This window comes from Triturus cristatus, chromosome 5_1 (assembly GCF_964204655.1).
Source record: "Triturus cristatus chromosome 5_1, aTriCri1.1, whole genome shotgun sequence".
NCBI lineage: Eukaryota > Metazoa > Chordata > Amphibia > Caudata > Salamandridae > Triturus > Triturus cristatus.
Genome location: NC_140587.1, coordinates 525,208,755 through 525,280,843, shown reverse-complemented (window position 1 = coordinate 525,280,843; position 72,089 = coordinate 525,208,755).

Sequence of the window (72,089 nt, the reverse complement as noted above, 5' to 3'; positions counted from 1 at the left end):
TAAGAGGTCTCATTGCAGATAGTAAATTCACAGGAGGTCGCAAAGTGACCTGCCTAATGAATATTAATTAAGAAGTTCACAATTTGCAGCCCCCTATCAATGGCTGCAAATGCAGACATGAGTGTATGCAGGGAAAAGCAGGCATCAGTCCCTGCATTTGCTTTTCGAAAGGTGTAGTTTTTATAGGTCAAGCCTGGGCAGCAGATGCACTGCTCTGTGAGGCATGCTGTATTCATGTATGGACTTGAAGCTCTGCCCACTCTCAACCCATCTTTTTAATTGGGAGCTGTGACTGTTCTTTGTAAATGTTGGGTTTTTATTTATTAATAGGCTTATTTGTCCCCCCTTGGTCCCCCTGTCCTCTTTTATAACATCCCATCAGGACTGGACCTTTTACGTGTGTCCTTACTGTATAGCTTGCATTAGCCCTTCGGTAGAACTCTTTGCCTAATTAATGTGATGAGAACTAGTGGAACGCCAGCTTGAGCAATGGCAGGTGCTTTCTTTGTGTATTTGCATCGCGCTATACGCATTTTCACTTTCACAGTGGGACCAATCACATGACAAGTTGTTTTCTTTTTTTTTTTTTACAATAAATCATGGTGGCCACGCGTTTAATTGTGCGCAGCTCGCCCACCTCATTGTTTTTTTTAAATATTAAATCATGGCAGTCGTGCATCTTGTGCAGAGCTCGCCCAACATGTTTTTTTTTTAAACATTACATCATGGCGGCCGCATGTCTTGAGAGGAGAACAAATGTTGAGATCTCTGGTGGGCCCCACCCCGTCCTTCTCATCCCTGCTGTACACTGTGTTTTCATTTACTGTTGCCTGCGCGTATTTCCGTCACTCTGTCTGCCTCCTTCACATATCAAGCATTTGCAATTCAATAGGTCTCGCATTTGCAAGAGATTGAGCTGTTGCCATTGTAATGACAATGGGCCCGATTCACAGAACTAACTTAAGACAAAATCCTAAACTTACTACCATTTTGGTATTCACAGAAGGCACTTACTCATTTTGGCATTCACAGAAGTTAGGAGTCCTAAGTTTAGGACTCCTAAATGCCTTCTGTGAATACCGAAAGTCTTAAAATTAGGATTTTTCTCAATTTAGTAGTAGTATAGTTAGGACTCCTAACTTTAGGACTCCTAAATGCCTTCTATGAATACCGAAACTCTTAAAATTAGGATTTTTCTCAATTTAGTAGTCCTAAGTTTAGGACTCCTAACTTTAGGACTCCTAAATGCCTTCTGTGAATACCGAAAGTCTTAAAATTAGGATTTTTCTCAGTTTAGTAGTAGTATAGTTAGGACTCCTAACTTTAGGACTCCTAAATGCCTTCTATGAATACCGAAACTCTTAAAATTAGGATTTTTCTCAATTTAGTAGTCCTAAATTTAGGACTCCTAACTTTAGGACTCCTAAATGCCTTCTGTGAATACCGAAAGTCTTAAAATTAGGATTTTTCTCAGTTTAGTAGTAGTATAGTTAGGACTCCTAACTTTAGGACTCCTAAATGCCTTCTATGAATACCGAAACTCTTAAAATTAGGATTTTTCTCAATTTAGTAGTCCTAAGTTTAGGACTCCTAACTTTAGGACTCCTAAATGCCTTCTGTGAATACCGAAAGTCTTAAAATTAGGATTTTTCTCAGTTTAGTAGTAGTATAGTTAGGACTCCTAACTTTAGGACTCCTAAATGCCTTCTATGAATACCGAAACTCTTAAAATTAGGATTTTTCTCAATTTAGCAGTCCTAAGTTTAGGACTCCTAACTTTAGGACTCCTAAATGCCTTCTGTGAATACCGAAAGTCTTAAAATTAGGATTTTTCTCAGTTTAGTAGTAGTATAGTTAGGACTCCTAACTTTAGGACTCCTAAATGCCTTCTGTGAATACCGAAACTCTTAAAATTAGGATTTTTCTCAATTTAGTAGTCCTAAGTCTAAATTTAGGACTACTAAATTGAGAAAAATCCTAATTTTAAGACTTTCGGTATTCACAGAAGGCATTTAGGAGTCCTAAAGGTAGGAGTCCTGACTATACTACTACTAAACTGAGAAAAATCCTAATTTTAAGACTTTCGGTATTCACAGAAGGCATTTAGGAGTCCTAAAGTTAGGACTCCTAACTTCTGTGAATACCGAAATGAGTAAGTGCCTTCTGTGAATACCAAAATGAGTAAGTGCCTTCTGTGAATACCGAAAGTCTTAAAATTAGGATTTTTCTCAATTTAGTAGTAGTATAGTTAGGACTCCTAACTTTAGGACTCCTAAATGCCTTCTATGAATACCGAAACTCTTAAAATTAGGATTTTTCTCAATTTAGTAGTCCTAAGTTTAGGACTCCTAACTTTAGGACTCCTAAATGCCTTCTGTGAATACCGAAAGTCTTAAAATTAGGATTTTTCTCAGTTTAGTAGTAGTATAGTTAGGACTCCTAACTTTAGGACTCCTAAATGCCTTCTATGAATACCGAAACTCTTAAAATTAGGATTTTTCTCAATTTAGTAGTCCTAAATTTAGGACTCCTAACTTTAGGACTCCTAAATGCCTTCTGTGAATACCGAAAGTCTTAAAATTAGGATTTTTCTCAGTTTAGTAGTAGTATAGTTAGGACTCCTAACTTTAGGACTCCTAAATGCCTTCTATGAATACCGAAACTCTTAAAATTAGGATTTTTCTCAATTTAGTAGTCCTAAGTTTAGGACTCCTAACTTTAGGACTCCTAAATGCCTTCTGTGAATACCGAAAGTCTTAAAATTAGGATTTTTCTCAGTTTAGTAGTAGTATAGTTAGGACTCCTAACTTTAGGACTCCTAAATGCCTTCTATGAATACCGAAACTCTTAAAATTAGGATTTTTCTCAATTTAGCAGTCCTAAGTTTAGGACTCCTAACTTTAGGACTCCTAAATGCCTTCTGTGAATACCGAAAGTCTTAAAATTAGGATTTTTCTCAGTTTAGTAGTAGTATAGTTAGGACTCCTAACTTTAGGACTCCTAAATGCCTTCTGTGAATACCGAAACTCTTAAAATTAGGATTTTTCTCAATTTAGTAGTCCTAAGTCTAAATTTAGGACTACTAAATTGAGAAAAATCCTAATTTTAAGACTTTCGGTATTCACAGAAGGCATTTAGGAGTCCTAAAGGTAGGAGTCCTGACTATACTACTACTAAACTGAGAAAAATCCTAATTTTAAGACTTTCGGTATTCACAGAAGGCATTTAGGAGTCCTAAAGTTAGGACTCCTAACTTCTGTGAATACCGAAATGAGTAAGTGCCTTCTGTGAATACCAAAATGAGTAAGTGCCTTCTGTGAATACCAAAATGGTAGTAAGTTTAGGATTTTGTCTTAAGTTAGTTCTGTGAATCGGGCCCAGTGCCTTTTATTTATGTGTTGGTTTAAAAACAGATAAATAAAAGGCATTATTATTTACAATGTCAATAGCTTAAACTCTTGCAAATGTGAGACCTATTGCATTGCAAATGCTTCTTTTCTGCTCCTAAGGGGGCACAAGCTCCATAAGAAGAAGCCTTTGTAAAACAAATCGAGGGGAGGAGGCAGTGGTCCTCTGGATCACTGCCTCCTCCTTCCGACAGGCCACAGACACAGTTCCAAAAGGGACAGCAACTCTTTGTGAAAGAGTAACAAAAATCAGGGATCAGTAACTGATCATGGTTTGTGACAGTATTTGTAGTCTCAAACCATTGATACATCTCTCTCTAAATCAAAAATAGGATGCAATGCCTCTTCCATGCCCTTTTCTACTTGTCATTTTGAAAGTGCCTCAAGACCCCTTTTACCAATTTGGGGGACATTTATCATTCATGAGCGGGCTTGTGTACATTGTGAAAAACCTTTGTTTGCAGTTGCAAACCCTGTGATTTTGCAAACCAGAAAAGGGTTTGTACATCCAACTCTTGCTCTCTCGTTAATTTCTAATCCTTCGGGGAACGTATGTGTGATATTTAGGATGCAGGCTCACATCAAAGTAGATTTTAAAGTAGCTTTATTCTCCATTGAAGATCCCATCCAACCTGTCTCCCAGAACAGCTCCAACTGCTACACTTCAGATCATAACACTATGACATCTCAACCTTCTACAGCATCATGCATTCTATTATGTCACACATGGTAACCTAAGCTCAAGCATTCTATTATAGGCCTGCTTGTGTTCATTGTTTTCCAGGCCTCCTGCTTGTAGTTGTGACCATGTGACTGGTGGCCATTTTGTGGAGGCTGTCAATGTGCTCTTTTTGCCATAGGACTTCCCTTTGTTCCTCTGGCGCTTATTGCATCTTGTTGTGGTGGCCTGGCTGTGTGGCTGGCAGCCATGTTCTGAAGGCAGCCAGTGTGTTTTTGCCATAGGCCTGCATTTTCTTCCCTTAGTAGGCTTATTTTTGCTTCTTCTTGTTACCTGGCCTTGTAGCTGGCGGCCATTTTGAGAAGGCAGCCAGTGTGCTTCTGCGATAGGCCTGCATGCCTTCTTTGTGGTGGCTATGTCTTCTTGCTGATTTGCATGCAATTATTTCTTCTTTATTCAGCAAAAATGTAGAATAGTTCATTACATTTCCTCCATGTTTTTAATAAATTTGCAAACTGAACACCCATGACCATTGAGCGGATGGTCCAGGCCTATCTGGATGACCCAAAAGAGGTCTACTTTGATCAAAAACCATTGCTGTATGGGTATGGGGAAAGGTGCCAATGGCCAATGCTCAGCAGGCTGGTGATAAACTATCTTGCTTGCCCCGTGGTAACCGTGATGCCGTTCTGACAGTGAGAAGTACCAGTCTCTTGCCCCAAAAGGTGGAGAGGTTAACAATGATCAAAATGAATCAGCACTTTATACCACAGGATTGCACCATACCTGAAGTACCACACCAGGAAGATGATGATGTTGACTCATGGAAGTAGTGTGTTAGGTGACCTAATTCTGAGTGAACCACCAGAGTTTGAGGATGAGCTCTACTTAACTGACAACTAGGCTTTCTAGTTACTATCTTTGATGCCTAAAAAAACCCCAAAAAGATATAGCTAAGGAAAATTACTTACTTTATTATTTGTGTGTGTCTGTCTGGTTCACAAATCAATTACCACCGTCTTACTCTTTTATTGCCGGATTAGAGTTGCAACTGTGTGGAGTCAGTGAAGAAGTAAGTCCCGACTTGCCCTAAAGCCATTTCCCTCAAACCAGACATTGGATGGAGAGTACATGCAAATGGCTGCCTACCTCCAACCCTGGGCTCTGACTATCTATCCTTTCCTAGCCTAGAGGGACTGCTCCGGAAAAACAGGTAAATGATGGCATGCACTGCACGCTGAGTGAATGTTGTTTGTTGTGAATGATGTCTACTAATATACACACAAAAATGTGACTCAAGTCAATCTTTACCTTCTTGTTGTTCAATAACAAAATTGTACTACTACAGGCCAATCAATTGCATTTTGAGTCGGGACGAGTCTGGACTCTGGACTCACTCGGGACACTGAAGGTATGGAGTTGGGCACATTCTTCTCTGAGTCAGAGTCAGGAGGATCATAGATGATTGATGGAATGACTCAGGGCATGGTGGTGAGCATGACTGCTTCGAGGAATGCCACCAGCAGAAGAATGAAGTTTTCAAATGCACTGAAACCAACAGATTTGGATGATGATGACTTTGAAGTCGCCTAAAGGTAAACAACAACACCAGACCCTACCTACATGTCTGTGTAGTGGTGGTGGTGATGACGAGTGTGATGTGACTGACAGCGGTGAATTGATTTTTTTACTTCATTTGGAAAATGCTATGTTGTTGTGTGTGTGCTCAGTGCTGTCTGGCTCCAATTCAAAGCTAAGTGGAGGTTGGGTGGGAGGCCTGTTGTTGGGGGGTAACTGCCCGAAACAGACATGATTTAGCCACGCTGCTTCTGAAAGCCTTCTTTTAGCACTCCTTTTGCAGTTTAACTTTTCTCCTTGATTTTTCAATATCTTTTTTGTTTTTGCATCTACTGGCCTTTTACCCTGCGCCATACTGGAAAACGACTTACACTTACCTTTCCAAACCGCTTCCGTCAGACACCCAGGATTGACAGATGGACAGTCCAAGAGGAATGCAGTGATGCAACTCTCAATTTGGCAATACAGTATCATTTTTTTTCTTCAATCATTACGAATGTGTATGTTGTTTACGTTTACTTATTTGACTCCTACAGATATTTTAATATAATTTGCTATCTTTCAAAGCCCGGTACAACGGAACATAATGTATGTAACTTGGGTTTCTCTGGAGGCAGACAAACAATTTGATAATTAATATACTGCCCTGTACTAGTCTAATACTAATCATCATCATGCATGCAGTTCCTTTTCCTCCCATTACAGATTTATGATGGTCGGCTGCCAAGATAAATGTGCAGTCCATGTGTAGTGTTTGTTTTTGTCAAATCTTTCCCTCAAATCCCCTTCCCATCCATTCATTGTACCCCTAACTCTCTTCCGCCGGACTGTATGATTTATTGAGGTGTGACTAAATTAAATTTACACCATTAATTGATAACACACTTGCTAGGGTGGATGTGGTGAAAGCAACACCAACTTAAGGCAGGGCGAGGACCTTCTTTTGTTTTAAGTATTTATAGCCTACACTGGCAATATATATATTATATTGCCCGTCCATGCACAGTATTCGATATTCAAATTTTTTCCAGAGGAACATAATCCATCATAATTATTTGCCAGCATCATCATCCTTCAAGCACCAAAGGTTATGCTTGTCCACTTTATAGCTCGAGTCAACTTCAGTTTACAAGGTAAGAGAAGAAATGTGGGGGATTATTTGAAGATGCAATGCCAAGAATCTGATATACTATGGAAATTAATTAATTCACACGCTCAAACCCATCGGAGTCCATAGGAGTTAATATATATTTGCAGACTGCATAGACTAGGAGGAGAAAGTAGTAGGACAAGTGAGGGTACTGCATCTATCTGTTGGTGTGTTACACTATATCAGCAGATTTCAAAAACTGGCTGCAGCCTTGCTGCAAAGTAAAAGAGTACATCCCCGCGAAAAAAGATTTACATCATATGTATTGCAAATCTAAAATGTATTCCCCTAACAAATAGAAAACTAGAAAAGCCCACAGCACCTGACTCATCCCCTCCCTAACCCCACCCAACGTTCAACAAGAGTCCAGAATCCAAATTGTCCAAATGACCGTAAAACCCCAATCCAATTTCCCCAACTCCCACATACTACCCTCTCCCCAACATGGCCCACCCACCAAACAAAACATTAAAAAAGGGGCAAGAGAGAGGCCTAGCGGTGGGCTAGGAGTCGGATCTTCCTCTCTAGGCTGTCTAAACGTTCCTCAATCTGGCTTTCAAGGCGCACCATCCTAAGGAGCATGCGGCGCTGAAATGCTCTAACTGACACTGTGGATGGGGTAGCAGCAGTAGAAGACAAAGAGTGGTGGCGGCGGCTGCCCGGCCACGTTGCCTGGACCACTGGAGGCACTTCTGGGGCCTGGATGTTGGCCCTGGGCTTTGGAGGCTGCAGCTGCTGCCGGCTCCTCCTCCTCTAAGACCACCAGCTTGAGGAAATATTAATTTTTATGCTCAATTGTGTCCCCTATCTAGACCCCAACGGCTCCATGTACATGCTACAAGTACATGTATGTTCCCTCCACTTCAAGCTATGAAGACGCAAATACAATTGTGTCCAACGTTAATATGCCCTCTTTCAGATCTGCCATGAATGGGTCAGATATTCCGTTCCTAAGTATGCCTTGCCACCGTCTTTATATGGTATACTTTTCACGTTTTCCAGCTCTGGCAAGGTAGGCCCTGAATTCTGCCATCGAGCTTTTTCCTGCTTCTGCCTCTGAATGCTCCAGCCTGGACCTGCATCTGTATCCATGAACTTTGTCTTACTTCCTGCGCGGCTAACGGTGCCTAGCCCGGCCTGTTGCCTGCCAAAACTGTATTCAGCCTTCAAGTTATCTTCTCCGCTCCTCAAGAAATGCATTGCTGTCTAAGTAGCTTAGGTAAACATCCCTCCAGCTGCAGAGCAAAGGGCCCGGCCTTACTGTCTCCGTACAAGTAATTCATGACTTTCGTTACCATGGTAGGCCCATGCCCCCTCGCATCTCATGTAGACACTTAGACGCTTGTACACGCACTAGCAGTCAGTATAGAATAGACTCTGTCCGAAAAGACCTTTCCTTCCAGATAATATAGTTCCTTAAACACAAGATATTAGATATGATTTGGGACTAGGTTGTCCTGACACCCCAGACTTCTGTCTCCTCCTGTAGGGCTAAATGTCAAGTTCCCTTCACCCTCTAGTTGCACGTCAATCACACGTCATGCGGCTGCGCGCGCATCTCTGCCATGTATTTTTGCTGACTTTGCAGGATTCTCTTATGGATCCACCCACTTGTGTCATCATCATAATGACGTTTCTAGTATACGCCTTTATGCACGCCTATTGTAACGCCTTTTTCATTACGTATGTGTATTCTTATCAGCTGTAACGCCTCCTGCATCTGTCTTTACTGTAATGCATTTCCTATATATATTATAACCCGTCAATAATGTATTGCTGATCCCTTCCTGAACCTTCGTGGTGACGGAACTCGATTGCCTGGTTCGAACCATCATTCCTTTGTAAGGAATAAATTCCCTTTTATAACCTCAAATACCACGGATTCTGCCTCTTATTATTACTGAGTTATTCTTCTTGAATTTTACCGCATAAATTAAGTCTAGGTAATTTAAAATTTACCACATAATTGGCGCCCGAATAGGGACACCTCTCACACCCCACGCGCCGGAGGTGCGTTGCAGACCCGGTCTCCTGCCACAGCCGGACGGACAATTACGCGTACCCGCAGGATTTCCTGTATCTCCCTCAGGCCAACGGGGGCGACTGAGGCTGCGATCAACACCCAGACGAGGCGGTGAGGAGTGCGGAGAATCCCGACCAGAGCCTAGCTGAGAGAGCAAGATCCGAGGTATACAGAGGCCCACCAGATTCCGAAGTTCCGAAGTATCTAAGTCACGAGTCGAGTCCAGTCCAGTTTGGTCTAGTCCAGTCCAGACTTCCGAGGCCTTCCGTTCCGTGCTTCCCGGTGAGTACCGTTGCTGGGGACGCATCTAGACGTGCACATTAGTTTGTGCCGGTCAAGACGGGTCTGGGTACACAGACCTGGTCTGCACTGTTTTAGCAGTGTATCTGTACTGTTTAGCAGTACATACAGTATATTTAGTATTATGCAGTTAACTAGTTTTATTCTAATTATTATTGTTCGTTCTAAAATGTTTTGATATGTTTTAAATGTCGTGGTATGAGTGATTGTTCGATCTTCATTATTGTGTTTATTGTAATTATTGTGTTCAAGACCGAGTAAGAATTAAGTAGCAAAGTTCAAGATGCCGTTATTTTCAAAATTAAGACAGATAAAAACTAGAAAAGGGATACTCGAGGAAGCTGTTCCCATTCCACCTAGGGACACTCCAGGGTACTTTATGTACCATAAACATGGCCTAGATGCCGTATTATATCTTGATCTATGGGTGGACTACACCAAGGATTTAGCAGAGAGTCAGAGATGGCCCGCTACTGGAACATGGGATGCAGATTGCATCATGAGAGTAGAAGAAGCATTATGGAAAAAGAAAGCTAGACAGTCACAGAAAGATGCCATTGAACTATGGCGTAAAGAATCGCATAGACGCACAGAGAAAGCGCTCAGGAAGGAAGAGAAAAGTAGGGAAGATTCAGAAAGAGCCCGAGAAAACATATTAATTGACGAAGGTATCCGAGTAAAAACAGAACAAGTAGACAGACAACGAAACACTCTTATGAATGGTATGTATCCTCTTCTGGCCGAGGGTTTGCCTAAGGCCACTTTGGAGGTACCAAAAGATCTGCCACCTCCATTACTCCCGATTAAAGTACATCCCAAGACCGCAAAGGACATTTTCCTTTCTTCCTATTTAGATGATGCAGCCCCCGAATATGCTAATGGTGCGCAGCCACGCACACCACCTGTTAGCGACGCTCAACCCCAAGATCAGCTGCACCCACCTCCGCAGCAACAAACTCCTCACGTTCTAAACCTTCCATCTGTTTCTACAGTCCTTCCTGCACCCACACTCTCTACCCTACACCCGACAAATCCTTTTGGACTTGGCACCTCAGGAGGTGCGACAGGAGGTTTTTCCACGCCACCGCCAGCAACTAGATTGACTTATAGGGATTTAGCACACCAACGTACACCCCAAAGAGCTAATGACAATATATTAAATGAGCCTCTTACAGATTGTAGATATGATCCAGTGCCAGGTAAACACGACAGAATGTTGCTTTCTTCAGTACGTTTACGACGAGCTGCAAACTATTTAATGACATTACCAGGAATGGTTGAACATCTAGACAAAATATATCGCTTTGTCCAAACAGAGCAAGGTCCGGAAAGTATTGGCGAGGCCATGGAATACCAGAAAGTAGATATGCAGAAATTATTGTTACGCTTTTTCATAAACTGCTTGATCAGAAACAGAGATAGGCCAGAAGTAGATTCGGAGGAAATGCAAGTACTTACCAGATGGGGTCAGAATATAACAGACGGGAAACATGATAAACAGAAGTGTATAGAAGTCATGTGCCGAAGGATCAGAAAAGAAGTAGAACGAATACATGAAAGAAGAGTAGAGGCAGATAAAACTGAATCAGAGGAAGAGGAGGAGGAACAGTCAGAAATGAACACAGGACAATTAGAATTACCAGCTAGACCAACGATAGCTTATGTAGGAAAAGGAAGATCTTTTAATAAAACAATACGTCCGATACATCCAGAATGTAACAGAATTTTTTCAAACAGTTATCTCAAATCCAAGGACCCCTGAACACTTATTCCAGGCTACTGATAAATTACTTCGAGAACGAAGGGGGTACCATGTGCTCGATTCTATGGATGAACAAGATTTAGCCAGGTCAGCAGTACAATGGGCTGACAGCTCTGAAAAATACAGTGATGATGCGCTAGCACACACGTTTCTGAATCTCACCCCAGATGAACAGCGTCTAGCTAGTATATACATGATACAACATCTCCTTATATTATATAAAGGCCAACACTCCGATCCTGGTCCCCTACCCGATATACTGATAGAACTACTCATGAATAAATGGAGAGGTCTAGGTACCGATCTAATTAAAGTAATTCTAGAATACCGACATAGATATAGTGCCTTTTTGTGTCCAGAACATGATCCAGCTCCTTCCATGGAGAGAAAAACGTATTACATAGACAGACAGAATCCCTTACGCGAAGTACACCCAGTTAGAAATGATGACAATACGTTTAGACGCGTGTTTGTGTACACGCCCATAACTAAAATAGAACTATTGGAAATGAAAAAATTAGTGCCCAGCCATGACAAAGATCCAGCAGGTTTTCACCGTGACATGTTACTCATGGGCGACTATACCTATCCTGACATTATGAAAATATTGAAAGTATTATTGCCTGCCGGTATTTATGAGAAACTCAAAGAAAAAGAATGGGAAGTGGGAGACCAAAAGATTGATTGGACAGCATTAGAAACCGAAGAAAATAACCGAACTGCAGGCGTAGGGCTTGGGGACAAAACAAAAGCATTGCCAGGATTATTAGTACAAGTATTGCCACGTTTATTAACTACGAAAAAGGAAGATTGGGGAGCAATCTCAGCTTGTAAACAGAAACCCGATGAAGACACTAGTGATTTTTATTCCTGATTTGAAAAATGTTTTGGTATTAATAGCGGCCTGAAAGCAAGTAGCGATTCATATCCACATCTTTTTGTAACAAAACTAGTCGAGAATTCCCTGCCACAGGTTAAAAATAGAGTATTGAAAGATGAGAGCACTTGGCAAGCTAACACTCCTTCACAAATGTTACAAATGTTACAGTATCACCAGAATAGAATTAGAGAAGAACAAGAACACGAACAAAGACGTATGAAAGACACGAAAATAAAAATGCTCGTCGCTCAGTCAGTTCCAGCTGACGGTCATAAAAAGGGTGCGACACAGTCCAGTAATTCAGCGGTTCCCGTTAAAGGGACATGCAACTATTGTAAACAGCCAGGTCATTATATAAACGATTGTGCAGTTCTGAAACATAATATCTCTACGGGTAAAACCAAGGAGAGACCACGTCCGCCTAGACAGGATCAGATCCAACAACAGGCACCTCAGAATGTACAGCCTATGCAAGCTGCACAACAGACCATAGCGGTACCACAGCCACAGCCTATTGCCGCAACACAAAACACGACACAACAGATGTACCAGTATGCACAAAATGACTATCCAGATTATCAGCGCTACACATGAAATAGCCTAGAGAGGGAAGTTGGCTTACCCCTTATTGAGGTTCCTGTAGATCAAGAGGGTCCCTATGTACAGAGTCAAGTATTAGGGAAAGACAGAAAGTTTCTACTTGATACAGGGGCAAGCAGAACAACTATAAGTCACGATGAAGTCCCAGGGGCACCCCTCTCAGGCTCACAAAATATTTCCCTTGGTTTTTCAGGAAAGCCTACTATTAACGAAGTATCGCAACCACTTGCATTTACAGTTGGTCCATTGACACGGACTACAGATCTATTGCTTACAAAATCATGCCCAGAAAACTTGTTAGGTATTAAAACATTCTAAGCTCTAGGAGCCATAATATGTTGTTCTCCGGATGGAGTACGACTATTTTTGCGTGACTTTAAAGGTCACTACATGTCTAGAGACATGGATCACCGATTACAGAATCTACCTGCACATTTATGGGCACAAGGCCCCACTGATGTAGGTTGTATGCACATTACACCATATCGAGTCACACTCAAAGCGGGAGTGGTATTACCACGAATGCGACAATACAAGTTACCTCCAGACGCTGTAGTGGCTTTACTGCAAATCATTGACGAGCTCATTGCACAAGGAGTGGTTGTAGAAACCGACTCCAATGTATGTAATTCTCCGATCATTCCGATTCTTAAACGAACTGATCCAAAAGCACCCCCAGTATATCGATTAGTTATTGATCTGCGCGAATTGAACAAATGCATTGTACCACAATATCCCGTGGTCCCAGATATCTCTTCATTACTGACAGCTATTGATTCAGAGGCAACGTTCTTTACTGTAATTGACCTCAAGAACGCCTTCTTTAGCGTCCCAATCGATCCGGAAAGCCAATATTTGTTCGGATTTAGTTTAAATGGACGAAGTTTTAAATTCGCACGCGCGCCTCAAGGATTTACAGAAAGCTCTAGCATCTACAGCCAAGCACTAAAAAGACAACTTGACAGTATCCACATGCCAGTTAACACTGCACTGCTTCAGTATGTCGATGATCTGCTGATCACCGCCCGAAGCGAACCCGAATGTGAAAAAGCATCACTGACGGTTTTACATTTTCTGGCCGACAAGGGGCACAAGGTGTCCCCTTCGAAGCTGCAATTCTGTGCCCAGCAAGTTGTGTACCTAGGGCACTTGCTGTCCAAATGGGGGAGACAGCTCACACCTGACCGCATCCAGTTAATTGTAAACATGCCACCACCCAAGACACAAAAGGAGGTACGGGCCTTCATAGGCCTCACTTCGTACTGCAGGCAGTGGATTCCCCAATATGCATTTCTAGCAAAACCACTCATTCAGCTGACAACCCAGGAGGCAGCGACATCGACTGTCCTCCCTTGGACTCCAGAACATTCACAAGCATTTGAAGATTTAAAGAAAGCTTTATGCCAAGCACCTGTTTTAGCGACACCATGTTACAGTAAGCCTTTTACACTCTTTGTTACAGAACGTGAAGGTACTGCTTTGTCAGTACTCACTCAGGAACAAGCAGGATCACACAAGCCATGTGCTTACTTTTCTAGCACGTTAGATCCCGTAGCTCAAGCTCTTACTGCGTGTCTGAAATCAGTTGCAGCAACAGCTCTAGCGATCAGACAAAGCGATTCCATAGTATTAGGACATCAATTGACAGTACAAGTACCACACGCAGTAGAGGTTCTCTTGAACCGGACACAAACACAACACTTGACTATAGCACGACTGACCGGTTACGAACTCACATTGTTTCAGCCACACATAGAAATCAGACGTTGTAGTACATTAAATCCTGCCACACTTTTGCCATTAAGTGGAACAGACCCACTGGCACATGATTGTATTGAAGTCATTACTATTACGACGAAACCCAGACAAGACTTGACAGATGTCCCATTACCAGACCCAGACCTGACACTTTATGTAGATGGTTCATGTATGAGAACAAGTACAGGAGAGTTAGTGGCCGCCTATGCAGTCACGACAGACACCGAAGTCATTGAAACAAATTGTATTGACACATTATCAGCTCAAGCAGCAGAGCTTATTGCTCTGACACAAGCCTGTATTCAAGCCAAGAATAGAAAAGTTAACATATACACAGATTCACGTTATGCTTTCGGAGTTGTACACGACTTCGGAATCCTTTGGCGAGAGAGAGGTTATTTGACTTCTCACGGTGCCAACATTCAACACGGTCCCCTCATTCAAGCTCTGTTAGATGCAATACATCTACCTACTTCAATATCTATCATGAAGTGCAAAGCCCATACAAAAGTCACCGATATCATTTCCCAGGGTAACGATCTAGCAGACCGAACAGCTAAGCAAACAGCACAGAATAGGACTCATGCAACTGACTTGACAAAGACAATAGTTCCGACACCGACACACTGCATGACAGTTAGGGATCCCGCCCTTGATGTAATTGACATACAGACACATGCTACACCAGAGGAAATAAAGAAATGGACTGAATTAGGAGGGATCCAAACAGATCAGGGATGGATGACGAAGGGAAAATCTATATGGTTTCTCCCCGACTCAATGGTTCAAGTTATCATTAACACAATACATAGTCCAGCACATCTAGGAGAAAAAGCTATGTTAGACAGTATTCAACACATTTGGTTCAACAAACACTTACGAGCTGCAGCCAAACAGAAAGTCCGAACTTGTATGATTTGTTGTCAGTTCAATCCAGGTAAAGGCGTACCTGTAGAGCAGGGTGGATTTCAACCTCCCGATCACCCTTTTGAAGTCCTCCAGATGGATTATATCCAGATGGAACGATGTCGAGGATTCAAATATGTCCTCGTAGTTGTATGCGCTCTCTCCCGTTGGACAGAGGCATATCCCGTCTCAGATTACACTGCCCCGACTACTGCCAAACAATTAGTTCGTGAATTCTTCCCACGGTATGGTTTGCCCCGTATCGTGTACTCAGATAATGGCCAGCCGTTCTCATCAAAGCTAATGAAACACATTTCACTCTTGTTAGGCTATCAATGGAAATTCCACTGTGTCCGACATCCCAAGGCAGCAGGTCTCGTGAAACGTCATAATCAGACCCTGAAAATACGACTTTCTAAAATCTGTAGAGAGAAAGGTGTCGACTGGATAGTAGCCTTACCGGTTGCACTATTTTACATGAGAATGGTAGCACATTCTCGCACAGGGCTATCCCCGTACGAGGTGGTCTTCGGTAGGCCGCCAAATATGTGGGGGACGCCTATACCTCGTAAAATCACTGATGTTGATTGTAATATGCTGACAGATTACCTTGCTTCCTTGATGTCTGCACTACAATCTTGCCGTTCACAGGTAGCTGCAGCCTTTCCCGACAACACCGAGGTAAAGCCCCATGAAGTGGTTCCTGGAGACCTAGTTTTCATCAGAAACTTCGACAGGAGGAGCCCGTTGGAGCCTCGCTGGCAAACACCAAAACTGGTTCTTCTAACGACGAGGACAGCAGTGAAGGTCGAGGGTCGCAAGGGTTGGTTACACTCGAGTCATATCAAGAAATTTCATGGACTACCATCGGATTTGAACTCTCAGCCCTGCCCCCTTCTAGAGACTGATTCAAAACTCCCCCTGTTTGAAAAGACCGAATCTCAAGACTATAAACTGAAACTAAGGTCTAGCAAGTCAGACAATTCGATTGTTTAAGTCCTCTCCAAGGTGAATCGGTTGAATTAAGTCTTTGACATGTATCCTCTAGACCGAATTAGAGAGAGAAATAGACAGAAACAGCTCAAGAAACATGCATACTGTAAATCACTTCATAGTCACTGTATAGTGACATTGTTGATTATGTTTTTTCTAAGTCTTTTTATTATTGCTGCAAGTATACTGTTGCACATGTACTATCCTATTTTCAAGCGTGCTTATTCTGCTTACAATGTTACTGCCGAACATTCTTTTAGTGAATTACCTCCACATGAGTTGTCCTATAGATTTGCGCTGCGCAACAACACATTCATTAGTATGTTACATCATTCCCATCAGACCAGCAATGCTACAAATTGTTGGATATGTGGCCGACTTCCTCCCTATCAGAAATACAAAGGAGTTCTGCCTCTCTTTCCGTACCCGTTCACACACAATGGTTCCTGTAGCGCATGGTTTAGTTTGATTGACTCTTTAGATTCCAACACTGTAGTTTACCAGAGCAACTGGGTATGGGGAAATCTGAACTTAGTTTTGCTTAAAGCCTGTTATCCTAACAAGGAGGGACTTCCCAAAAGAACAGGAACTGACCTAGAAAATGAAGTATATGGATTAGGTAATTTTACACTTAACCTCATGATTTTGAATGTTGAATCCGAAGCTGCACTAGTCTTGCCTGCTATGTCAGTATTACCAGTCAAAGGTGAATTCTGTGTAAGAAAGAATGGTTCAGTACACCTGGGTCATAGTAAATGTACTACTGTGATCGAATTCAGTGATAAAGGCAAGTCTACATTTAGAGCTTCCCGTCATTCCTACTTCATATGTGGTCATACCGCATATATACGCCTACCTCTAGATTGGGATGGTACCTGTTATATTGCATTCCTTCTGCCACCTGTTTTCCTAGCCCCTCCTGATTATCATAGAAATACCAATCTAGTACACCATAGACCCCAGAGAGATATCCCGATTGTTGACTACACTGAAACAGCATGGGAACAATATACAGACTTCAATAAAGGTCTCTTTCCTTACATAGGTGTGGTCTCAAATAGTAAACTGATACGTAGATTAACTAGAACCCTTGAAGCAGTAGTGAATGAAACTACCTCTGCCCTAGGCAACTTAACAGAGGAGCAGTCTGCGATGCGGATTGTTGTTCTCCAAAATCGTCTTGTCCTTGACGTCATCCTAGCCGATAGGGGCGGAGCCTGTAGGGTCATCGGATCAAGTTGCTGTGTTTTCAACCCAGAAAACGCGCCATCCGTATATAAAGCCATAACTCGTCTTCACAAAATTGCAAACCAGATACATCAGAATCCAGGCACCTGGACATGGTCCGGTTGGTTCTGGAGCGTGTTGTCAGCCTGGGGATGGAAAGTCCTATCCTTCCTAGGTATTGGCCTTCTCATAGTATTCAGTTGCTGCCTGTGTCTACAATGTGGACCAGCGATTTGCGGCCTGTGTGCCACATCGTGTATTCCACGTTCAAGTTTTCATTCAAGATCCCGGAAGAAGAAAGAAGAGCAAATGATGCTGCATGAACAGATTGATGGATTCCTGAAGATCGATATTTCGTGAAGGGTCCGTAGGGGACAAGGAGGGAATGAGGAAATATGAATTTTTATGGTCAATTGTGTCCCCTATCTAGACCCCAACGGCTCCATGTACATGCTACAAGTACATGTATGTTCCCTCCACTTCAAGCTATGAAGACGCAAATACAATTGTGTCCAACGTTAATATGTCCTCTTTCAGATCTGCCATGAATGGGTCAGATATTACGTTCCTAAGTATGCCTTGCCACCGTCTTTATATGGTATACTTTTCACGTTTTCCAGCTCTGGCAAGGTAGGCCCTGAATTCTGCCATCGAGCTTTTTCCTGCTTCTGCCTCTGAATGCTCCAGCCTGGACCTGCATCTGTATCCATGAACTTTGTCTTACTTCCTGCGCGGCTAACGGTGCCTAGCCCGGCCTGTTGCCTGCCAAAACTGTATTCAGCCTTCAAGTTATCTGCTCCGCTCCTCAAGAAATGCATTCCTGTCTAAGTAGCTTAGGTAAACATACCTCCAGCTGCAGAGCAAAGGGCCCGGCCTTACTGTCTCCGTACAAGTAATTCATGACTTTCGTTACCATGGTAGGCCCATGCCCCCTCGCATCTCATGTAGACACTTAGACGCTTGTACACGCACTAGCAGTCAGTATAGAATAGACTCTGTCCGAAAAGACCTTTCCTTCCAGATAATATAGTTCCTTAAACACAAGATATTAGATATGATTTGGGACTAGGTTGTCCTGACACCCCAGACTTCTGTCTCCTCCTGTAGGGCTAAATGTCAAGTTCCCTTCACCCTCTAGTTGCACGTCAATCACACGTCATGCGGCTGCGCGCGCATCTCTGCCATGTATTTTTGCTGACTTTGCAGGATTCTCTTATGGATCCACCCACTTGTGTCATCATCATAATGACGTTTCTAGTATACGCCTTTATGCACGCCTATTGTAACGCCTTTTTCATTACGTATGTGTATTCTTATCAGCTGTAACGCCTCCTGCATCTGTCTTTACTGTAATGCATTTCCTATATATATTATAACCTGTCAATAATGTATTGCTGATCCCTTCCTGAACCTTCGTGGTGACGGAACTCGATTGCCTGGTTCGAACCATCATTCCTTTGTAAGGAATAAATTCCCTTTTATAACCTCAAATACCACGGATTCTGCCTCTTATTATTACTGAGTTATTCTTCTTGAATTTTACCGCATAAATTAAGTCTAGGTAATTTAAAATTTACCACAAGCTGCCGATATTCGTCCTTCATGTCCTCCAGCTTCCTAGGCCGGGTAATGGCTGCTCTCCCCGCCTGTCAGATATTGGATTGGCCGGAGTAGCCATGTCAAGAAAGAAAAAAGACAAATTGTGACCAGTAATCTTAGCAAAACAGTAACACATACAATTATTACATAGTGGCACAGTACCTCTAGCAGTACATAACATTTGTGGTATCCTCAATTCCTCTGCCTCTAAGATTTGGATGAGATTAGAGTTTCTGGCATTAGGCAGTATATGGAGTAGACAAGTATTTTTCTTCTCTCTCTCGTTTAGCTAAATTAATCCAGTAGGCATGCCAGCCCAGCTTGTGCCCTAAACAGACATACTTGTGATGCAGACTTGTGTTACTTTACTACTGTCTGCAGGTGGGGCTGCAGTGCTACACAATTATCTCTTTTTCTATTATGGCCATACTCTGTTAAATCAATGGCAAGTGCTCGATTTCACTTTTACCCTGACTACAACAACAAGGCAGATGATATGATTACTAATATGAATGATGATACACGTCATGACCTTACTTGACGTAAGGTACTACCATTGTAACCATGCAGCCAATAGACCACCCATGGCTAACACTGTTGAAATGATGACATGGGTAGGGAGGGAGTGGGCCTCGGAATCTGAGGCAGGCGATTGATGATGGATGGGTACCTACATAATATATATGTTGTGCTTGCAAACTACTGTGAGTCAAGGGAGTAGTCTGAAATACAACATCGAACCTTTGAATCAAAATCCTTGAAAAAGAAACATTCCTTGTTTATCCTTCTTCCCCGTGATTTTTCCATTTATCATTGCATTGTTCTTCTAGCATTATTTTTATTCTTCACCCTTGGCTTTCCAACTCTGGCACGGTTTCATTTTCTTTTATCCAGTCTTCTCTTCATCCATTCTTCACCTATGATTGAATTTCATGCAGGCATCCATCCATCCAAACATGGCTATTATGTTCACCAAACCTTTCACCAACATACATTTGTCATTTACCCACCCATGCGTCCTTGCTTGCCTTTAAGGTTGATCCATAAAACCCCCAGAGGATTCCTTTTACACATACAGTTTGACCCACTCATGCAGACATCCTTTCTTTCACCTTTCACCCATCCTTCAACCACTCATGCATCCTATCAGCCACATTTATGCATCCCTGGCCTCCTTCACCCACTCCTCCTTCTCTGCCAGTCATATATTACATGTCACCTGTTCTTCCTCCTTCCATCCTTCTTTCCCTTTTCCATTAACCCATCAAGGTCTGACTCTTTGTCTTCTTCATAAAACATTCTCTGCTGAATTGAAGAGAAGAGGCCATTAGTTACTCAACTCCTGGTAATGCTAATCCTAAGTAAAGGGTGTCTTCTTCAACTGTTCACAACATAGTCTCAACTACAGTGTACAGTGTACACCCTTGCAGCGAGTGTATAAATGTGATTGCTAATAAGCATGGAATATGACTTACCACCACCCGACACTGCTGCTGGCTCATCCCCTGCAGCTGCCGCATCCGCTCCCTCCTGGCTGGCATCGCCTTCCTCGCTGGCCCTGGCACGGGTGGCCATTAAGCCTAGAAAAAACATTACACATATTGAAGATGCCATAAATGCCTCCCCCTATGTATTATTTTTACCTGCAAGATTGAAAATACAAAACATACACCACACACATCACTACAATCCTGGTACAGACGACTAGAGTAGACAATATGTCCTATCAAAAATAATAAAATATCCAATTGGGCATTTATTTGGTGTCAATTTTTGAAAAGCCTCTCAAGAAGATGACAACCTAAAAGACTGCACTCAGTGGCTAAAGCTATTGGTGCATCTGAGTTTTTTTTAAAGAAAAAGAGTGGCCAAATGGGCGGACAATCGGACATAAGGTCTTCTTGGTTGGAAAATGTTATGGTGCTGTCCTCCTCCTCCTCATACTTCACTTCTGCCATGGTGCACGGTAATTTGATTGAGCATGAGAAAGTGAAAGAGAGCCTTCTCATCTAAACAAACATGCATAGAATACCTTACTTGGGCCTGCAATCTGCACAGCAGAGTAGTAGTACTCGTAGTACTAAGGACCAATGGGTTCTCTGAGCCTTACAGTACCACCACTAGGAGGTCCACAAAATATATACGGGGAGAGGTGAAAGCTGACTGAAAAACCAGAAAAATGTAAGCTACAGACTGACTGATACAGAGTCAGAGGCAGTTTGAGGTAAAAAAAAATCAGACACTATAAATATAAATATATAAGTTAGTAGGTAATACAGGGCTAACACAAATTTAGAAACAGATAGATCGAAGAAGATTTGCGAAGAAATAAAATTTGGAAATGGAAATAATAGTTCAAAATAAGGAGCAGTAAAAAATAGGGAAATATATAAATATATAATAATATTAACAACAGGAGGACTTACCGGGGCCAGCAGAGCCATCTGATGAGTAGCATTCCTGACCCTGGGAGGCAGCTCCAGCTCCTTTACCCGCCTCTGAAGACCTCGTCTTCACTCCCCTGGATGCTGATAATCATGTAAGACATAATTAAAGAGACAACAAATTATAGGTGTTAAATGAATATTAAATAATTGCTCACAAAAGATTTTTTGATAGGAAACAGAAATTGAATATAACATTGGCCTTTCCTAAATCAGATTAACTAGTAGTAGACTAGTATCACGGTTGAGGACCATGCTATATTTATTATTCCACAGATCCATTCTGATTCCGTTTCCTGAATCCTAAACCTACCTAGCCCGCCTATTCCAAGGACTTTGAAATGAATTGCAAACAAATTATATTTGCTTCTAAATTCTGATCTCATTGGCAATCATCTCAACCCTCTTTGACGGGCCAATTCACAAAATCTGCATTTAGTCTTAAATGGATAGATGCGTGCATGCATATTGTATATAACTACACCAAATTGGTTGATTGTTTATCACTCACTATATGACTACAAAAAAGGTTCCACTAACGAGTTAAGGACAGAGGTGAGAGGACGCGGGCCACTAAATTACTAACTAATGCTAAGTAATTAACTAACTAGCACTATCTTAGTTACAGGACAAAGAAAATGAGTCTCTCTAATCTGCATTACCTAAGTTAGAGGCATATTTACAAGGGCTTTATCTCCGCTTTTTTTGCATACAAAGCCAAAAAAGCGGAAATAAAACCAGCGCCATATTTACGAGAGGGTGCTAACACGCATAATCGCATGTTAGCATCCTTTTTCCACAACACCTCACTTTGCATCTCCAATGAAATGCAAAGTGGGCGTTACTGGGTGTACCCAAGATGGACTACCTTGAAAATATCGCTGATGTTTACATCGCAATATTTAGAAGGCAGCCCACATGATTTTAGCACACATTCCTTTTTTGCCAAAACCTAACGTCGTCTAAAAGCCTGACTTAGCCATCCCTAACATAGGCGGTGGATTATGCTGATACGGCCCTGTGGGCCGTATAGGCAAGGTTATCCCCCTATTTGCAGGGAACATCGCTGGAAAACCAGCAATGTTCCCTGCAAAAGGGTGATAACCTCGTTATCTCTGGAATTTTTATCTCCCTGGAGTAACACGTAACGTGCTACAAGGGCGATAAATACCAGAGATAGCCTGCGATAATAAAATTATCGCTAAGCACGGCCAGCGATAATTATCGCTGGCCGTTGTTAATATGCCCCCATAGTTCTTTTACATAATCAGCCCAAGCGAGTGCAAAGTTGCAAACAAGTACGATCAGGTAGCGCCGTTCACCTGTCTAGAATAATGATCACGTGACATAATATTAGATTTTCAAATGTAACTTACCTGCATGTGAGCAGCAGTATTCTTGCTATTTGGGGAAAAAACAATATTCGCAATAACATACAGCACACAATAATAATTATAATTAGCTACTCACCAAGCCCCGCAACCTCAACACCTAGCAGGTCCAGCAGGTCCTCCTCTTGGTCTAGGATATTGGACCACCGTTGTGTCAGTTGGTTATGGGTGCGCCGGACCCCGGAGCAGCGATACACTCCCCAGCGCACACTCGGCCACTGCTGGTGACGCTCCTGGATCCCGTACCCTCACCCAGGCCTGCTGTCAGGGTGGAGGGGAGGGGGCACTGCACAAAAAACAAGCGCTGCCACCTCGACCTCTGAAAACAAGGCCCGGGGTTGCACCCTGCCAGGCGCCGCCTTTCTTGCGGTTCTCTTTGCCCGGGTTGCACTCTCTGCCATGATGCTAGGGGCAGTAAACATTTATAGAAAGTAATACATTAAGGGAGGAGAAAAAGAAAGGAAGTAAAAAAATTAGAACTCAAGTAATATAGAAAAACATTGCAAAATGCACTGAAAACACAAAAAAAGTAGAAAACAACACAAAATATTCAATTAAGCAGTCACAGGGAAAGATAATACATAAAAAAAATCAGACAACATTTTTGAGAAAGAAGGAGTGAAGGGCCCGATTCACAGAACTAACTTCCTAAACTTACTACCATTTTGGTATTCACCGAAGGCACTTCCTCATTTTGGTATTCACAGAAGGCACTTACTCATTTCGGTATTCACAGAAGTTAGGAGTCCTAACTTTAAGACTCCTAAATGACTTCTGTGAATACTGAAAGTCTTAGAGTTAGGATTTTTCTCAGTTTAGGAGTAGTAAAGTTAGGACTCCTAACTTTAGGACTCCTAAATGCCTTCTGTGAATACCGAAAGTATTCACAGAAGGCAAGTGGGCAAGTGGATCCCACCGCTGCCACCAATGTGAGAAGTTGGCCTGTTATATGCTGTTCCCTAGATAAAGTGGACACCTTGCACCAGTACAATTCGACTCTTATGGTAGTAGGTTTAAGACAACCTTTAAAGAAAGTTATCCTAGTGGTAGCTGTGAAGAGCTGCCTTCAGGCTAAGTCTTTAGAGGAATGTAAAGCAGCTTGTTTTACCTTATAATCTCTTGAATGACTACATGAAAAGACACCACACAGGTATATATATAAAATATAGATGTATTTATTACTAACAACTCTCTGCTAATCTCTTTATGAGATTAGAAGTCAAGGACATATGCACAAATCAACATTTCACAACAAGCTAAGCACAAATATGGCTGGGCCCTAGGGGCGTACCAGACCATATACTAAAAAAGAGATTTAGAGATAATGACTTGCAAGGGGACAAGGCCTAGGGCCTTCAGAAACGCTGGGCATGTAAGTAAAGGACCCACGGGAGACGCATGCAGTGTGAGAACACAGCCGCGAATCCCAATTGACTTCAATGCAGCAAGTCGCGATTGGAAATTAAGAGATTTAGGATACTTCGGGAGAGTCTACAAGCAAGTCACTTACAGGGTAAGTAGTTCTAGAGCCAACACCCACAGGAGCACCGTAGTGCTGGAGTTACCTCACCCAGGGAAGCCGGATGCATAAGTGTCTTTTGGTGTCGGGTCGCGGTGTCATTTTCAATGGGAGCCAAATAAGACTTGCTGCTTGGGAAGACAGGAGAAGTGTCCAGTGGAATCCAAGGCTGGATTCAAAAGAAGGAAGAACTGAAAGCAGAGGGGACAGTGTTCAAAGTCACTTGGCAGTGACCCGGGGCAAGGAAGATGGGTGATTTCAGGTGATCCACAGGTGTCTTGACTCTTCAGCCATGAGGTGCAGGAGGTGTCAATGACAACCAGGAGCTGGATTCAGTGTGTCCCATGAAGTCTGCAGCTTACTGCGGTGTCAGTGACCAGATTGGAGCCAACAAGCCTTGGTAACCGCAAATCTCGTCGAAAGAATAAAAAGACAGCGGAGAAGACCAGCAAGGTCTGAGGGACTCACCCATCAAAGGTAATTCAGGGCAGGCCTGGAGCAATCAGGGGAGTCCTTTGGAACTGTAGAAAAGTCTTCTGGGGACCCACAAGCCAACCAGCAAGAGATCACAAAGACACCTTAGGAGGATTCACTCAACAGGGGCCCACGGTCACTCGGGATGGGGTAGGCCTCTGATCTTTGGAGGGATTCCTGCAAAAGGCTTGGACCACACCTGGCCCAAAGCACAGGGTCGTAGAACATCGTGAAGGGGTTGCACTTGAAAATAGTGCACGGTACCCATGTATTGCGGTTCCTCGTCACTCGTGGGGTCCACTTGCCTCAGCATCACTGGGGACTCACAATGGCCTTGGAGAAGTCAGGAAATCCTCTTCCTGGGCTGCAGGGACTTCGGACTGTAGCCACCCACTCCCCTGACCCTCCCATAGGTGGGGTCATAGAGCTAGTTCCTCCCTCCCTTCATTTGAGATGTCATCAGTGATGTCATCAGTGATGTCACTGACCATGTCATGAGTGATGTAATATGTGACGTCATTAGCAGTGCATTGCGGGGGCGCGAGTTATAGTTAGCTGAACTAACTATAACAGGGGAATTTCTAGGGTTTTGTATGAGGGAAATGTCCAGATAACTATAACGCCCCTGAAAACTATGGTTTTTTTAGTGAATTTCTAAGGTTTTTTAAGTGCCAATTCCTAACTATAAGGTGCATGAAACCTATGGTTTTTTCAGTGAATTTCAAAGGTTTTTTAAATGCTAATTCTTATCTATAATTTATCTCTAAAGCTATGATGTTTAATGATTTTCATTGTATTTCAACATTTTTCTATTTTAGTGTGTCAATTCCTTTAATAATTTTTTTTTAAATACTTTATCACCATTTTTTTAACTTATTTTTTCAATTAATTCTTTTAAAAATTAAAAAATATTATTTGTTTTTATTGTTTTATTTTAAATTGTAAAAAATGTTTTTAATATTTTTTAATATTTGTAAAAATATTTTTTAAACTGCATTTTCAAAACTTTATTTTACATTTTTTTCCCATGTTTTTGGGATCTGCGCACCCCATGCGCACCGTTCTCGATCCCTGCGCAAAAGCATCCGCGTACGGTGTGCTTTGGGTACGTATTTTCATGCGCGATTGCTATGCGACCGGTACGCGACTCCAAGCCTATACGCGACACGTACAAAGCACGTTACGTGACGCTTGCGCGCTTCCACGATACGTCATATGCGTGATGTTTATTTCCCAAAAATTGAATTTTTTTTCCCTTGGAGTCACGCACCCAACGCGTTAGGAACCGTGCACCCTACGGGGCTTATAAAAAAATGTTGGGGACCGTGGGGGGAGCCCCAATGCCCCCACGGTCCCAGCCGGCTCCCCGCGTCCTTCAGGAGCCGACATTGCTTTTCCACATGGGGAGCTGCTGACATGCAGCTTCCCGTGTGGAAAAGCGATATTGTTAGGATTTTGAAAGAGAGAGCAGGTTTCCCTGTTCTCTCTTTCAAAATCCTAATGAAGTTTTCTATGGGAGGACGGGAGACTCCCGCCCTCTCATAGCAAACAACAGTGTCCTGGGGGTGGGCACCCCAGGACACTGTAGGAGCCGGCCCTGGGGGGTGGCGGTCCCCAGGGCCCTTGAGGGCTCCAGGAGGGTGGCCACGCAGCACCCCTTCCCCAATAATTAAAAAAAAAAATTCTCCGGGATTTGGCCCACCCGGGGGCTAATTATTAACGAAGCGCGGAAGCCAGCGCTTCAGGGTTTTTTTTATTCCGGCAAGATCCGCGCACCCTGCGCGCATTTCGCCATTTAAAAAAAAAAGGGGGCCCCAGGAGCTCCTTCTGGGACCCCCTAAGCAACACTAGAGGGTCAGAGTATTTCTACCCTGCCCCCTTTACATCTTTCACACACTTATTTCCCTTACTTAATCAGCCTCGCTTCTACCGAGGCAAAAAATGGCTCCCAGAAGTTCCTGGTTTCGAATGTAGACAGACACTTGACAGCCAATTAGCATTCATAGCGTGATCGGGAGGGTGCGCACTTGGTTCGCAGAGGGTGCGCTTAGCGTGCAGGGAGGGTGCGTGGATCCTCCTTGGCCATAGATCTATCTATCTTTTTTTGTATAATTTTCTCAGGAACTACTGAACGGATTTACACCATTTATGCAAAAGGCACGAGTCTGAACTGAAGACTACCTCTTTGCCAAATTTGGTGTAATTCCGTTCAGCAGTTCGGGCTGTAGCTGCGTCAACAGGTCGTATAGAAATTGCATGGGGAAAACGCGTTTTGGAACCCCCTTTTTTCTTGGACCCCGCTTGGCGAATTACCACGAAACTTTCAGGAAAGGAGCGGACCAGAGCTGGCCAAATGTTTGGACAATTTTGTGAAGATTCGTCAACCGGCGCCAGACTTATTGGGAATAGAATGTTGCGGATTTCCTATGGAAAATAGGTCCTATAGTTAGGAAACGTTTGGCAAGCTCTGGTCCGCTCCTATTCTGAAAGTCTCGGGATGATTCGTGTAGCAGGGGCTGAGAAAAAAGGGGGGTCCCAAAACGTGTTTTCCCCATGCAATTTCCCATTGGACCTTTAGCCGCAGCTACAGCCTGAACTGCTGAACGGAATTACACCTAATTTGGCAGAAAGGTAGACATTGGTCCAGAGTCGTGCCTTTTGCTTAAATGGTGTAAATCCGTTCAGTAGTTCCTGCGAAAATCAAAATCACATATGTATCTGGGCGGAGCGTAACCACACATCTCAACGTGAGATCTGATTGGCTGTCAGTACTTCATCCAAGGAGTGTTGGCAGCCATCTTTTGACCAATATACATGATAGCACCTCATCAAAAAGCATTGCAGTTAATAGAAGCTTTCAAGACTTTAGTTACATTATAAATCATTTGTTGATGGTACCATACTCATTTTAGGAATTGTGGTGTGTTCTAAGGTGATTTTACCATGTGAAAAAGCCTTCTGCTGTGATATCATGAATCATGTTTGAGAGAAAACTATTTTCTCATGCTTTTCCCACAGAGGTTTGGAAGGTGATCTATAAGCTAAACTGAGAGCATATTTTCTGTAAATTCACATTTTCTTTCTCAGTCATGTGAGAATGAAGTCTGACATTCTCAGTAAAACATGTACATCCAACAAGGGCAGAGACTGTCAGTTGATTCCTTTGTGTTCTACTGCAGCTTCCCAGAGTGTTCTAAAGAACAACTAGAGTGCTAAGAGTCCTACTTATGACAAACGTATTGCACACCTGAAGCCATCTTGATTGGAATAAAGTGGTAACTCTTAAAATATTTAATTTAAAAAGGAACAAAATGAGGGGGTTCATTGTGCCATAGAAAGTATTATTAGTGCTGCAGAAAGAAAAATTAGGGCATATTTTGAGTGACTTCTCAAATCCTCTTCTATTTCATAAAAAAATTCTGACATACAGACTGAAACATGCACTTTCAATACCAGCAGCAGACTTCCCTGGTGAGCAGTAGCTTTACTACAGTGATCTAATGAGCAACTAGAGTGCTAACATTCTGAATTTATGGCAAATGTGTGACACATCGGAATGCCTTCTTGATGGAATCAAAGTAAAAAACTGAAAGCATTTCCTACTGAGGAGACTGCGGTAAATGAGGAAATTAGGAAACTTCATAACAAATAAATCTCCCAAGATGGCCATCAGAGACAAAAAAGCCCAAATGCAGCACAAATCTCACCCAGATGTAGCCCACACATAGCCCAAATGACAGAAGTGTGCAAAACACTTATTTTTTGTGTTTTTGCAGTTTTATATACTGCAGACTTGTCAGGTTTTGGAGTGCTTTAAATGAGCATTGGTTACATCACACAAGATCAAATTCATTTTGGTTGTAGACATGGGGAGATTAAGTGATTTGACCAGAATCACAGAATGTTGAGCTGAAGCAGAAACTCCAACCTGGTTCCCCAGTTGCAAAGTCTGCAGCTCTGGAAGTAACACCACATCATCTCCCCTAGGTGCAACATTTAATCAAGTGGTCAACTGCATAAAAAAACATAAAGATTACAAATAATTTAAAAGTTCTTTGTCGCTATTTGAAAACTCAGAAAATATGTCCTCATTTTAGTTTTTTAGAGCACTAACCATAATTTTGATGCAAATAAGACCCTCTCCTATATGTCATTTCTAAAGGAAATGCTCTAGGTATTACAGTTTTGATTACATCAAGATGACGTCAGGCGTTCCACACTTTTGTAATAAATATAGAATGTTAGCAATATAGTTGTGCATTAGGGTACCATTGAGAGGCAGAGGCCAGGGGCACGGACTCTGAAAATTGAAGGCAGGTCGGAGGGTGCAGAGGCAACAATTTGACCACACTGGGCAGGCAGGAAGGGCAGTGGCAGCACAACAGACTATGGAGGGCAGTGGAAAGGGGGCAGGGGCAAAAAAACAACAATACAGGACTGGCAAGAGAGGCTGTGGCAATATAATAGACCATTGTGGGCAGAAGGAAGAGGCAGTTGTAGTACAACCATACATGCCAATAGACCCGATTCAGCCAGGAAACGTCCAATGTTTTTAAGCTCAAATGGGCTTTATTTGATTTGTCTCCTGTCTACTATCTCCTCTTTTTCAATGTAACTAAAAGGGGAAAATCAATACCCCAGTTATATTCCAAAATCTCCCTCTTACCAAGTTCATAATGTTCGCAAGTATGGTACATTGGATCATGGAAGGCAGGAGGAATTGGGGTAGGTACATGGACTCGGGTAACAGAGGACAAGAGGGACATGGAGAGGTGCACCAAACTGACCCTACAGGGCAGGCATAAGGGTTTGCAGCAGCACAATACACCACACAGGGCATGCGGGACGGGAGTGCAGCACAACAATCCATAGAAAGCAATAGGGAGGGGACAGGACCATGCACATGGACAACAGAGAACAGAGGGGAAGAGGCAATGGTAGCTAGCTGACCATAATGGACAGACAGGAGAGAAAGCTGTAGCATAACAGACCATAAAGGGCAGGAGGGACGGATCAGGGGCATTACAATGGAACAGACAAGCCAGGAGGGAGGGAATAGGGGTCTGCACATGGAAACAGAGGGCTTGGGGCAAGGGGGCAGGAGCAGCAAGATGACCATGGATTTCAGGCAGGATGGGCACTAGAAACAAGACACACCATGGAGAGCAACAGTGAGACTATGATTGCATACACACAGACCATGGAGGGAAGGTGGGAGGGAGTCAGGGGCAGCTAGCTGACCACACAGGGAAGGTGGGAGGGGCCGTGGTAGCACAGAAGACCATGCATGGCAAGTGGGAGTGTTAGTGGCAGCACAATGGCTATGATGGACAAGAAGGAGGCTGCAGGGGCATGCACAAAGGACCATGGAGGATAGAAGGGAGGGTCAGGACCTGGGCACAGAAAAGAGAGTTCAGGGGAAGGGACCTCACAACAGACCGCGTGGGTCAGGCATGAGGAGCAGTTGCAGCACAACAGACCAGGGAGGGCATAAGGGTGTGGCAGTAAAATGGACCATGGAGGACAGGGTTTAGGGGATAGGGGCATGGCATGTGAAAAGGCAGGGTGGAGGTGGCAGGGACAGGTTACAGTCATCTGACAATGCTAGGCAGGTGAAAGGATGGAGCAGGGGCTTGCACAAAGACATCGGAGGGCTGGGGGAAGGAGAATAGGGGCAGCAAGCTAAGCACAGAGGCTAAGCAGGAGGTCAATGATGGGGCACAGAATTGGGCAGTATAGGGCAGGAGGAGTGGACTGGTACATCATGCTATATGGAGGGCAGTGGCAGCACATCAGACCATGCATGGCAGGAGGGAGGAGGCTAGTCCATGGATTCAGACAACAGAGGATAGGGAGAAGGTAGATGGGGCAGCAAGCTAACTGTTCAGAGAAGGTGGGTATTAGGAACTTTATTGTTTTTAAAATGTGTGTCTGTGTGAACTACTTAAAATATGAACAAGTATGCAGCATAATCTCACTTTTATTCAGGAAGAAGAAGACGTTTGTGACTGTGACTCCGGGCTCACTTGGCAGAAACACCCCCTGACCCTCCACCCCCATCGCAAAATGTAATGCCCGTGAAAGGGGTAGGTGAACGCAGTGTTATATGGAACATAGTCCTGAGAGCACGATTGAAAATGAAAACTAGATATAGTGTATGGTATAAACTATGAACCAAAAAGTGTGATATAGGATGAACCGGTGCGTGAAATATAATATGCAATACATTGTGCGCAATGACAGATTCATTGGAGAGTGCGAGATAGCACAGGCACTAGCGCGTGCTATGCGATATGCGCCTTGCAGTGTAATATGCACAGGGCAGTGTTGTGTAACCTAACTAGTCTCTTAAGTTGTAATATAAAATATGTTCTGGGGAGTGTAACGTTGGATATGCACTGTGACAAAGATATGGATCCCAGATTGTAATATGTATGGCATAGGGCTGTGTGTTATAACATAGGCATCGAGGAAGGAACGTTAGATGGGGCAATGTAACCTGTGCGAAGGCAAGTATGGCATGACATAGTCACGGGGTGGTGTTACAGTGCACATGGGCTAGAGAGTGTCAGAGCTTACGCACTAGCTGGTGGAATACAATACAGAGGTGTGTGGCACTCGGCGGACACTGGTGAGTGTAACACAGCATTGGGCTCAGCCAGGAGCGCGCTGTTACTCTCAAGTGAGGTTTGTCTCCTTTCCAGAGAGTAAAATAAAAAGTATTACGCGTCCGGCGGTGGATGTGTGTTTTATTAACCGTGAGGGGGGTTTCATGCATAGTTTTGGTCGAATTTTTGTCGAATACCCTTTGAATGGCTTGGTGTGCGTGTGTATTAAATGTGTTCATCAATAGCTACCCATGTTTGTATAAATAAACTAAAAGGGTGCCTACTTGGAGAGTACCCACCGGCGGGGGTGCCAGGATTAGGCATGGTAGGGCGTCACACACGTCAGAGCTTCACTAGCGGTGTAAATACATTCCGCGTGGATTCATTTTATTCATAGTCGCCTTTTAATGAATAACACGCAAATCGTCATGGTGATAGGTACATATGGTTTGTCCAGCTTGTCCTAGGTGTTTCTATAAATATATATTTTTTAAAAATAATAAAAAACAAAGGCCGGCCCCGGGGGATGGAGTCCCCGGGGCCATAAGTGGCCTGAGGAAGGGGGCAACGCAGTCCCCCTCCTAAAGAATTAATTTTTTTTAAAAGCCATGCCCCGGGGGTTGGGGTTCCCGGGGCCGATTGAGGCCTTGGGAGAGGGGCCACGTGGCCCCTTTCCAAAAAAGAATTTCCCCCAAAAAAATTAGGGGCTAGGCCCTGGGGGATGGGGTCCCCAGGGCCAATAAATTAGAAAAAGAAGGGGGCCACACAGACCCCTTCTTAAAAAAATAAAATAAATAAAAGACCGGCATCGTGCCTGAGGCCACGCCCCCTCCTTGCAGCACTCTGCAAACGCGCCCCCTGGCCAGTTGTAAGTTAGGGAATTAATGCCCCTTCAATACTGAGGTTCCCTAATGGCCAACTAGCCCAACAGGTATCTCCAGTATGCGCCAGGGAGCTGCGTTGCAGACAGATGTTCTGAGGCCATGCCCCTTTTTACACCTCTCTGCAAAGCAGCTCTGTGGCACTTACTGGAGGTACCTAGTGGGCTAGTTTGACCCTAGAGACCCTTAGGATTCAAGGGGACTTAATCTCTCAACTCAGATCGGCCACAGGGCGCGTCTACACAGTGGTGAAGGGAGGGGACGGGGCATGAGGTGACGTGTGCAAACACGCCCTGTGGCACGTTTTAAGTTGGGGAAATAATTCCCTTTCAATCCTGAGGGACCCTGGGGGCCAACTAGCCCACCAGGTGCTTCCAGTAAGCGCCAATGCTCTGCGTTGCAGAGAGGTGGTCCAGGCCATGCCCCTTTTTACACCTCTCTGCAATGGAGCTTACTGGACGTACCTAGTGGGCTACTTTGCCCGTAGGGACCCTCAGGATTCAAATGAACATTATCTCCCAACTAAAAACGGCCACAGGGCGTGTTTACACAGTGGTGAAGCGAGGGGAAGGGGCCTGAGTTAACGTGTGCAAACACGCCCTGTGGCGCATTTTAAGTTGGGGAAATAATTCACCTTCAATCCTGAGGGACCCTGGGGCCAACTAGCCCACCAGGTGCTTCTAGTAAGCGCCACTGCGCTGCGTTGTAGAGAGGTGGTCTAGGCCGTGCCTCTTTTTACATCTCTCTGCAACGCAGCTCTGTGGTGCTTACTGGAGGTACCTAGTGGTCTAGTTGGACCCTAGGGACCCTCAGGATTCAAGAGGACTTAATCTCCCAACTTAAACCGGCCACAGGGTGTGTTTACACAGTGGGGAAGGGAGGGGACGGGGCCTGAGGTGACGTGTGCAAACACGCCCTGTGGCGCATTTTAAGAGGTAGTTTTAATCCCCCTGCCCTATTATATACTAGGGGCTTACAGAGGAGGTCATGCTAATCACAGGGGGACCCCAACGCATAGTGCTCCCGAGTGTATGTAGGTGTTTTCACTGTATTCTGAGTGTCTTTTAACATAGCACTGGCTCTAGGACTGGTTAGTCAGACTCAGTTACCACCAGTATCCGTCTGAAAAAGTTGAGGGTACAGGATGATTTTGAACAAGGCTTCTTTCTGCACTTCTGTTTGATCTTTCTGCACGTTATCCTTCTTCCTGCACTTTTCTTCGTCTTTGAGGACTTCTGTTGCTTCTTTCTGCATTTCTTTATTTTCTTTCTGTGCGTTTGTTCTTCTTTTTTCACATGTCCTATCTCTGTAGGCATAGTTAGAAATTAGCATTTAAAAACCCTTTGAAATTCACTGAAAAAACCATAGGTTTCAGGCACGTTATAGTTAGGAATTAGCAATTAAAAAACCTTAGAAATTTACTGAAAAAAACCATAGGTTTCAGGGGCGTTATAGTTAGCTGGACTTTTTACTTGTACAAAACCATTGAAATTCCCCCGTTATAGTTAGTTCAGCTACATCACTCATGACATCACTGATGACATCTCAAATGACATCACTGATGACATCATCCAGTGAATGTGTGTTTTTCAGAAAATTAAATATGTTTGATATATGCATATCTCAAGGTCGATGGAAGAATAAATGGGTATATGTGACTAAATGGATGATTTGTTTTGGAAAAATTGATTGTATAACTGACTGATTAAGTGTATCTTAGTGAATACATGGCTTAGTGAGTAATGCTTAACTATAATGTGCCTGAAACCTATGGTTTTTTCAGTTAATATATATATATATATATATATATATATGTCCAAATGTCAGATATCGTGCGCTCTCAGGAACAAAGTAGATCGACACAGATAGCGGAGAAACGGGTGTTTATTCACAATAGTGAATAAACACCCGTTTCTCCGCTATCTGTGTCGATCTACTTTGTTCCTGAGAGCGCACGATATCTGACATTTGGACATATCTTATTTCCGGCGTGCTCCGCCGGCGTGTGCGCCAGCTCCCTTGGGTCCCAGCAATTCAGAAGGAGCGCTGTTTTGGAGTTATATATATATATATATATATATATATATATATATATATATATATATATATATTCACTTAAAAAACCATAGGTTTCATACAAGTTATAGTTAGCTGTACATTTCACTCGTAAAAAACCAATGAAATTCCACGTTATAGTTAGATCAGGTAACTATAACTTGCGCGCCCACAATAAACTGCTGATGACATCACATATTACATCACTTATGACATGGTCAGTGACATCACTCATGACATCAATGATGACATCTGAAATGACACATTGTGCATTGCGGTCGCGCAAGTTATAGTTACCTGATCTAACTATAACGTGGAATTTCATTGTTTTTTTACGAGTGAAATGTACAGCTAACTATAACTTGTGTGAAACCTATGGTTTTTTAAGTGAATTTGCAAAGTTTTTTAAATGCTAATTCCTAACTATAACGTGTGTGAAACCTATGTTTTTTTCAGTGAATTTGTACGGTTTTTTAAATGCTAAGTTATGTATTTATTTTTAATTTTTGCGCGCACGGTGCGCTTTGCGCACCGTGCGAGGGCTGTGGGCACACGGAGCACTTCGCGCACCGAGCGCCCACGTTGCGCATTTCGTACCGTGCACGCATCGCCATTTTTTACAATATATCAATTGTTTTTTTCTCCCTTGGGGGTCCTTAGATTTATATATTAAATGCGATTGTTAATTCTTTTTTTTTATTTATTTATTTTTACCGTACGCGTACGGTAAGCTTACCGTACGCGCACTCCGCGATTTTTTTTTAAAATTATTAAATTTATTTTTCATACTTTTTGGTCCTTCGTGAACCCCCCGACGAACGCTAGGGGATCTGCAACTCTCTTTGTTGCCCCCTTTTCATGTTATCAACCTTTGTTTTTCAGTGCGAGAGACAGAAAATCGCGGCCGATACTTTCTGATTTCGACCGATTCGAATGTTTACAGTCATGTAACCACCAATCAGAATTGAGCTCGGGCACGGCACCGTACGCGTACGGTAAGCTTACCGTAAGCGCACGGAGCGCGCTTACAGATATATATATTGATTTAAATGCTATTTTCTCAGGACCTACTGAACAGATTTACACCAGACCTGCAAAAGGCACATCCCTGACCTGAGGACTACCTCTCTGCCCAATTTCAAGTAATTCTGTTCAGCTGTTCGGGCTGTAGCTCGGACTAAAGGTCCTATGGGATAATGCATGGGGAAAACGCGTTTTGGGACCCCCCTTTTTTCTCAGCCCCCGCTTGACGAATCCCCCCGAGACTTTCAGGGTAGGAGCGGAGCGTAGCGCCCCATTAGTTTTGAAAAATTCGCGAGGATTCGTCAACCGGCGCCAAAGTTATTCCAAATAGAATGTTGCGGATTTCCTATGGAAACACGGTCCTAACTATAACTATCTACTGGCGACCGCCAGTAGATAATATATATATATATATATAACCAGAATCCCAGTGAACGACCGCAGCGGCCCAAACAAGGGCACAGACTCCAGTTGAAGATACAATAAATCAGTTTATTGCTTTAGAATGTCAGGATGACGCGTTTCGACCACAAGCCAGTGTCCTTGATCACATAGCGCACTTTGAAAATGGACATTGTTTTTATAGTATCTGTTAGTGATTTTTCTATGTTTATTGTGACATGGCAAAACGTGGCAATTTTGCAGCATGCAGTAAAAACATCATGTCATCAGCCAATGACTAGGCGCAAAAATGACAAGCAAACTTCAGTAGCAGACATAGACAAAGGACTAGTGCTCTATATAACAGTGCAGATGGCCCAGCATTCTGTAACTCCAGTGATGCACAGTGTGTTGAGAGGTAAGCAAGTATGGGCAAAGATAGAGGCATTGTCAATGTGTGGAGAACGGCGTTATGAAAGTCTCCCAAGACGTATCAGTGACAGACACTAGTTCTATAATTAGATGAGATAACTCGAGTATATGTTCCTGAAAACCACCGTGGATCCCTTGTGGCACGGGTAAAATGCAAGGAACCAAGTATGCCATCATCACTGACTGGGGAACATTCAATGAAGCGCATCTATTGCAGCCTTTACGTGTTAGTGCCAATGCAATTAACAATTTTGTGCGAGCGCATGTGAAGTCATGTTGCTATGTATGCTAAGTGCGGGTACTCAAGTGGGCCTAAGTCTTATAAGAGTCGTATGTAGTATGTCGTAGTCTGCATGTGATGTGTGTTGTTCATTAAATGGACATAAATGGTGAGTACGTTAACCTACTATACAAAGGGGTCACTAATGAATAAAATAAATGAAGTATGAAAGTGTTGAGGTGCGAATACTAGACCCTAAAGTTGCTCCCTGAACTGGCGAGCCTGGTGCAGTGTGTTAAAACAGTGTTCGTAATCGTGAGAACAAGAAATGCATTGGGTTAAAAACTGAAAACGAACTAAAAGTCAGCCGACGTTTAGAAGTCAAATGGGCGAAAGTGTGTAAACGCAACTTTGGTAACTTCCTTTTACAGGAAGTTATAAAGGTCTTCACTAAGAATCAGTCCTGTCAATGCCTTGGTGTTGAGTTCAATTATATATTTGGACTCCAGTTGTCTTAACAATTTCTGTCTATTTCCCCCACGTCTGAGTGGTGGGATGCAATCAACTACACAGTATTTAAGGTGGTCCAAGTTGTTATGATGTGATTCTTTAAAGTGCCTGGCAACAGGAAAGGCCAGGTCACTGTTGACAATTGCTCTAATGTGTTGCGAGATACGTAGGTACACCTGAAGCTTAGTGCTCCCTACATACCTGAGCCCGCAGCTGCAGGTAAGAATGTAAACTGCAAATTCCGTTCTGCAATGTGAAATATTTGGAAAACAAACTGCATACGGAGGCGAGGTAACTGAGAGACTACCAAGGTGCATTCTGGTGACTGTGGTACCAATGAGATCACATGGCGATCCAATAGTCTCAAGTGGTGTTTAAACACAGGATATGACACCGCAGTCACATAACAAGGATTTGAAACTTACCTGTGATCAAGGCAGAATGGATGCCAAAATGCATCAGGAATTGAAACATGCTGTCCTTACTGTTATGATGAAATAAAGCTCTGTGTGTTTGAAGGTCTGGTGTGCGGCGTGCTCCTTCGAAGAGTTTGCAAGGGAGTTGGTATTTGAATTCAAGTGGGGGATTTAAGTAGGGTGCTCTGTCCCCACACGCCGAGGCCGCCCTGAAAGAGGTCGATGCTATCCACACTGAGTTTTTCGTAGTGGATATAACACAGACTAGGCACTAGGGCACGCAAACAGGTACTAGATGTGAAATTAACATCTTGTCTATTGCAATAAGTGAAATCCAGTATGTTGCAATTTCCCACTCACAACGATTGTAAATACACATTTTTCTATGTCTATTGTCACGTGGTATGTGTGACCACAAGCAAATCTTTTAAATGGTGTATGACCCAGGATGGGGTCAGGTGATCAAGACCACGGACGTGGTTTAAACACGTATTTTTGTCACAGAGAAATAAAAATCAGCTAACCTGATTGAGTGGGCTCGTGGATCTGTTTTTGTTCGTATCCCGCTACGTTTGGAATTTATATATATATATATTCACTGAAAAAACCATAGGTTTCACACATGTTATAGTTAGCTGGACATTTTACTGATAAAAAACCAATGAAATTCCCCCGTTATAGTTACTGCAGGCAACTATAACTCACGCGACCGCAATCCTCTGCTGATGCTAATACTGTATTTAGACACTTATTTGCCCATGTCTTCTTCCATTAAATTTTAGCTTTACATATATTACAAATATTTTTTTTTCATAAAGACACATATGTCATCAGCAGAAGATTGCGGTCGCGTGAGTTATAGTTGCCTGCAGTAACTATAACGGGGGAATTTCATTGGTTTTTTATCAGTAAAATGTCCAGCTAACTATAACATGTGTGAAACCTATGGTTTTTTCAGTGAATTTGCAAGGTTTTTTAAATGCTAAGTTACTTTACGCCATTCGTGGCATGCGCGCCCAGTTAACGCAGTTCGTTCCTTGCGCGCACGGTGCGCTTCGCGCACCGTGCGTGCACAGTGACCACTTTACGCAGTTAGTGCCGTGCACGCACAGTGGTCACGCGGTGCCCACGTTAAGTGGGATGGGCCATGTACGCACGATGCGCTTCGCGCACCGTGCGCACATGGGGGACATATTTTGCGCATCTTTGTGAAATGTATTCTTCGGGCACCATTTGCACATGGGGTGGGGAGAATGTGGTTAGTTTTTTTTTTTTATAATTTTTTACCGTGCGTAAGCGTAATCGGCGATTTTCCGAAAAAAAAATATTTATTTTTTTTGGGCTTGGGGGTGGTTTGGGGACCCCTGTATCAATGCTGGGTAGTTAGGATCTCATGAAACTGCCTCTTTACATATATTTGGGGTACGTTTTTGCTGCCCAACTCAGGAAGCGAGAGAGAAAATGGCGGCCGCCGCTTCCTGGTTTCGACCGACTCGAATGTTTACTAAGATCTAAGAGCCAATCAGAATCGCGCTCGCGCACGCCACCGTACGGTAAGCTTATGGTAAGCGCACCGTAAGCGCACCGTAAGCTGCCACAGATATATATATTGATTTAAAGGCTATTTTCTCAGAATCTACTGAACAGATTTACACCAAACCTACAAAAGGCACTTCCTTGACCTGGGGACTACCTCTCTGCCAAATTTCATTAAATTCTGTTCAGCCGTTCGGGCTGTAGCCCTGTCTAAAGGTCCTATGGAAAAATGCATGGGAAAAACGCGATTTGGGACCCCCCTTTTATCTCAGCCCCCGCTTGACGAATCCCCCGAGACTTTCAGGGTAGGAGCGGAGAGTAGCGCCCCACCTATTTTGAAAAATTCACGAGGATTCGTCGACCGGCGCCAAAGTTATTCAAAATAGAATGTTGCGGATTTCCTATGGAAACGTGGTCCTAACTATAACTACCTACTGGCGACCGCCAGTAGGTAATATATATATATATATATATATTACCTACTGGCAGTCGCCAGTAGGTAGTTATAGTTAGGACCTATTTTGCAGAGGAAATCCGCAACATTCTATTTGGAATAACGTTGGCGTCGATTGATGAATGATCGCAAAATTTTCCAAACTTTTGGCCAGCTCCGGTCCGCTCCTATCCTGAAAATTTCACGGTGATTTGTCAAGCGGGGGCCGAGAAAAAAGGGGGGTCCCAAAACGCGTTTTCCCCATGCATTTTCCCATAGGACCTGTTGACGCAGCTACAGCCCGAAGTGCTCAACGGAATTACACCAAATTTGGCAAAGAGGTCGTCCTCAGTCAGACTTGTGCCTTTTGCTTAAATGGTGTAAATCTGTTCAGTAGTTCCTGAGAAAATCAAAAGTAAAATCACATGTATATCTGGGCGGGGCCTAACCACACATCTCATCGTGAGATCTGATTGGCTGTCAGCACTTCATCCAAGAAGTGTTGGCAGCCATCTTGGGACCAATATACATGATAGCACCTCATTAAAAAGCATTGCAGTTAATAGAAGGTTTTAAGACTTTAGTTACATTATTAATCATTTGTTGATGGTACCATACTAATTTTAGGAATTGTGGTGTGTTCTAAGGTGATTTTACCATGTGAAAAAGCCTTCTGCTGTGATATCATGAATCATATTTGAGAGAACTATTTTCTCAGGCTTTTCCCACAGAGGTTTGGAAGGTGATCTATAAGCTAAACTGAGAGCATATTTTCTGGAAATTCACATTATCTTTCTCAGTCATGTGAGAATGAAGTCTGACATTCTCAGTAAAACATGTACATCCAACAATGGCAGAGACTGTCAGTTGATTCCTTTGTGTTCTACTGCAGCTGCCCAGAGTGTTCTAAAGAACAACTAGAGCGCTAACAGTCCTACTTATGACAAATGTATGGCACACCTGAAGCCATCTTGGTTGGAATAAAGTGGTAACTCTTAAAACATTTAATTTAAAAAGGAACAAAATGAGGGGGTTCATTTTGCCATAGAAAATATGATTAGTGCTGCAGACAGAAAAGTTAGGGCACATTTTGAGTGACTTCTCAAATCCTCTTCTATTTCATTAAAGAATTCTGACATGCAGACTGAAACATTCACTTTCAATACCAGAAGCAGACTTCCCTGGTGAGCAGCAGCTTTACTACAGTGATCTAATAAGCAACTAGAGTGCTAACATTCTGAATTTTAGCAATTTATGGCAAATGTGTGACACATCTGAATGCCTTCTTGATGGAATCAAAGTAAAAAAACTGAAAGCATTTCCTACTGAGGAGACCGCAGTAAATGAGGAAATTAGGAAACTTCATAACAAATAAATTTCCCAAGATGGCCACCAGAGACAAAAGAGCCCAAATGCAGCACAAATATCACCCAGATGTAGCCCACATGTAGCCCAATGATAGAAGTGTGCAAAACACTTATTTTTTGTGTATTTGCAGTTTCATGTAGTGCAGACTTGTCAGGTATTGGAGTGCTTTACATGAGCATTGGTTACATCACACAAGATCAAATTCATGTTGGTTGTAGACATGGGGAGATTAAGTGATTTGACCAGAATCACAGAATGTTGAGCTGAAGCAGAAACTCCAACCTGGTTCCCCAGTTGCAAAGTCTGCAGCTCTGGAAGTAACACCACATCTTCTCCCCTAGGTGCAACATTTAATCAAGTGGTCAACTGGATAAAAAAACATAAAGATTACAAATAATTTAAAAGTTCTTTGTCGCTATTTGAAAACTCAGAAAATATGTCCTCATTTTAGTTTTTTAGAGCACTATCCATAATTTTGATGCAAATAAGACCCTCTCATATATGTAATTTCTAAAGGAAATACTCTAGGTATTACAGTTTTGATTACATCAAGATGACGTCAGGCGTTCCACACCTTTGTAATAAATATAGAATGTTAGCAATCTAGTTGTTCATTGGGATACTGTTGAGAGGCAGAGGTCAGGGGCACGGACTCTGAAAATTGAAGGCAGGTAGGAGAGTGCAGAGGCAACAATTTGACCACACTGGGTAGGCAGGAAGGGCTGTGGCAGCACAACAGACTATGAAGGGCAGTGGAAAGGGGACAGGGGCAACAAACCAACAATACATGACTTGCAAGAGAGGCTGTGGCAATATAATAGACCATTGTGGGCAGAAGGAAGAGGCAGTGGTAGTACAACCATACATGCCAACAGACCTGTTTCAGCCACGAAACCTCCAATGTTTTTAAGCTCAAATGGGCTTTATTTGATCTGTCTCCTGTCTACAATCTCCTCTTTTTCAATGTAACTCAAAGGGGAAAATCAATACCCCAGTTTTTTTTCAAAATCTCCCTCTGACCAAGTTCAAAATGTTCGCAAGTATGGTACATTGGATCATGGTAGGCAGGAGGAATTGGGGTAGGGACATGGACTCGGATAACAGAGGACAGGAGGGACATGGAGAGGTGTCCCAAACTGACCCTACAGGGCAGGCATCAGGGTTTGCAGCATCACAATACACCACACAGCGCATGCGGGACGGGAGTGCAGCACAACAATCCATAGAAAGCAATAGGGAGGGGACAGGACCATGCACATGGACAACAGAGAACAGAGGGGAAAGAGGAAATGGTAGCTAGCTGGCCATAATAATGGGCAGACAGGAGAGAAAGCTGCAGCATAACAGACCATAAAGGCCAGGAGGGACGGATCATGGGCATAACAATGGAACAGACAAGCCAGGAGGGAGGGAATAGGGGTCTGCACATGGAAACAGAGGGCTGGGGGCAATGGGGCAGGAGAGGAGCAGCAAGATGACCATGGAGGTCAGACAGGATGGGCACTAGAAACAAGACACACCATGGAGAGCAACAATGAGACTATGATGGCTTACACACAGACCATGGAGGGAAGGTGGGAGGGGGTCAGGGGCAGCTACCTGACCACACAGGGAAGGTGGGAGGGGCCATGGCAGCACAGAAGACCATGCATGGCAAGCAGGAGGGTTAGTGGCAGCACAATGGCTATGATGGGCAAGAAGGAGGGTGCAGGGGCATGCACAAAGGACCATGGAGAATAGAAGGGATGGTCAGGACCTGGGCACAGACAAGAGAGTTCAGGGGAAGGGGCCTCACAACAGACCGTGCGGGGCAGGCAAAAGGAGCAGTTGCAGCACAACAGACCAGGGAGGGCAGAAGGGTGTGGCAGTAAAATGGACCATGGAGGACAGGAGGAAGGGGATAGGGGCATGGCATGTGGACAGGCAGGGTGGAGGTGGCAGGGACAGGTTACAGTCATCTGACAATGCTAGGCAGGTGGGAGGGGAGTGGCAGCTCAACAGAACACTCAGAGTAGATAGGAGTGGCAGGTCCATGGAACATGGTGGGCAAAAAGGATGGAGCAGGGGCATGCACAAAGACATCGGAGGGCAGGGGGAAGGAGAATAGGGGCAGCAAGCTAAGCACAGAGGCTAAGCAGGAGGTCAATGATCGGCCATAGAATTGGGCAATGGAGGGCAGGAGGAGTGGACTGGTACATCATGCTAAATGGAGGGCAGTGGCAGCATATCAGACCATGCATGGCAGGAGGGAGGAGGCTAGTCCATGGATTCAGACAACAGAGGATAGGGAGGAGGTGGATGGGGCAGCAAGCTAACTGTTCAGAGAAGGTTAGTAGTAGGAACTTTATTGGTTTTAAAATGTGTGTCTGTGCAAACTACTTAAATTATGAACAAGTATGCAGCATAATCTCACTTTTATTCAGGAAGAAGAGGACGTTTGTGACTGTGACACCGGGCTCACTTGGCAGAAACACCCCCTGACCCTCCACCCCCATCGCAAAATGTAATGCCCGTGAAAAGGGTAGGTAGACGCAGTGTTATATAGAACATAGTCTTGAGAGCACGATTGAAAATGAAAACTAGATATAGTATATGGTATAAACTATGCACCAAAAAGTGTGATAGAAGATGAACCGGGGCATGAAATATAATATGCAATACATTGTGCGTAGTGACAGATTCATTGGAGAGCGCGAGATAGCACAGGCACTAGCGCGTGCTATGCGATATGCGCCTTGGAGTGTAATATGCACAGGGCAGTGTTGTGTAACCTAACTAGTCTCTAAAGTTGTAATATAAAATATGCGCTGGGGAGTGTAATGTTGCATATGCACTCTGACAAAGATATGGATCCCAGATTGTAATATGTATGGCATAGCACTGTGCGTTATAACATAGGCATCGAGGAAGGCACGTTAGATGGGGCAATATAACCCGTGCGAAGGCAAGTGTGGCATGACATATTCACGGGGTAGTGTTACAGTGCACATGGGCTAGAGAGTGTCACAGCCATTTTGATCTTGCTGGACCTGTCGGCGGCTTTCGATACGGTTCACCATGCTATCCTAACAGATAGACTTGCTCAGGTTGGGATTCAGGGCACTGCCCTTGCCCTCCTCAAATCCTTCCTGTCTAACAGAACACAAAACGTGGACATGGGCTCTTTTGCCTCCAAATCTTTCGTTCTTCCCTGTGGAGTGCCTCAGGGGTCCTCGTTGAGCCCGACGCTTTTTAATGTTTATGTCACACCTCTTGGACCTCTCATACGATCCTTTGGTCTCAGGCTAACTTCCTATGCTGATGACACCCAGATTGTGATTTCCCTGAACAAAGTGACCAAATCTTCCAAAGCCTCCACCTGTCAAGATTGCATATCTGCCATCACCAAATGGATGGCTGCCAACTGTATAAAACGTAACGCCGGCAAAACAGAGGTCATCTTGTTTGGGAACGATCCCTGTCTCTGGTCCCCAGACTGGCGGCCCAGTGATATGGGTCCCCCCCCTCCTGCTCTTAAAGTAAAAGATTTGGGGGTGATTGTGGACAACAAACTCTCTTTTGAGAAACAGGTTAATAAAGTGACTTCCACCTGCTTTTTAACCATTTGGATGCTGAGGAAAATAAAGCCTTATCTGACCACCGATAGCTTCAGGTCTGTTGTGTCTGCCCTAGCTCTATCTCACCTGGATTACTGCAATAGCATTTTTTTAACAGTCCACATTAAACATCTTAACAGACTCCAGATAGCACAGAATGCGGCAGCCAGGCTGCTAACGAACACTCCCAAATTCGTGTCCGTCAGCAAAGGCCTACGAGATCTGCATTGGCTACCTATTAGACACCGGGTTCTCTTCAAATCCCTCTGCATAGCTCACAAATCACTCCACAGAACTGGACCTCTGGACATTAGAAAGCGTTTCCAGTGGTACACTCCGGGAAGAACTCTTCGCTCTAGCGATGCCAAATTGGCACTCATTACCAGGGCCAAAAAGGTAAACTGGGGCGGGAGGAGTTTTGTACGCAAAGCCGCCCACGCCTGGAACAAACTCCTTTTTTTTCTCAGGTCCACTACTAATCTCCTCTCTTTTAGAAAAGGTCTAAAGACCTGGCTATTCTCAATCTAGACTATCTCTCCGCCTCTGGCGACAGTTTGTTCACTGCCTCTACAGACACTCTGCAATAGCGCCAGGACACCCTCGGGTATTAGAGCGCTCTATAAGTTTTTATAACATAACATAACATAGCATACGCACTAGCTGGTGGAATACAACACAGTGGTGTGAGGCACTCGGCGGGCACTGGTGGGTGTGACACAGCATTGGGCTCAGCCAGGAGCACGCTGTGACTCTCAAGTGAGGTTCGTCTCTTTTCCAGAGAGTAAATTATAAAGTATTACACATCCGGCGGTGGATGTGTGTTTTATTAACCGTGTGAGTGGTCTCTTGCATAGTTTGGTCGAATTTTTGTCGAATCCCCTTTGAATGGCTTGGTGTGCGTGTATATTAAATGTGCCCGTCAATAGCTACCCATGTTTGTTTAAATAAACGACAAGGGTGTCTACTTGGAGAGTAACCACCGGTGGGATTAGGCACGGTAGGGCGTCAGACACGTCAGAGCTTCACTAGCGGTGTAAATACATTCCATGTGGATTCATTCGGCGTCAGACACGTCAGAGCTTCACTAGCGGTGTAAATACATTCCATGTGGATTCATTCTATGCATAGTCGCCTTTTAATGAATATCACGTAAATCGTCATGGTGATAGGTACATACGGTTTGTCCAGCATGTCCTAGGTGTTTGTATAAATATCTATTTTTTAAAAATAATAAAAAACAAAGGCCGGCCCCGGGGGATGGGGTCCCCGGGGCCATAAGTGGCCTGAGGAGGGGGGCAACGCAGCCCCCTCCTAAAGAATTTTTAAAAAAAAGCCCATGACCCGGGGGTTGGGGTCCCCGGGGCCGATTAAGGCCTTGGGAGGGCCAAATTATTTTTTTTCAACAAAAAAATTAGGGTGCAGGCCCTGGGGGATGGGGTCCCCAGGGCCAGTAAATTAGAAAAAGTAGGGGGGCCACACAGCCCTCCTTCTTAAAAATATAAAATAAATAAAAGACCGGCATTGCGCCAGAGGCCACGCCCCCTCCTTGCAGCACTCTGCAAACGCACCCCCTGGCCAGTTGTAAGTTGGGGAATTAATTCCCCTTCAATACTCAGGGTCCCTGAGGGCCAACTAGCCCAACATTTATCTCCAGTATGCACCAGGGAGCTGCGTTGCAGACAGGTGTTCTGAGGCCACGCCCCTTTTTACACCTCTATGCAATGCAGCTCTGTGGCGCTTCCTGGAGGTATGTAGTGGGCTAGTTTGACCCTAGGGACCCTTAGGATTCAAGGGGACTTAATCTCTCAACTTAGAACGACCACAGGGCCCGTTTACACAGTGGTGAAGGGAGGGGACGGGGCCTGAAGTGACGTGTGCAAACACGCCCTGTGGCGTGTTTTAAGTTGGGGAAATAATTCCCTTTCAATCCTGAGGGACCCTGGGGGCCAACAAGCCCACCAGGTGCTACCAGTAAGCGCCACTGCTCTGCGTTGCAGAGAGGTGGTGCAGGCCGTGCCCCTTTTTACACCTCTCTGCAATGGCGCTTACTGGACGTATCTAGTGGGCTATTTTGCCCCTAGGGATCCTCAGGATTCAAGGGGACTTAATCTCCAAACTTAAAAAACGGCCACAGGGTGTGTTTACACAGTGGGGAAGGGAGGGGACGGGGCCTGAGGTGACGTGTGCAAACACGCCCTATGGCACGTTTTAAGTTGGGGAAATAATTCCCCTTCAATCCTGAGGGCCCCTGGGGGCTAACTAGCCCACCAGGTGCTTCCAGTAAGCGCCACTGAGCTGCGTTGCAGAGAGGTGGTCCAGGCCGTGCCACTTTTTACACCTCTCTGCAATGCAGCTCTGCGGCGCTTACTGGAGGTACCTAGTGGGCTAGTTGGACCCTAGGGCCCCTTAGGATTCAAATAAACTTAATCTCCCAACTAAAAATGGCCACAGGGCGTGTTTACACAGTGGTGAAGGGAGGGGACGGGGCCTGAGTTAACGTGTGCAAACAAGCGCTGTGGCGCGTTTTAAGTTGGGGAAACAATTCCCCTTCAATCCTGAGGGACCCTGGGGGCCAACTAGCCCACCAGGTGCTTCCAGTAAGCGCTACTGCGCTGCGTTGCAGAGAGGTGGTCTAGGCCGTGCCCCTTTTCACATCTCTCTGCAACGCAGCTCTGTGGCACTTACTGGAGGTACCTAGTGGTCTAGTTGGACCATAGGGATCCTCAGGATTCAAGGGGACTTAATCTCCCAACTTAAAACGGCCACAGGGCGTGTTTACACAGTGGGGAAGTGAGGGGACGGGGCCTGAGGTGACGTGTGCAAACACGCCCTGTGGGGCGTTTTAAGAGGTAGTTTTAATCCCCTGCCCTATTACATACTAGGGTCTTACAGAGGAGGTCATGCTGATCACAGGGGGACCCCAACGCATAGGGTTCCCTAGTGTATGTAGGTGTTTTCACTGTATTCTGAGTGTCTTTTAACATAGCACTGGCTCTAAGACTGGTTAGTCAGACTCAGTTAACACCATTATCCGTCTGAAAAAGTTGAGGGTACAGGATGATTTTGCAACACGGCTTCTTTCTGCTCTTCTGTTTGTTCTTTCTGCACGTTATCCTTCTTCCTGCACTTTTCTTCGTCTTTGAGGACTTCTGTTGCTTCTTTCTGCGTTTCTGTTTTTTTCTTTCTGTGCGTTTTTTCTTCTTTCTTCACATGTCCTATCTCTGTAGGCATAGTTAGAAATTAGCATTTAAAAAACCTTTGAAATTCACTGAAAAACCATAGGTTTCAGGCACGTTATGTTTAGTAATTAGCATTTAAAAAACCTTAGAAATTCACTGAAAAAAAACATAGGTTTCAGGGGCGTTATAGTTAGCTGGACTTTTCACTCGTACAAAACCATTGAAATTCCCCCGTTATTTAGTTAGTTCAGCTAACTATAACTCGCGCGCCCGCAATGCACTGCTGATGATGTCACATATTGCATCACTCATGACATGGTCAGTGACATCGCTCATGACATCACTGATGACATCATCCAGTGAATGTGTGTTTTTCTGAAAATTACATATGTTTTATATATGTATATCTCAGGGTCGATGGAAGAATAAATGGGTATATACGTGTCTAAATGGATGATTTATTTTTGAAAAATTGATTGTATAACTGACTGATTAAGTGTATCTTAGTGAATACATGGCTTAGTGAGTAATGTTTAAATATGTAAATATCTGTATCAGTCTCTCACTTTGTGTATAAGTGGCTGCATGGGTTGGTGAGTAGCTACATGAGTGTCTATATAGGTTATTAGTTGGTTTTTTGAGTATCAGTATGAGTGTCTGTATGGTTCGGTGGGGGGTATTACGTAGTTCATAGGTGCATGAATGAATGACTCACTGTTTGTATGTGTTGAAGGCAGCATGTGTGCAGGACTGTATGGGTGGATGAGTGTGTGCATGGGTGTGTTAGTGAGTGAATGACTGTCTCAATAGTGTCTTTATGAGTAACTACATATGTTTTAAACTAGTATATGTGACTATTGGTGCATATAAGTGAGTATATGTGAGAGTGAGAGATTGAAAGAGTTCCTGTATGAATAAGTATGTGTTTCTATAAGTGATTGTTTAAAAGACTAAGTATGTGTAAGTTTCTGTAGAAGTAAGTGTGGTGGTGTGTGTATAACTGTATATGCAAGTAAATGGATGTTTGATTCTTTATTAGCATGAGTGACTATGTGTGTGAGTAACTCTATGGATATATATATATATATATAAATATATATATATATAGTCATGTGATCAAGGCCCCGCGTGGGCTGAAACGCGTTATGGCTGGGTGCACGGGTTCGAAATAAACTACATTGCACCAGATCTGGGTTCGCTGTGTCTTTGTTCGAGGAAACGAACATGAAAGAGACATTTCATGCAAATATATATATATATAAAGTTTACATTTAGAGTTTTTTATTGTTAGAATTTAAAAGAGTTAAGGTTCATATATGTTATGTGTTTGAAGTGAAGTACTTTCCCTACTGGTGCATAGACTGGAGTTGGATAGTGACTGTTACCCCTCCTAAGTCCAATGCTTTGCCTACTGTTGCACAGACTGGAGCCGGAATAGTAAATGTTGCCTCTCCTAAGTACAACACTTTCCCTACTGTTGATCAGACTGGAGTGAATATTAATTGTTACCCTTCCGAAGTTCAACACTTTTTCTACTGTTGCACAGACTGGCGTGAGAATAGTACATTTTACCAATCCGAAGTCCAACGTTTTTCCTACTGTTGGTTCGAGTATTTAAAACTTGCAAATATAATTTGTTTTCACGAAACCTGGCTGGACGAGAATCTATATGTAGATTGTATTTCTCCATCTCAACTCTTGCCTTACCATCAGCACATGGGCAAGCAAAAGGCGGCTTAGCTGTTCTTATTTCAAATCCAATAACAACTAAGGTTGGGAAAACAATGATAAAATCTCCCTTTTACCAGATAGATCATCTTATACTCAATCAAAATGTTTAGCTTGTTTTGATTAACTATTATAATAATCTTTGTAATAATACTCGAGGTAGAGCTGCAATGGAAGTAAGAAAAGACCTGGAGAGTTTTTTATCCAAGTTACCTCTAGATCCCATGTATATCTGGGTTGGAGATATTAATAAACAGAAATGTCAGACTAATAATAATGCTGTCTGTGTTTATGACGACTGTTATGGGGCATATCAATTGTTTTTTTAATGATCCTTATGGGGATATTTTAAACTAAATAATATATCAGTTTAATATAGCGATTGTTGTCCAGAATCTGAAAAATGATGGAATTAATATGGCAATCTTCATTGGTAACATGTATTGTTCTGTTATCGACCATATCCTTGTCATTGAAAAGGTTTTATTGCTAATTATAGACTATAGAACAATATGTACAGTCGTTAGTGATCAGGTTGCTTTAGTCCTGACCTTGAATATCCCTTGAAATAGAGGGGAGTCCCCAGGGGAGTCTCATGGGCAAGCACCTTTAATTAATGTGCAGGAGGTAAAACTGTTGCTCTCAAATGGTCTGGTTTTAATGAACCCCTGTTATATAATACATTTGTATCCGAGCAATGGGAGTCCCTAATGATTTGCCCCGAATAGGGGAAGACCATAATAAAATTGCGGAAGCATTTGGTAAAATTACTGTGGCTATTTCAGAGAATATTCATAGACCTGTTTGAAGTACTGAGAAAAGAGAACTCTCTGTGTGGTGGTTCAACCCAACATGTACATAAGCAAACCAAATTTTGAGAAAAGCCCTCCGGGAAGCTCCAAGGAAGTGGGAAAAAACTTGGATGATAGGAGCTAATTATAAGACTGAAATTGATAATAGGAAAAAGGAACTTTGGTAACAGACATGGGCAGATTTGGAGTAGGCAGCAGATACATGTGATGGTATATTGATTTGAAGAATTATAAATTCACAATTTCTGAAAGATTGTTCCACGTCGAGTTTGGACATTTCGGTCCCTTCAGATGTCTGAATTTCTCATTTTGGTACTATATTTAATATAGAGAATCCATCAGTGAATGCATCTATTAATAAGATAAACCATATTACATTGGATTTTATTACCATCAGGTAGCATCCCTTTAATGAATAGCGCATTGGGAAAGGCACCAGGACCCGATGGAGTACCAGTGGATGCTTTTAAGTTATATCTGTCATTATGGGTTCTGATCCTTACTCAACTTTTTAATGCTGCCACTCATGGTTATTTTCCAACCACATGGTCAGAAAGTGTGATTGTGACCATCTTCAAGAAAGGTGACAGAGGTGATGCTAGATGTTATCGCCCTATATCACTTCTAGAATCCTCTTTGTAGGTAATAGGAAGGGTGATAATGTTAATGTTAGTGGGGATTTGTAGAGCGCACGTACGCCGAGTTGGCTTCATGGCGCTAGAGAACAGATTGACAGGGATTGACAGGGAGGCAGAAGCTAATCCTGTGTAAACAGCCAGGTTTTCAGGAGTTTCCTAAATGGAAGGAGATCAGTGCAAGATCGAATCTCAAGAGGGAAGGAGTTCCACAGTCTGGGAGCAAGAGTGGCAAACCTGCGTCCTCCAAGACGTACCCTCTTGAAGTTCGGAATAGTGAGAAGGGAAAGATGGACGGATCTTAGGTAGCGTGTAGGGGAATACCTAAGTATGAGTTTGTTGATGAATTCCGGGCTGGTACTGTGTAAGGCCTTAAAAATAAGGCATCCGGTTTTAAAAACATAACGCTGTGACACCGGGAGCCAGTGTAGTTTCCTCAACAATGGGGAGGCAGGTTGCCATTTAGGTTGATGGTAAATCAGTCGAGCTGCCTGGTTTTGAACCAGCTGAAGTCGCTTAAACAGATAAAGGGGCATTCCCAGGTAGACCGAGTTGGAGTAGTCTAGATGAGATAATACTGTAGAAATCATAGCTTGGATCAGGGCTTCGTGAGTAAGAAAACTGTGAATTTTCCTGATTTTTCGCAGTTGGTAAAAGCACTTGGACACCACCGCTCCAACCTGGGTTTTTAGGTATAACCCACTATCAAGGAATACCCCCAGAGTCTTAGCAGAACTAGAGGGAATGGGAGGAGGACCGAGTGCAGGAGGCCAATAGTGAGGGCCCCAGTGCTTAAGGCTGTCCCCAGTGAGGACTATTTCCATTTTCCCAGGATTTAATTTGAGGTGGTTGAGATCCATCCAAGTTTGGATACATAGTGTCCTGGAATTCCATAATGGAATTGTTGGAGCTGTCAACCCTGAGGAGGAGCTGCCGATCATCAGCATAGTTGAGGACCAATACATTTCTCTTTTTGAGTGATTTAATCAGGGGGGCCATATAGATGTTAAATAGATGAGGGGAGAGGGCCGAACCCTGGGGCACCCCACAGGTGGTAGTGTGAGGGTTTGATGAAAATTGGCCAAGGCGCACCGCTTGAGAGCGGTCCTCCAAGAAAGAGGAGATCCAGCATGCCGCGGTTCCTAAGACTCCGGCCCCCCTAACACGGTCGACCAGAATGTTGTGGTCGACCATGACGAAAGCCGCAGACAGATCCAGCAAAACCAAGGCTCGGGGACAACCTTTGTCGGCGAAATCACGTAAGCTGTCCATGGCTGACAGAATCGCGGCTTCGGTGGAATGCGCGGGACAAAAGCCGGCCTGATGGAAGTCCAGATGTTTAGACAACTCCAGGAAGTTGGAGAGGCATTTAGCTACATAGCCCTCCAAAACTTTGGCCAGGAAAGGTAGCAAAGATATGGGACGGTAGTTGGCGAGAAGTGCAGGATCGGCTCCCAACTTTTTCAGGAGAGGGACCACTGTAGCTATTTTTAAAGCTAAAGGGACTATGCCAGATGTAATAGATTTATTCAGTAGGGCAAGGGCCGGGCCAGGATGGATAGCGAGGCACTCTTTAAGAATATAAGGGGGGCAACAGTCCGAGGGTGCGCCTGATTTACATTCCACTAGAAGAGACTGGAAGGTCTCTTCGCTAATAGTAGGGAAGCTGCTAAGGGTACTGTTGTTATGGTGATGGACAGGAGAAACCTGCTGAAAAGGGTGGAACGGTATGCTGGTTTTTATTAGAGAGATCTTGTCAATGAAATAATCGTTAAGGGAGTCACATAATTCCTGGGAAGGGGCGGCCTTTCGTAGGGTGCGCTCAGGGTTGGAGAGTTCATCTATTACTGAGAATATTACTTTGGAGCTATGATTGGAAGTCAGGATACGGTCAGAGAAAAAAGCCGTTTTGGCTGTCAAAATGTTTTTCTTATACCCTTTGTGCGCAGTGATGTACAGAGATCTTTTTTCTGGGGAATATTGCTGACGCCATTGTCTCTCCAGTTGACGTACCATCAATTTCTGTGCCTTAAGATCATATGAAAACCATCTGTTCGTCTCAGTCCGACGCAGTAATTTTACTCTTTTGGAAGGAGCATGTTTATCACTGGCATCAAGAAGCCACCTGGATACCTTGTTTTCCAGGGTGTTAACATCATGATGTAATGCTGAAGTGGTGTCAGCTACTGTGTTAAAGAAGTCTTCTTTCTTGATAAGAATCCATCTTCTGGCCAGTATTCCTTCCCGTGCTTTAATTTTCGGAGGGACAGATCTTGTAATATGAGATTTCAATAAGTGGTGATCGGACCAGATACAGGGTGACACAGTGGGGATAGTAATATTCAAATCGGTAACCCAAATTTGGTCCAGGATCCGACCCTTAGAATGAGTTTGAGAAGAGACAAGCTGAGATAGATTTAGGTTTCTGAGTAAATCAGACATTTCTGCAGATTGAGGCCCTTCGTGAGGATCGTCATACCAGTAATTGAAATCTCCTGCCAGAAGAACCCTGGCATGCTCTGTTACTAGCGTGGCTATCTGTTCACTAAGAGCCAGAGGAAAGAGAGGCATCGGCTTAGGTGGTCTGTATAATAGGACACAGACCAGAGTATCATTAGCTGACTCGAGTTTAATCACGATGTTATCCATGTCAGTGAGAGAGAGGCATGTCAGAGAGCAAAAACTGAGATCAGTGTGGATGACAGCAGCCACACCGCCACCTGACTTGCCTGGACATCTGTTAGCCGACATGATGTAATAGTCAGGAGGAAGTGCTGCGAGTATATCCGGGGCAGAGTCATCAGTAAGCCAGGTCTCTGTCATTAACAGAACATCAGGCTTATCAGTGGTCAGGAGCAGAAAAATCTCCAACTGATGTTTAACCAGAGATCGATTGTTAAGATAGTAAATTACCAGAGGGGCTGCTCTATGTATAGTCCGAATAAGAGGGTGCGGATTATAGACCATGGTAGACTGAAGCTCCGGGAAACTATTTCGTACAATGAATATATCATTATCAAGTAGAATAGACGAGGCCTTACTAGAAGGGTGCCCGTCCAAGTTGTGCAGCGCCTTCAGAGTCTCAAATGAGTAGGTAATGAACCGACCATAATGACTGGCCCCTGGGCCCGGAGGGGCGCGGACGGGCGCAGACGGGCTTGCACACACGCGATGACATCTGCAATTTTTCCCCCCGGCCTCTGGGTGTCTAGAACGCTGTCCAGTCCCCCACCCAATATGGCTGCCAAATAAGCGTCTGCCTCCGTCTCCCAACACCGCGATAGAGAGCGATGCGGGTTCCGACTGGCAGGAAGAGCAGCGTGTGCTGCATGAGGAGAGCCCTGGTAGGTGCTGAATAAAAAGGAATACACAAATCAAGTAGGCAAAGTAAATATCAAAGTTTTAAAGCCTCCTGGCTTCCGCCTCAGGAGTCGATCTGGTCGCTGCGCGCTCGCAATGACTTCTGCAAGTTATCCCCCCTGCCTCTGGGCGTCTAGAACGCTGTCCAGTCCCCCACCCAATATGGCTGCCAAATAAGCGTCTGCCTCCGTCTCCCAACACCGCGATAGAGAGCGATGCGGGTTGGAAGCTTGGGCCCATAAACATGAGGTCATTTCAAATATACAATTTGGTTTTAGGAAAGAAATAGGCACGGTAGAACAAGGGATCAACCTTCACCTTATAATCAGTAAATATATCCAGGCAAGAGAGGGGCATCTATATTTATGTTTTGTGGATTTATCAAGTGCTTTCGATCTTGCAAACCATGCAATGCTTTGGCAAGTTTTAATTGATATGTGAGCTCCCAGTGATATTATCTGTTACCTTTCTCGATTATATGCTATTTTAACAACATCTTATGCAATGTGGTAGAAATGAAGAACACACCAAGATGTTCCGGGTGACCAGGGGGATCAGACAGAGTTGCGTGCTTGCCCCACATTTAATCTCGTTGTATATAAATGGAGTAGACCGTTCCCCACAAAAAGTTAGTGCTGATGCCCCTAGGATAGGTACTCCTGCTATGCCTGTCCTGCTTGATGCGGATGGTGCAGTACTTATTTCTAGGACAGAAAATGGTTTAGAATGGATTATTAATCAGTTTGTAACTTTTATGGAAGATAGAGCCCTTAAATTAAGTCTAGGGAAAATGTTCCAAAAACTGATTTATGGCCCCGAAACTTACCTAGAGGCCCATTTGATGGAAAGGCCATACAATCGACTATGCACTTTATGCTTTTTTGCAAATAGTATAGTGACATTAGAACGTTTTTACCTTGCCCCCTTTTCCAGTGTAATTGTATAATACACCATGAGGTGGTTTTTATTTATCTGAAACAATTATCAAATGTTCATATGTGACTCCATTGTTACTTTTATCAAAATGGCCTTACGTAGAAGAAAATCATTGACTTTTTTAGATGATCTTAGATATTAAGAAAATGAACAGAACCAGGGTTTATATTTCCTAAACTAGATAGAATGTACTGAAATTGTTGTCAATTCAATTCATTTTACTGCTTCTTTCATTAATCATAAGTGATTTATTTATTATATGAATTGTAAAGTAATGTACCCATGTATGAAGTATGCGATGGCTTTTTATACATTTGACAAATGATGTATCTTTTATGAATTTGCTTATAAATTTGAATAAAGATTGACGGATTGACTGATATATGGTATATATTGTGGTTAAATAATAAAGTTCATATTAAGAGTTTTACATTTTTATAATTTAATAGAATTAAGGTTTATATATATTATGTGTTTCAAGTGAAGTACTTACCCTACCGTTGTACAGACTGGAGTGGGAATAGTAATTGCTAGCCCTGCTAAGTCCAAATCTTTACCTACTGTTACAAAGACTGGAGTGGGAAGAGTAAATGTTGTCCCTCTGAAGTCCAACACTTTCCTTACTGTTGATCTGACTGGAGTGAATATTAATTGTTACACTTCCGAAGTCCAACACTTTGTCTACTGTTGCACAGACTGGAGTGAGAATAGTAAATTTTACCTATTCGAAGTCCAATGCTTTCCCTACTGTTGCACAGACTGGAGTGGGAATAGTAAATGTTATCCCTCCTGAGTCCAACGCATGCCCTACTGTTGCAGACTGGATTGTAATGGTACATTTTAATGCTCCAGATGCCAACTTTTTTTCTACTGTTGACTGGAGTGGGAATAATAAATGTAACCCCTCTGGAGTTCATCACTTTCACTACTATTGCACAGACTAGAGTGGGAATAGTAAGTTTTACCTCTCTAAAGTCCAACACTTTCCCTACTATTGCAAAGACTAGAGTGGGAATAGTTAATGTTACCCCTCCGTATTCCAATGCTTTACCTGCGGTTGTACAGACTGTAGTGGGTAATAGAGATGTTAACCCCCTAGGAGTCCAGCAATTTCCCTACTGTTGATCAGACTGGAGTGGGAATAGTAAACTTAACCCCTCCAAAGTCCAACCCTTTTCTTACTGTTGCACAGACTGCAGTGAGAATAGCAAATTGAATCCCTCTGTTTTCCAATGCTATCTCTACTGTTGCACAGATGCAGTGGGAATAGTATATCTATTATTCCCAGACTTTAATTATTTTTTTTTTTAATATTGTTTAAATAAATGTAATATTATTATTTCTTTATGTGCTTGGTCATGATGAAATAATTGGCAGTTCTCAAGCTGCAGAAAATCCAAAAAGAAGAGTTCAGTAATAGTGTGTGCCTGTGTGCACTATGTTAGTAGTGCACACCAATCACTGTATGTAAGGCACAAATGCAAGTCCAGATCTTCACCGCAGAACACCAGTGTTAGAAATGGGGGTCTCTAGTTGGCAGAGGTAGGTACCTTTGTCCAAGTAGGGACCCTTCTTCCTAGTCAGGGTAAGGGGATTACACTTCTAAAATAACCCCTGCTCACCCCCTTGGTAGCTTGGCATGAACAGACAGGCTTATCTCAAAGACAGCGTGTAAAGCATTTGTGGACACATACAGTAATACAGTGAAAACACTACAAATGGACACCAGTTTAGAAAAATAAGTGAACTTTATCTAAACCAACAAGACCGGAAATGACAAAAATCCAACATACATTGCTCTTAAAAATAGTTACTGAGCAAAATAACCTTTAAATTGCAGGAAAAACTTGAAAATACAGTTCCTCCAACTCGGTAGCTCCGTCCGGGGCTACCTTGATACAGAATACAACAGAGTCTAACAATACCAGCCAACCACGTCGAAATGGGTTAGTAAAAGCGTTGGCAGACTTGGAGACAGCGCCTTTTGTTTTTGTGGCTGACAATGATACAAGCCAGTCCGGGGCAACCGTCGCGGTTGCGAAGTGAGATGGAAGTGTTGAAGCGGGCGGTGTCCTCTTGGCTCAGTGCAGGCAGTGGCTCGTTGACAGAGTCATTGATACCAAGGCTTGCATTGCAGGCTGAGGCAGTGCGCGATGCAGCGCTGGCAGGTCATGATGCGGCGAAGGAGCTGGTCGATGTTCGAGTCGAACAGCGACGAGTCAATGATGTCAGTACAGCGTGTAGCGAAGGGTTGTGGAGTGTGATGCCCACAGGACGCAGTACAAGCAGTACAAGCAGCGGCTCGTTGACAGAGTCAGTGAGATCAGGGTTGCATTGCAAAACAAGGCGGTGGCCTCTACGGTGCCTTCAGGACACGGAATACTGCGATGGACTCCATGACAGAGTCGGTTACGCTTTTCTTCTCCAGGCAACTGAAACGAGCAGTTCCAGAGATGGTGTCCAGACATTTGGTGAGGTCGTTGATGTTCCTGAGACCTTGTGAACAGTGGGCAAACTCAATTAAAGCCCTTGGAGATCTTCCTCAAGCAGGGGACACAGCAAACAGCAAAGTCCTTTCTCCTTACCTTGGCAGCAAATAGCCACTGCAGGCCAACCCCAGAGAGCAAACAGCACAGGGGCAGTAATAATCCTCAGCTTCTCCAGCTCTTCTCCTTGGCAAAGGTTCCCCTTGATTTCCAGAAGTGATCTAAAGTTCTGTGATCTGGGCCCCAATATTCATACTACAAAATCATTTGTTCTCTATTGGCAGAGAAGCCCTATGTTTGTTCAAAACCGGTTCTGTTTTCTCTGGTGCAGCTTCCTGGCAGGAGGTGGAGACAGCATTGTCCTAGACAGACCAGGCTCATTCAGGTGAAAAGGAAATCTCCTCCCCCTACTCTAAATGCAGCCCATTTCTATTCAGCCCCACCCTGACTCATCAGGCTCTCTGGAGCCACTGCTCCTCCCCAGCCCCTGTCATCCAAAAGCCAGCCATGCAATACACAAACCAGGCAGAGGCATACTGGTGGCTAAGCAAGAAAACACCTACTTTCAAAAAGTGGTATTTTCAAACACAGAATGTAAAAATCACCCTCACTAAAAGATGCATTTTAACATTCTGAGTTCAGGCATATCAAACTGTATTTTCCTTCCTTGTTCCCAGGGGTAGTTATGTGTATAAGATGTTATCAACAAACTCCCCAATCTATCTTATGGGAACAGGTAGTCTTGCACTAGTAAAAAACTAAATTGGCAGTTTTTCACTATCAGGACATGCCACACACACCAGGTCATGTCCTAGCTTTCACATAAACTGTACCCTGCCCACAGGGGTACCTTGGGCCTACCTTAGGGGTGACTAACATGTAACAATTGCAAGATTAGGGCTTGGCAAGTGGGTACACTTGCCAAGTTGGCATGGCAGTACTAGACTGTGAACAAACTCCGCAATGGGGGGGACAGAGTTACATTTACAGGCTGCTTATGTTAGTGGCACTGTTGGAATAAAACATATGCTTTAGCATTGTTTTACGTAAGTTAGCATTCACTGTGTCATTTTGTGTAAGGGTGCCATTTTGTATCGTGATCAAAAATAATCATTTGCCATTTCAGATAAATGGCCTACTCTAGGTTATTTTTCTTTGGAGCTGAGTTTTGCTACACTAATGAAAGCACTGTTGTTATTAGCGCATCCCTTTCCTGTTAGATATAGGCCTTCTCCCACTTGTCTAGTGGTCGGTACAGGCAGAGCAACCTTGAATAGTAGATAATGTGTGCCCAGCCTCAGAATCGGATCTTACTCCTTTGTAATTTACTGTCCAGCTACATCTCCCTGGAAAATTCCATGGGCGACCTGCTTTGATTGGTTTCGAAGTGTACATGATGCTTGCTGATGTCAGTCCCTCTGCAGTACTCCTAGCGACTGGGCAGACAGGGCTCTGCTCAAAGTGTACTTTGAATAAACTAGTATTGGTTTGTATTCTCTACTGTCTGACCGACTCTTCATTTGGTATGGAAGGCTGAGAGGTGGTCAAGACTGACAAGGATGACCCTAATCGGGCCCCTTCCTGCAGCACAATCAGGGCTGCAGCCCGCTAGCAGCATTTGATTTACAGGCCCTGGGCACACACAGTGCACTGTACTAGGGACTGACTAGTAAATCAAATCAGCCAATCATAGAAACACCAATCCATAACAACAATATACAAAGGGAGCACTTGCACTATGGCACTGAACAGCAGTGGCAAAGTACCCAAAGCATCTAGACCAGCAAACAGAGTCCAACACACAGAAAAAACACAGGAGGCAAAGGCAAAAAATACAGGGGAGACCCACGCCAAAGGTGCCAGCTCTAACAAACATGTTTTTTTTAATGCCTTTTTTATATTTATTTGATTTGGTAATTTATTTAATATTTTGCATTTGATTTGTTATTTATTTAAGTTTTTTATATATATGTATATATATCTATATATATATTTATTTATATACATGTGTATATTTAAAATGTATGTTTTTTAACGATAATAATGTGACACGATTTTTTATTTTCAAAATGTTTGTACTTACCTTTGTAAGTATAAGGAAACATTGTCATTGTAATCTATAGTTTTGACACAATATTTTGTGATCGATATTATGTAAGTGATACACTTCTGGGGCCGTATTACAAGAGTGCCCCAGGTGTGCAATGGGCATTTCCGCTCTCTTCGCACGGCCCCAGGCTCCTTGCTATTACAGAAGGGGCCACAAATGCTTGTGCATCCCTTTCTGTATTACCGATAGCACTAGCGCAGCCTAAAGTGCCAGCGTTATCATTGGCATGGGGGCGTGGCCCCATACAATTGAGGAAATCCCTTTGCCTCTGCGCCTGTGCAGTCCTCGGATGCTTGTTTCCGGTCCAGGGAGGACCTGGCTTGGCAGTTCGGGTTGGACTGTTCCCATGAGGCCCAGGGTCAAGGCTGATTTGCATATGGCCAGGTCTAAACTGGGGTGGCATGGTGAGCAAATGAATGATGGATTTAACCCAGATCGCTTTACTGGCGGTGAATGTTTTGATTTGTTCTGCATTCTCTCCATCAATTGTGTGTCTTTTGCTTTCTCGCCATAAGTGTGCCGGGTATGCCTAGACGTGGGTCCCTGGCTCACTGTGCCACTGGATTCAAGCTATCCTGGCTGAAGAGGGGTGAAACCCCGAAACCGGTCCTAGGATGCTTGTTTCCGGTCCAGGGAGGACCTGGCTTGGCAGTTCGGGCTGGACTGTTCCCATGAGGTACAGGGTCAAGACTGATTTGCAAAGGGCCAGGTCTAAACTGGGGTGGCATGGTGAGCAAATGAATGATGGATTTAACCCAGATCTCTTCACTGGGGTGAATGTTTTGATTTATTCTGCATTCCGTCCATTAATTGTGTGTCTTTTGCTTTCTTGCCATAAGTGCACTGGGTATGCCTAGACGTGGGTCCCGGGCGCACAAAGGTGAAGTAGCTTTCAGGAGGTGCACTGACAGTGTGCCCCCTCACGGCAGCCCTCTGGAGGGGCAAAAGGAGGTCCCATGGACCACAGGCATCCAGTTGCAGGTGGGTGCAGTCACTCACTGCACCTGCCTGCAAGAGGTTCTTGAATCCTCATTTAAAGTGCAGACGGGTTGCCGCCCTCACAGTGAAACACTTTAAAGCAGCTGCTCCTTTTTTCACCTGAGTGCTCTGCCCCAGGACAGTGCGAGTTCATTGCTGCTCTGGGGACAGCGCATTCAGTATAATGTGGCGCATTTTCCTGGTTAGCGCTAAGTGCACCTTTCAAATGGTGTTTCCAGCGCTAACCAGGAAAATGTGCAGTATACGTAATATGACCCCTGGTGGCTGGAATTGTATTCTCTCAAACTTGGAATGATTGACCTGTGGGGTCACGTGCACCTAAATATCAACTCAGAATATTTTTTCTAACCATGCTTTCTGCTGAAAAAATCACCAGGACATTACATTCTTTCCAACATATATAATTGAAAATGCTACAAAAACTTAATTTCATGGTTAGTGGCATGCTGTAGTAGTGTAACTGTATAGTAAATGTGAACCACAAATCTCCTGCATTATGGGTACAAAGCCTATATCAGATTATGATTCATCACTGCAAGAAGCACTTTGGGGCAGATTTATGTTAACTGGCGCATCCCTGCATATCAGCAGGGATGCGCCAATTATTATGCGCCACAGCTGCGCCACCATGGATGCGCCGCACCATGGGGCACCATGGGGCAAAAACGGCACAGATGCGTGACGCATCTGTGCCGTAAAAGTGGCGCATTGCTGGAGTTGCGTTGCAAGCGCGACGCAGCTCCAGCAATGTTCTGGGGGGCCCTATCTGTACAATGCTGCGTCAATCCTTACGCCTGCTTCAAGCAGGTGCAGGGTTTTGACGCAGCATGGGCCTAAAAGTGACTGAGTGAAATCTTGTAGATTTCACTCAGCCACTTTTAGGAGGCGTTCCTGCGCCGGAACGCCCCCACCTGCCCTGGAACGCCTACATGTGGCGCAGGGCTTTACAACGTGACGCATCTCCCAGATGCGTCACGTTGTAAATACCCCGCACCATGGTGCAGGATTTGCGCCGCTGCTGTGTCACAAAAGTGACGCAACGGCGGCGCAAAAGTGGCGCAAGTGCAACATAAATCTGCCCCTTTGTCTTTTTCCTAAAAAATGAAAATTTTGTTTATGCACTTAATTTTGTAAATAATTTTATGTCAAAACCAATGTACAGTGCAACTTCTATCGCAACACAGAATAATCCAGTCCAAAAAACTACTCATTTTTCAGCAATCTGAATATAGAACGATATCATATTAATGAGGCTAAGTCCGTTTCTATACTTTTTATTTTTAATTGTAGCAAATATACACTGATCAAAAAATATTTTAAAAAATCACAACGGAAAAACAATGTCAGCATGGCAAATATTCAAATCTGGCACATGAATATTGCAGAATGTGCTCTCAAAACGAAATATATGGTTGGCAGGTTTGCGCCGAAATTATTATTTTCGGTTTACAAATTAATTACCAAAAAAATCAAAGTAGTTTTGCTACAAGAAAGTGACCAGCATCATTTGGGATTAGCACTTGGAAAGCTGAAGTTGTTAATATAATTAAGAAAAGCTTAATGGTTCTTCAGTAAAGAAAAGATTTGTGGGCGAATTGTGGAATGGGAGATTCCCCAGTAGCACATTCCATAGCTTTCACAGTCATTTCATACTTAGCATTTCAGTTCAATTAAATATAATATATTGAAAAATATGAATTTATGAAAAGGCTAAAGCTGTGTTGTGTCAAAATCACAATATCAGGCTGTACGTCTTCATAGACTAATTAGTTCTTTTGTTCTGCATTAGTAAAGTTTAGTTCATCAATTTTGAATATATTTGTTCTTCATCTTGTGTTTGTGTGAAGGTAATTAAAAAGTTATGCTCTCTAATGTCTGGAAAAACAAGCAGCAGCAATCAATTTCCAAAGACATTGTGTCCGACAGAGAATGCCTCTGGCTCCCATTACTTCTGCGCTTGATAAAACTATATGTGAGCGCACAAAGAGGTGCTGAATATGCATGTGGAAATATGGGGTACCTAAAGCCATTTAACATAGTGCTTGAACAGCACTGGACTCCATTTAATAGTCTGCTCATTGGACTTGAGTCGGATTGATTTAATTCACAGATTCCTCCTAAAACAGCAGGTGTTGTCATCTTTAACCGCCTTTGAAAATATTAAATGTATTCAATTAAAGGAATCCCTTTGAGAAACATATTGCGCATTATAATTTGTCTTTGGGTGACTTTTTAATCGGTTCCCTTTACTTGCCCTATTCAATTCTATGGCCCAATTATGTCTGAAATGTTCTAATGGTATACTCTGCTTCATTAATAAGTAGCTATTCTTTCCAGAATGACAGAGACTGTGGCGTTTCACCCAGAAATATATGAAAGGAGAAGTGTGCTGCTTTTTTAGGAAAAATGTCTTTCAGATGGCATGTGGAACAATTGGCTTTAGAATGTGGCATTAAAATGTAACTGTAGTGCAAGGGTCAGCCAGGATCGGCCTGTAAACACACTCTTTGAAAGTAAGTATCTACAGAGGGCAAATAAAAAATGTCAAGACGATTATGGGCTGATCTGGCATTTTACAGTGAAACGCTAATCTGAAATGAATAGAAGAGTACGAATATATTCTGAAAGTAAGCATTTCATTTCAAACTATTTTTTGAAGAATTATTTGAAGACTGGTAAACATGCTAGCATACATTCTCTTACACACATGAATGGCAGTTTTCTGATCAACTCTGGGTTTTGCATCTTCCCTGTAAAGCATTTCAGGTAGCAAGATATTTTACAAGGTGCGTTTACCGTGAATCTTAGAAAGTATCACATGCGAAGTGCCTAAACTTTAATGTACATGCGTTCTGCCTGTACCTGCACCGATAAGCTGAGAAAAATGTGCATTTATCTAATGTAGGTGGCATGGACAGCAGTGCACTTGAGAGGTAAACATGGAGCATATTGTGACTGTTATTGCAGGTCACTACAATGTGCCACATTCAAGCTTGTTAGGGCAGTACTTGTAAAATAGTATAATCGTTCACAACCTTAGATTCCACTTTCAACTAACTTAAGAGGTCTTTGAATTAAGCCTAGTCGGAGTTTGCGAAGCGGCGCTGCAAACAACTTTACGAAGCAGTAAAAAAACACTCCTTCGGAGTTCCGCGAGCAGGCAGAGTTGCTTGTTCTGGCCGTTCGCATGACATTTCTGCCTTATGTCAATGTGGATTGCGTGTTTGGGGGAAATGCACCATGCGGTCGCTCATGGGTGTGGCCATCTTGTTTTCTTCTCTCTGTTATGGTGCTGGGGCCTACTTCAATCCTCCATTAATCTTTTCAATCCTTCTTTCTCAAAACTTTTTTTCTGATCTTTTTCTATTTATTATATTTCCCTGTGTTTTCTTCAGTTACTGTTTTTCTATATTACTTGATTTTTTTTACTTCCTTTCTTTTTCTCCTCTCTTAATTTTTTACTTTCTACATTTCCTACATTTTCTTTCAGCCCCCCCCCACACCCAGCATCATGGATGAGAGTACGACCTGGGCAAAGGGGAGCCACCTTCCTTGCAGAAGGCTGCACCCGGCAGGGGTGCAGCCCCGGGCCTTGTTTTCGGAGGTGGTAGCGTTTGTTTTTTTTTTGCAGCGTCACCTCCCCTCCATCCTGGCAGCAGGCAGCAGGCTTGGGTCCAGGTACGGGATCCAGAGGCATCATCAGCAGTGGGCAAGGGTGCACCAGGCAGTGCATCGCTGCTCTGTTGTCTGGTGCACCCATAAACAACTGAAGCACTGGTAGTCCGATATCCTGGACCGAGCACAGGACCTGCTGGACCTGCTAGATGTGGAGGTCGCGGGACTGGTGAGTAGCTAATTACAATTATTATTGTGTGCTCTATGTTATTGCGAATATTATTTTTCTCCAAATAGTAAGAATTCTGCTGCTCACATTCAGGTAAGTTACATTTAAAAATCTTATATTATGTCATGTGATCATTATTCTAGACAGGTGCTCAGCGCTACCTAATCGTACTTGTTTGCAACTTTGCACTCGCATGGACTGATTATGTTAGAGAACTTAAGTAAGGTATTGCACACTAGAGAGAGTCCTTTCCTTTGTCCTGTCACTAAGATAGTGGTAGTTAGTTAGTTACTTAATATTAGTTAGTAATTTAGCGGACCGTGTCCTCTCGCTTCAGTCCTTGACTCTTTAGTAGGACCTTCTTTGTAGTCAGTATAGTGAGTGAATAGCAACCAACCAATTTGGTGTAGTTATATTCAATATGCATGTGTCCATCTATGCCTTTATGTCCATCTATGCATTTAAGACTAAATGCAGATTTTGTGAATTGACCAGTCAAAGTGGGCTGCGATGATTGCAAATGTGATTGGAACTTAGAAGCAAATATAATTTTTTTGCAATTCATTCCAAAGTCTTTGGAATAGGTAGGCTAGGTAGGTTTAGGATTCAGGAATCAGAATAGAACTGTGAAATAAAAAAGATAAGACGGTGTTCACCCTCGATACTAGTCTACTACTAGTCGATCTGATTTAGGAAAGGTCAATGTTATTGCAATTGCCATTTCCTGTCAAAAAATCTTTTTGGAGTGATTATTTAAAATTTATTTAACACCAATAATTTTTTGTCTCTTTAATTATGTCTTACATGTTCATCAGCATCTAGGTGCTCGAAGACAAGGTCTTCAGAGGCGGGTGAGGGAGCTGGAGGTGCCTCCCAGGGCCAGGAACGCTCCTCATCAGATGGCGCTGCTGGCCCCAGTAAGTACTCCTGTTGTTAATATTAATATATATTTCCCTAACTTTTACAGCTCCTTACTTCGAACGAATATTTTTGTTTCCCAATTTTATTTTTCCCCAAATCATCTTCAATCTATCTATTTCTAAATTCTTGTTATCCCTGCATCACCTACTAAGTTATTTTTATTTCTAGTGCCTGTTTTTTTTTTACCTCAAACTCTGTATTAAACTGTCTGTAATTTGCTTTCTCCTGGTTTTTCAGTCAGCTTTCCCTCTCCCCCTTATATATTTTGTTGACTGCCTAGTGGCAGTACTGAAAGACTCAGGGAGCCCATTGGTCCTTACTGCTACTAGTACTACTACTTTGCTGTGCAGATTGCATACCCAAGTAAGGTATTCTACGCATATTTATTGAGATGAGAAGGTTTTCTTTTACTTTCTCATGCTCAATCATTAAATGATGGTCAAGTTGGACACTCCAAGGTTATGCCTTCTTCTCATCTAGGCCTAGTATAATAAGCAGCAGGTGATGGTGAACTGATTACCATCCACCATGGCTGGAAGGAAGTATGAGGAGAAGGAGGAAGACAGCACCATTGCATTTTCCAACCAAGAAGACCTTTTGCCCGATTGTCTGCCCAGTTGGTCACTATTTTTCTTTTCAAAAACTCAGATTCACCAATAGCTCTAGCCACTGACTCCAGTCCTTTGGGTTATCCTCTTCTTGAGAGGTTTTTCAAAAATTGCCACAAACAAAATGCCCAACGCGATATTTTATTATTTTTGACAGGACATGCTGTCTACTCTATTCGCCTGTACCCAAATTGTAGTGATGTGTGTGATGTATGTATTGTATTTTCAATCTTGCTAGTGAAAAAACCAAACACAGGGAGGTGTATATGGCATCTAAAAAATGTGTAATGTTTTTACTAGGCAAACCAACCACCAGTGCCGGGGCCAGCAGGCAAGTCGACGACAGCCAGAAAGGAGCAGATGCAGCAGCTGCAGGAGATGAGTTAGCAGCAGTGGCGGGTGGTGGTAAGTTATATTCCTTGCTTATTGACAATTTAATTTATACACTTGCTGCAAGGGTGTACACTGTACACTGTACTGTTGATACTAAGTTGTGAACAGTTGAAGAAAACACCTTTTACTTAGCATTAGCATTAGTGGGAGTTGAGTAACTATTTGCCTCTTCTCTTCAACTCAGCAGAGAAATTTTATGAAGAAGACTTAGAGTCAGACCTTGATGGGTTGATGGAAAAGGGAAAGAAGGATGGAAAGAGGAAGGATGGGTGACATGTAATATATGACTGGCAGAGAAGGTTGCATGGGTGAAGGGGGCCCGGGATGCATATAGGTGGCTGATAGGATGCATGGGTGGTTGAAGGATGGGTGAAAGGTGAAGGAAAGGATGCCTGCCTGGGTGGGTCAAACTGTATGGGTGAAAGGAATCCTGGGGGGGATTGATGGATCAAACTTAAAGGCAAGCAATTACGTATGGGTGGTTAAATAACAAATGTATGTTGGTAAAAGGCTTGTTGGGAATAATTGCCATGTTTGGATGGATGGATGCTTGGATGCTTTTTAATCATAGGTGAAGACTAGATGAAAAGAATGTAAAAGAAAATTAAACTGTGCCAGAGTAGCAAAGCCAAGGGTGAAGAATAAAAATAATGCTAGAAGAACAATGCAATGATAAATGGAAAAATCCCTGGGAAGAAGAAACAAGGAATGTTTTTTTTAAGGTTTTTGATCCAAAGGTTTGATGTATTTTAGACTACTACTTTGACTCACAGTAGATTGCAAGCACAACACATATATTATGTATGTACCCTCCCATCATCAAGCGCCTCCCTCCAACTCCGAAGCCCATTCCCTCCCTACCCATGTCATCATTGAACAGTGTCAGCCATGGGTGCATGGCTACTATAGTAGTATTTCACGTCACATGACATTGTGACGTATATCATCATTCAAGTTAGTAATCATATCATCTGCCTTGTTGTAATAGTCAGGGTGAAAGTGAAATTGAGAATTTGCCTTTAATTTAACAGAGTATGGCCATAATAGAAATAAAGATAATTGTGTAGTACAGCTGCCTCGCCTGCAGACAGTAGTAAAGTATAGCTAGTCTGCAACACGAGTATGTCTGTCTAGGTAGCAAGCTGAGCTGGCATGCCTAGATGATTAATTTTTAGGGGTGGGCGGAATTTGCGTAATTGCATTACGCAAATCTCCGCGAAACGGTAAAAAATCTCCGCGAACACGCAGAAATTCCGCGAACACGCGGAATTGCTTGTTCGCGATGCTTTTTTCCTGTTCACAATTGCTGTTTGCGTGCTCGGGGAGAAATATCTCGCGAACACGCATTTTGAGAACGCGAACAAGCAAAAATTTCGCGAAATTGCGGAAAGCAGACTTTTGAGCAATTTCGCGTTCTCCGCGGAACGCGAAATTACGCGAATTCCGCAAATTCCGCGAGCGGAACGGAATTTACTGCCCAGGCCTATTAATTTTGCCAAACAAGAGAGAGAAGAAGAAAACTTGTCTACTCCATATAGTGCCTAACGCCTGAAACTCTAATCTCATCCAAATCGTAGGGACCGAGGAATCATGCGTTACTGTTTTGCTAAGAGTACTGATTACAATTTGTCTTTTTTCTTTCTTCATATAGCTACTCCTGCCAATCCAACAGCTGGAAGGTGGGAGGGACCAGCCAGGACCTGGCAAAGGAAGCTGGAGGTTATAAGGGATGAATATCAGCGGCTGGTGTGCCTGGAGGAGGAGGTAGCAGCAGCTGCAGTCTCCAATGCCCCATGCCCCTGCCAGGCCCCAGTAGTGCCTCCGGTGGTATGGTGCCATGGTTCAGCAGCCGCCCGGTGCCACTCTTTATCTTCTACTGCTGCTGCCCACTTGACAGTGACAGTTAGAGCATTTCAGCGCATGCTTCTTAAGATGGTGCACCTTGAAAGTCAGATTGAGGAGCGTTTTGACAGCCTAGAGAGGAAGGTCTGACACCTAGCCCGCAGCTAGGCCTGTCTCTTGTCCTTTTTTAATGTTTTGTTTGGTTGGTGGGACCTGTTGGGGAGAGGGTGGGATGTGGGAGTTAGGGAAATTGGATTGGGTTTTTACTGACATTTGGACAATTGGGATTTTGGACATTAGTTGGGGTTAGGGAGAACGTGGGTCAGGGGCTGTGGGCTTTTCTAGTTTTATATTTGTTAGGGGAATACATTTTTAGTTTTCCAATACATATGATGTAAATCTTTTTCCTGGGGTGGTTTTACTCTTTTACTTCGCATTTTTTCCTTTGCAGCAGGGACGCAGACAGTTTTTGAAATCTGCTGATATATTGTAACTCACTAACAAATAGATACCTTCACTTGTCCTACTACTCAATCCTCCTAGTCTATGCAGTGCGTTCTTCAACTAGATATTAACCCCTATAGAATTGTAAGGGGTGTGGGTGTGTGAATTAATTATTTTCCAAAGAATATAGATTATTTGCATTGCATCTTCAATTAATCCCCCACACTTCTTCTCTTACCTGTGATTGATTAGGCGAAGTGATGGCTTCATGGTGATGGTTTGGTTTCCCAGGGTGGTGGTAGTAGTAGGCTGTAGCAGTTGCAAAAAATGAAGAAATGAGACAGTCATCTGAGGGAGACTAGAGAACAACTAGTAGAAGTACAGTACACAAGAAGAAGACTGCCAAATGAAAAACCATGATAAAGTAAAATAAAACAGAATGGTTGGCTATCCTAAAACAAGTTACAAACTGAAGGCGACTCAAGTTATGAAGTGGACAAACATAACCTTTAGTGCTGGAAGGATGATGATGCTAGCAATTAATTATGCTTGATTATGTTCCTGTTGAAATAATTTGAATATTGAATACTGTGCATAGGTGGGGAATCTAATATATATATTGCAAGTGTGAGCTCTATATACTTAGAGCAGAAGAAGATCCTTGTCCTGCCTTGAGTTAGTGTTGCTTTCACCACATCCGATCCTTGTCCTGCCTTGAGTTAGTGTTGCTCTCACCACATCCGCCCGAGCGAGTTTATGATCAATTAATAGTGTACATTTAATTTAGTCACACCTCGATAAATCACCCAGCATGGGGGAAGAGGCTAAGGAGCTAAATGAATGGATGGGAAGGGGATTTGAGGGAAAAGTTTGTCAAAGATAATCACTACACATAGACAACACATGGACAACACATCCATCTTGGCAGCCGGCCATCATAAATCTGTAATGGGAGGAAAAGGAAATGCATGCATATGATGATTAGTACTAGACTAGTACAGGGCACTATAGTAATTATCCTTCACTTAGCTTCCAATTTGAGAGAGACAGCACTGAGCACACACACACATACACATCTTTGAATCAATGGAAGGGAGGAAGAGCGAGATAATTTACAAAGGTTCTATACCCTTGCTCCCCCAACACCCTTGCTAACACCCTAACAGGTGTGTGAGGACACTAAGATCTGACTTTCAGATCTTCCATTGATACGTACCCTAGCCATTGGATTAAAAATACTTATATCCACTTGGCATAAGAAAAGCCACCCCTATTGATAATAAACACACACACACAGCAACAGTGCATTTTCCAAATGAAGTAAAAAATCAATGCATTGCTGTTAGTCACAGCACACTCATCATCACCTCTACACAGACATGTAGGTCTGGTTTGGTGTTGCTATTTACTTTTAGGCCACTTCAAAGTCATCATCATCCAAATCGGTTGGTTTCAGTAAATTTGAAAACTTCTATATTCTTCTGGTGGCATTTCTCAAAGTAGTCAAGCTCATGCCCACGCCCTGAGTCATTCCATCAATCATCTGTGATCCTCCTGACTCTGACTCAGAGAATAACATGTCCAACTGCGTACCAACAGTGTCCCGAGTGAGTCTGGAATCCATGCTCATCCCAACTCAAAATTCAATGGATCGGCCTGTAGTAGTACAATGTTGTTATTGAACAACGAGAAGGTAAAGATTGACTTGAGTCACATTTTTGTGTGTAGATTAGTAGACATCATTCACAACAAACAACAATCACTCAGCATGCAAAGCATGCCATCATTTACCTGTTCTTCCGGGGCAGTCCCTCTAGGGTAGGAAAGGATAGATAGATAGTCAGGGCCCAGGGCTGGAGGCAGACACACATATGTTTGTATTTTCCATCCAATGTCTGGCTTGGGGGAAATGGCTTTAGGGCAAGTCGGAGTCCAGACTTATTTCTTCACTAATTGCTCACAGTTGCAACTCCAATCCGGCAATAAAAGAGTACGACGGTGGGGATGGATTTGTGAACACACACAAATAATTAAGTAAATAATGTTCTTCAGCTATATCATTTTTTGGGGGGGTTTGGGGCATCAAAGAAAGAAAGAATGTAACTAGAAAGCCTAGTTGTCAGGGAAGTAGATCTCATTCTCAAACTCTGGTGGTTCACCCAGTAGTAGCTCACCTAACACACTCATCATCATCTTCCTGCTGTGGTTCTTCAGGTATGGTGTGGTCCTGTCGTATGAAGTACTGATTCATTTTGATCATGATTAACCTCTCTATATTTTAGGTTGAGAGACTGGTCCATCTCACTGGCAGAATGGCACCAGCAGCACTCATGATTAAGGGTTGTTGAGCCCTGGAGGACCAGGCCTCTAATTCCCAGCCATTCTTTTCCTGGCTGAATAGCTTGCACATCTATCCAAGTTTTGTAGTTTGCAACATCCCTCTTAAAAAGGAATGAATGTGTCCAGTAATGGTTTGTACCGTGGATCAAGAATACTGTCACAAATGTAATGGTAGGATGAGACAATGCCTTGTGTTTTCAGATAAGCGAAGGATTAAGCTCTCAACCAACTCATATGTTTCTTGTTTTTTCCTCCACACCTGCATACACTACAGACACCTCCTTCAGCTGTTCCAGTAGCATGTGCAGCAATGGGATAGCTGGACCCATGGTACAGTCCTCCTTGCTGACTTCACGTGTGAAGACCTCGAAAGGATGCAGCATCTCTGTCAGGCATTTAACTAGGCCCCATTGGTCCATCTCAATGATCATGCCTTTCACAGTTGCATTTCCTCTTTGCATGACATATCCATTGATTGGTCTGTACTGCTCAAACAGACATTCAAGCGTGCAATAAGTTGAGTTCCAACGTGTTAGCACCTCCCGGATGAGCGCTTTAACTGGCATTCTATTATCATGGTGAATGATCCTCCGCTGCTTCCAAACTTTAAAAGAGTGACTGAAATGTGTGCAGATTCTTCTGCAGGTGGTCAATAAGTTGCTGACTTAGTCTGTTTTTCAGGAAGTCTTGAACAATGATGTTAATGCAGTGCGCCAAGCACAGGACCCTGAAATAGCCACCATCGGCCATGGCCTTAACTATATTACTGTCATTGTCCGTGGCAACAAAACAAATGCTACGCACTCTTGGTTGAAGCCATTCAAAGACCTTATTGTTAAAGTCTTCCAAAATGTTTGCAGCAGTATTAGATTTCTCCATTGCGAGCATGGCTACTGTAGCATGCTTTCAAACACCATTAAAATTATCAGTAACACCAGCAGATCTCTTTTCTCTAACCCCCACAAAAGAGATCCAGTGTGCAGTGATGCACATGTAATCAGTGGCTTGGCAACTGGTCCACATGTCTGTTGTCAGGTGGATAGTTGCACTCTGCTGCAAAGCTTGTCCAAGCAATTCCAGCACATAGTGATGTAGTGGTGGAACAGCTGCTCTGGCAAAATAGGACAGGTTGGGAACCTTCCATTTCGGGCAGATGGCTGCCACAAATTCAAGAAAACTCACCCGTTCCAAAAAAAACAAAGAGAGGAGGTCCAGCGCTAACATTATAGCCAGCTTCGCGTTGTACAAATGAGCAGTTGGGTGGTTGCATTCGTACTGTCCCTCCGGCCTAAACATGTTGCAA